Source organism: Glycine max, chromosome 10 (assembly GCF_000004515.6).
Source record: "Glycine max cultivar Williams 82 chromosome 10, Glycine_max_v4.0, whole genome shotgun sequence".
Classification (NCBI taxonomy): domain Eukaryota; kingdom Viridiplantae; phylum Streptophyta; class Magnoliopsida; order Fabales; family Fabaceae; genus Glycine; species Glycine max.
Window position 1 is genome coordinate 10,992,085 of NC_038246.2, and position 72,089 is coordinate 11,064,173.

A 72,089-nucleotide genomic window follows, 5' to 3' on the forward strand; every position below is an offset into this window, starting at 1 on the left:
TGCATAAATAAAAGTTAAAATAAAAGATTATTAGTTTTTTAAGTATAAAAAAGGAACATTACTAGTTTACACACTCATTCAACAACAAATCACAATGTACGATAGATCTGGCTTTTATAGTGAATTATTATTTTAATAGTCATGTCGATATTATAATTTTACTAATCTAACCTTTTTTCAAAATAATAAAAGCAAAAAATTGTAAGGTTAGAGGGGTGAGACTCCATGCTTTGGCCACGTGTGCCACCAAAGACCAAAATGTGTGGACAACTCAGATCGTCATTAAAATCATGCAAAAGCCACCACCGTATTTTCTCTGACACATGGCATAATTTTCTAATTTTGTTTCCACGTGGAACCTCTGATTAATATTACTTTTTTTTTTCAATTCAGTCTCAATTCATTCAACCTTTCATGCTTTAGCTTCTCCTACTACCTTTATTCCCCTGCCCCAGAAGTCCAAAACATGACAAGAAGAAATGCAAAAGTTTACACTAATCCCAACAACAATAGAAAAATCAATGTTTTTGACTAAATGTGCGCCCATGCATGAAATTTGTTAGAAATTTTCTAATATTAGACCATCTCCGATTAGATTATTTATAAGTAACATTCTTTAACCTTTTTCTTTAATGAAACAAATGATAAGAAGTTGATTATATAAGTAATCATTGTTTAATAAATTTATAGTATAAATAAAATATTATTTTTCAAACATTATAAGATCCCATAAAATTAAGTCAATCATTTATTTTAATAATCTTAGTATTTTAATAAATTTCATGTAAAATTTTTAAATATATATAAAATTATAAGATTTACTAAATTATGATAACTAATTTATTTAAATAACTATGTATTGTAGATGTTGTTAGTTGGACTTATATTTATTACATTCTTTTCATAAAATAAATGAAGTGATCATAATTTTTCAGTCTATAATAATTCTTAAATCATGGAGGACCATGATAGCTTCACACTTTATCACGAAAGTGATGTTTGTATACCAGACTTGCATTTAAAAAGCTATTTATTAAACCGAAAATAAAATTAGAAAAAAAAAGGTGTAACATATGATAAATATATTTTTTGTAAAGCTCTGGGGTGCTAGCAATTTGTGGAAGGAAGCATTCGGTATTACGTAGGAGGATTGAGTGTATAAAAAGCTTTTGTTTTTTCACGATATTCTGCTATGTTTTGGTTGTGAACATGTATTTCTTGTATTCAACTTTCAATTATAATATATTTTTTGGTTTATTAAAAAAGAAAGTATACATCATATAGTTGTTTCTAGTTTCAATCTTTTGATTTTGGGTTATAATATGATTAAGATAAATCAATATAAGATTACAGGACTTCAAAATGACATTGCAATTAAGGATTTGATTGAAATGTGTGGTAATACATTTAAGAGAATGAAATATCATTTTGAAAATAAGATGTCATTTTGAATGTGGTAAAATCATTTTCTGTTTTTAAGAGAATAAAATGTGTAATAAAATGACATTTCAACTTGGAAACCATTTCAACGGTGTTAAAGGGAAGTTTTCCACTTTTCAAGACAAAAACAGAAAAGGAAAGGAGATGATGAATTGGTGTTTGTTGCCTCTAACTGGAAAAACAAACACACATATATAATATATTTTTTGGTTTACTAAAAAACAAAGTATACATCATACAGTTGTTTTTAGTTTCAATCTTTTGATTTTGGGTTATAACATGATTAAGATAATTTAATATAGGATTATAGGACTTCAAAATGACATTTCAATTAAGGATTTGATTGAAATGTGTGGTAATACATTTAAGAGAATAAAATATCATTTTGAAAATAAAATGTCATTTTGAATGTGGTAAAATCATTTACTGTTTTTAAGAGAATAAAATGTGTGGTAAAATGACATTTCAATTTGGAAACCATTTCAACGGTGTTGAAGGGGAGTTTTCCACTTTTGAAGACAAAAACAGAAAAGGAAAGGAGTGTTGAAGGGGAGTTTTCCACTTTTCAAGGAAAAAACAGATAAGGAAAGGAGATGTTGAATTGGTGTTCCTTGCCTCTAACTTGAAAACCAAACACACACAAACATATAATAATTGCTAACTAAAGAGTTTAAGGTTGACATGATGATGCTATTTATATATTATTATGCTTGTACACGTATTTGAATTTTTTTTTTTTTGCATTAACATTATAAATTAATTAGAAATCATCATGGGTATAATTTTTAAAAGAATTGTTATAAAAATCAACCATCTTTTAATTATAAGTGCATTGTAAAAAAAATTGTACATTGTCATTATGCTTATATTAATAAAATATATGATTTATAATTGTCATTTTTGATTAATTACTATTACAACTATACTTTATCACTTTACAAAAATAAAGGGGAAGAATATTCTTCCTTCGAGAATGAAATTTTGTCCCTCTAGGGAGCCAAACAGAGGATGGTTTAGTACAGTTGTGTCATGTTCTGGACCCAACATAGGATTCAGGCCCAAATGATAAGAAAGGAGTCCAGATAACCATGATTCAAAATTAAACCGGATATTACTTAAAACACCTCATTATTTGATTTAGTGTACTCCAAGTGCATTGCCGTTTGTCCAATCTGTAAAGCACTCGGGAAGCATCGAAGCAAATAATGAGATGCGTTAAATAATTACCAATTAAACCATGTAGGAGTTACTTGGATCTACTTGCTTCCATAATGTTCTCAATTCTCCCACCCTTGCTCACCTGCAATAATCATCCAAATTAACTTGTAACTATGGCTCACTGGCATCTACACTCTAGAGGCTCTTAGTTTTTATTGACTTCAACACTTAACTTCTTTATTAATAGATTAATAATTACAGTGCTTATTAGAATTATTATCATTACTCTGTTAGAGTTCTTAATAGACTAGAGCCTTAAAAGTGTCTATATGTTAAACCATGAAACTTACAATAACTTTTTTTTATCCATCGGGAAAGACAATTATCAGAGAATTTACAACTAATAACACTTTACTCAACCCAACTGAATTGGACTCCCTTAGTTATTCATCCCATTCTACATCCACCAGACTCCTACAACATATCAACATTTACTGGAAGGGAAGGATATCCTACCCCCAACTCAGATCTCAACTCTTATAAAAGAAGTGGGAACACGTCATTTAACTAAAAAAAGTCATAAATAGCATCCAATAACAACTCCAATATCCAACTTAAATTTTTTTTACATGCACTGTACGTAGGCGTGATGAGTAAGACATTTTCTATTGTGTGGTTTGCTATGACACGTATGAAAGATCAGTAGGCTATTTATAGTATTTACTAAATAGGTTAACAATCTTACATTTTATTAAAAATTAAACTAAAGGACCAAGGAATTTTTAAGAAATTGTAGCTTTATCTCTTGTATGAAATTGTAGCTTAAAACATTACATGTTCGCAAGCTTTTTTCTTAACAGATATTGTAAAGTGACAATTACACATACTTTATTAATGATGTATCGTAAAGATAAATTTTTGAAAGGTTCACTCAAACTGATAGGGTCCCTCTCAATAAGAATACTGTTCAGATTCACGTTATTGTGATGCATAATGCTTTTGGTAAATTTCATATATTTAAATAGAAAGGATAATTTTGGCTACATCACAAGCCAGTGGGTGCATACACAGAAGTTGCACAAATTGAAGATAAGATAGATATGATGCATTTTAATGGACACAGAAGTTAAGATATAGTCAAAGTAGAGTTCCTTTCTTGATGATGTGGAGTTTTGATATTGGAGTGATAGCAATTTCAGCAAAGCAATTCAGAAATAAATGCATAGCAATCATCGAGTCTCATAACCAAGATACATTCATGCAACTAAGAAAAAAATATTTCAAAACACAAAAGAATATACCTGTTCGGCAAATCTGATAGAGCTCGAGCAAGGAACTGTTGCCAATCTTTGAAGTTCCTTCTATACTTACTTCCTCTTCCTAATATGATTGGCATGTAAAACACTTTTTCCACCTTATCCAGTGCATTGTCAACCATCCCTCTGCCTCTTGTACTCCAGAAGATAGTAAATTAACCCTGTGGGCTAAGGTTTTTTTTGGTTTTAGTAATAGGAAATTATACTACAAAATATTGCATAAAAGCAGATCAGACTATAACTAAATTAGGTGATGAATGAGATTGGTAGAGGGATGAAGAGTTGTTCTCAAAGGAATCCCAGCAAGAAATCCAAGTCCGTTGGCCTGCAGTGGGTGCCAAAAGTAGATATGTTCCATATAATCAATACTGCAACCTTAAGTTGCCAATAGAACACGAGATAGTTTAGCGGCCCAATGTTCTTTTTTCATCCTATTATATCTCTAATTACCAACATTAGACAGGTCCTCTATCTTTGTTAGCATATATACAAATAGTTGAAAGAAATTAAATCAAATCATTGTTTTAAACAACCCACTTTTCCTCATCCATTTGAGGGATTACAACATCTTCCCTCATCATACAAGCATAACTCTTATCAACTGGAGCCCCAGCTTGGGCAAATAGCTCAACCACTGCAGGTAGCATACCATAGTACTTTTTCAACTCATTTACCAGAGGTTTCCTAGGTTGATCATCTCGAATGTGAAAGACATATACTGGAGGTGCCAAATCATCAATTCTTGCCTCCTGCCATGCATGTTGTCCATCCCTCATCTGGTGTTTGAAAGCTTGACAATTTCGTCCTCTATGACCTTTGGGTCCCACTTGTACCTCTGGACAATATCCACAAGTTTGGACAGCATACTTCTCCATAAGTTTTGAAGCTCCTCCATGCATTTTTTCCCAGGCTTTCATGCCTCGAACAGCAATAGCTGCACAAATGTGTGCACATAGTCAGCATAGTTAACAAAGGAAGAATGTGTGGGTGTCTAAGAGAGAAGAAAAAGAATTTGTTTTCATAAACCTTGGATATCATCAGATTGCATTGCCATAGAATTTGTGTTTACATCCACTCTTTTTTTCTTAAACCAAAACCCATGTGCTTCTATATCTTCACCAAGAGAAATTTCTTTAGGAAATCTTTTCTCAAAATCAATAATCCTACCAGCAACACAGTAAACAGGGAAGGACCTTCTCCTGGTAGGGTACTCAGGTATGTCAAAACCTGCCTGAATACACAATTCAACAATTGCTGGAATTCGGTCTACTTCAAGCATTTCATTATGTGAAACAGCCCTCCCTATTCTATCATACAGATGAAATGACTCTACAAGTGGCAGAACATGTTCAACACCACCTTTGACCCAACTATGTTCTTTGCTTGATGGGCTTCCTCTAACATCGCATGTTCTAATTTGATGTGGTGGATGACCAACATGAACTTCTCCACATAAGCTGCAAAGCATCCAACACTTAAACAATTATGCATAATAAAAAAGCCCAAGTGACTAGACATGTTTACATTATTCATTTCAGATAGATCATGTTCAGTGTTTGCATTAAGAAATCATCTAAAACCCATAATGCATTAAAAAATCATATTATATCACTTAGTTGACAAGTTAAAAGTACAAGTTCATTCCAAAAATACAAGATAAAAAATAGAAAGAAAAGACTTTTGATAGAAAGTCAAACCAGATATCATAGTTGAATAGAATATCTACAGGCAACATGCTAAAAGCTTGAACAACCACAATGAAGAATACTAGAGTTATGGTGTGACCTGCATGTATAAATAGCAATGTAGTTGACAAGTCTTGAAACAGTAGATATTAGTTCACATCTGGCAGCATAAACTTCATGAGCAATAGGAATTAAATGCTCCACCAATAAGCCATTTTCGGGAGGTTGTAATTTATTCTCATGCACCTTTTGCCTCTCCTTTCTCTCCAGTCTGGCTTGACGCTTAAGTTCATTAAAACTTGTCACCGGTGGTTTCCTCTCATACTTGTTGAGCTTTCTTGGCAGCTCATTACAAGTCGACACAGAAGAGTACCAAAGACAGAAATGTGTATTTATTCCTCTGAGCTGCGCAACATGAACTTGCATAACTCTCTCAAGGAGACTACCAATAGTTTGAACATGTCTTGGCAGCATCACTGTTCCAGAGAAGAGGGATACCTACACTGAAAGAAATTTTTTTGTATTTATTTTTTTTCTGTTCTAATATGTAGTAATATCCAAATTCTATATGTAAAAAAAAACGGCATTATGATTTAATGTTTTATGTGTTGGCCAGGAAACAAACATCAAACAAAGAAACAAGAGCTTCAACGTGTAAATTCATACATATAACCAGTGTGATCAATTGCGGATTGTGGAAAGTGGCGGAAAGCCAATAATCTGCAATATCATATAACGGATAGTGTCCCAGGCTAATAGCAAAAGTCGCATAGCAATTGAAAACTTGAAATGTATGTATGTATATATACATATCAATTAATTATATGAGTATAAAAAATTAATTTGTATGCAAATGAGTATGAAATGCATAAATATTGAGATAATAATATTAGCTCAAGTTTAATTGGCCGAAGACTCGCCAAAGATGACAAGAGGATGCAGGACGCTTGCTGCAACCATAACACCAATAGCGACCGCAATTGCGGACAAAGTTGTGATTCCAGATTCAAGAAATTCAGCAATGCAGCAAATTAGTGCAAGACACTCACAGAGGAGTCCTTCATTACGAAGACAAAAAAGATAATACTAAGCCTCTTATACAGCTCTCACTCTCGGAAGAATAAAATAAATTTTAAGTTTAAAGCCTTATTCAGATTCATTCAACCAAAACAGCAATCATCAATCAAATACAAAGAAATGCCTAATATGAAACATGCAATTTGCAAAAACACAATAACAATGTGGCACAAATAGCTACAGCAACAGAGAAAAAACAGTTTCATTCATACTCATTTTTCAATTGTGCCAGTGAAAATTGGAAAGTTGTAGCCAATGGCCACATACAATAGAATCATAAAAACCCGGGAAACAAGGTAATAAAAAATATACCTGGAGAGGAAGAAAACCACCTGCGACGGCGGCGAGAGAGCTCAGGTTAGGGCTCTACGGTGGCGGAGACACCTCTTCAGGGTCCTCAAGCGTTGCTCGTTGGCGCCTCTGCTTTCACAGGTGATGTTAAAACCAGCGGTGGGTGGCGCCGATTTCGTCCCCTTCTCTGTCGGCGGAGCCAAGATTTCGAGCAGGTGTTGCTTTCACGTTGCTCACATGTTAGAGTAAGTCCCCGAAACCGTTATTCACTTATCCAAGACATTTATTATTCTCTAATTCCAGATTACATTACGATTAAGATTGTCACTGAAATTAAAAAAATATAATTAATTGATTGAATTTTTTTAAAAAAATATTATATAAATTTTTAATATATCATTTATTTATTTAACTAATGATCTATTTATTCTTTTTATACATTATTTTCACTAAATATTGATAAAGTATAGTCTTTGAAAAAATATTAAATGTAAAATTAATTTTAATATCTATTTCGAAATAATTTTTTCTCTCTAAAATGTTATATATCGTATATAAATGTAATATTAAATTATGTCAACTAATTATTATTGATAATCAATCTGATATTTTCATAAATAAATCAACATTTCATGTTTAATTTCATATTTTATTTTATTATAATTATTTCAATTTTAAAGTGAATGGTTTAAAAGAAAATCTCATATAAATTATTTTCTTAAATAAATGTTAGTATATTTTATTGATATGACGAAATGTTAAGAATTGTTATACTTATCTTCTTAATTATTTCATACACACATCTTGTAGTTCCCCATTGGCCATCTTATTAGCTCTCTATGTATCTATCTATTAATCTTACTATATATACTCCCTAAAATATTAAGTTTGGAGCATATATTAAGATTTTTTTCTGATAAAAAAAGAAAAAATATTAAGGTTTTTTGCTAAACTTAAGTTTTTTTTAGTTCTTCAACTTAAAAAAAATGTTTTTTTAAGTCTCTTTTGACCGATTTTTTTACTTATTACATACATATTTAATGTCCTTTTATACATATTTTATGAATAATTTTTACCGCATTGCAAGAAAGAATAAAAAGAATATATTTTAAAATTGAAAACTAAAAAGTGAAATTTGAAAATTAAGGAAAAAAAATAAATAACTACAATAACCAGATTTGAGAGACCAAATAAATAACTGTTATTTTTTTATTTGTAGAAATTTATAACACTCACACATCTTATCTAATCAATTAAATTGAACTTCATTGGTAATTCAATTTTGAAATTATATGGAGTAGCTGAATTTTAGGAATTAACGAATTTTTAATTTTGACTACTATTTACTAATTTTAATTTTGAAATTAAATTAATGATTTTAATTAACATTCTCGAAACTGATAATTTTTTAATTATGAACAGTTTTAATTATTGTAACCTTTTCCAAAAGGATAATTTAATTGTTATTTGAAAAGATATCTCACATAAATCAAGAAAAAGATGTTACAACTATAGTAACTGGAATTAAACCTTAAATTTTCAAGCAACCTTGGTAAATGTTGTCTATATAGCCAACTTCTATTAAAACTCGTTTACTTTGAGTCTTTAACAAATGACATTTTTAAATTGTTTAACCTTTAAGAACCAAGTAAGCAGCCCCAAGGAAGGGAGAGGAGGGGGGGGGGGGGGGGGGGGGGGGGAAAACCCCCCCGAAAACTACTTGGCTCATGAAAGTATATTACTCTTTTCCTTTTCTTTTAAGTCATCATGTTGGCACTTGAATTATTTAAGGAGGGAATAAGAAAGGCGTATATCAACCAAGTCTAGGTAATTAGATGATCCTGCTTATTGAGGACTTGAGAAAGTTAATAGCTAAACCAAATAGAACAACTTAAGGTTGGCAGCGGCATTGCATCTCATGATTCTAATCAAATTCATTATTTGTGTCATTGGCAAGAAATACACAGTTACAAAAGAAAAAGGAAAAAAAAAATAACGATTGTGTGTATACACTCAAAGTGAAACATCATTAAACCAAAGCTACAGATAACTTAGCTCTATACATGAATGCAAACAGGGTACATGAGTTGATACAACATGATATTCAGCATGAGCACATGATTTGAGACTCACTGAAAGATGGCATGGCTTTAAGATTCAAGACATGCACAGCTGGATGTGCATAAATGCATGTCCTTCATCACTGCTTTTGGAAATTTGTTCCCAATTGGATGTAGAGTGAGAACCATCACTAAGTAGCACCATCATATCACATGCTGAAAAATCATTCTACCATCCATTTACCCCCCAAAAAAGGGTTGCAGATTCGACAGGAAAAACTGTGATCTATTGCACTAGGCTAATTCAATAAAAGAATGATTTGTAAATACATAAACACTATGTTTAGCAGGCCATTGAAGCTTCCTCTCCCCTGAAGCTCAAACAATTTCTAAGTGCATGTACTTACATAACTTAGGCATCTGGAAGAGAAAATATGCTATCTGTGAGACTATCTATCTATCAAGTCCCCATTTGGCAAGATCAAGAGTTCACTAATGCTTGAAGGTATCCATAATTTTACTAATGCTGTTTAAAAACCCATTTTGCCAAAATCAGTGTCTTGCATCATTGCTGCAAACTCGCTGTAATCAATGCGTCCATCCTGAAAACAGTGCAGAATTCAAGTCAAATAAAAGAAAACAGAAAAAGTAAACCACTGGAATGCAATGTATTACATTATCTTTGTCAATTTCACATATTATATCATCTAGATGATAATCCTTTAGGCCGAACTGTTCGCAGGCTTGTTGGAGCTCATCTTTTGTAATGTATCCACTCCCATCTTTGTCAAAGTATGTGAATGCAGCATATAGATGATCCTCCTTCTGGATCTTGTTTAGATGAAGCATAGCTGCTAAGAATTCACCATAGTCTATGGTACCACTGTTATCCACGTCTGCCTGAATTATAAACAAGAAAGCAAAAAGATTGATCTAATGAAATACATAATAAAATCAATTATTCAGTTTAATATAATAGTGCATAAATAGTCCAAGACTTCAAGGCCAGTTCTGGTTTAAGGCATTCTTGTTTTTCTGAAATGAGTTACAAGCAGCCATTCATTTTTAAAGTATAATGGTTTCTCATAAACAACTAAGAGCATCTACAATGCATGATTTCTTATCTTAAAGTTGTTGGCCATACAATGCCACATTGATTTAAGAACTCTATACAAAATTTCACTCCAATGCTAAGGTTGTTAATGAGAGTGCTAAACTTATTTTTTCTCCTTTTGCTGCTGATTCCTGGCTTGGAAAGTACCTTTTATATTGATAAAAAAAAATAGTTAAGCAACATTGCTTATATAAACAATGGTACTTGTATAAGAAATGTTATGTCAAATGCTCGAATGACAATTTTAGTTAAGCAACACATCTTATTTTTGAGCAATTTGCATAAGCAACTGCATTGTAGATGCTCTAATATGTACCGTGTCTTTCTAATTGTGTTCCAACGAATCAAACTATAACCAGTCAAAAATCCTTTAGTACAAGAAACAATTGTACATAGAACAGCCAATTGGATACCAGGGAAGCACTTACTGCTTCCATTAGCCAAGTAATTTCAGAATCCTTAAGAACAGAACCCACTCTCTCCAAACCATTTTTCAGTTCCTCAAGAGTGATCTGTCCGCTGTTATCCGTGTCTATCATCTTGAACATTTCTTTCAGTCCTGCAATTTCTTCCTCAGACAGGTTTTCAGCAATTACCTGCCAAGGGATAACATCAAGTCATACCACAGTTTGAATAGAGCAATTATCTTCCAATGTCTAAATTTTCAATATTATCAACAATAACAGCATTTTTTTCCCAATTTATTCTTCAAATGACCAAGGCTTCGATCAATTACACAAGTTTTATCAATTTATAGAGATTGTTCCAGACAACATTGTATGGAAAATTAGATATCAGAAATAAAATGCAATAGTTTTTTAGCACAAGGTGGCCATGTACAAGACACTAAGACTGTAACTTGCAATGAACTTCTAATCTCAAATAACTACTGGATACTCACTCTAATGGCTATTTTTTTGAGCTTGTTCATTGCAGAGAATTGCTTCAAACGAGTCAAGACAGCAGAATCAAGTGGTTTATCAGGTGCAACACCTCCAACCTGAACCCATGGGTGGCCTGCACATCATCAAGCTTATTAGCTTAATGTATTTGTATATTTAAAAATGAAGAAGATTAATAATCAGATAAATGTCATGATTATGCAGCCCTAAAAGTATAATAACAAATTAAAATGAACCAATAGATCATGATGCTTCTCTTAATGCCACTTTTGAGAATTCTGTATTAATCTCTTCAACCTAACATTAAATGTTCTTGAAACCTTTTTGTCTTGCTATGCAACCGGATTTAAAGTGGAAGGAGCACGTGATTTAAATACATTATCTAGTAACATTCCTGAACTCTATTATGAAGAGAGGACTCCAAGGCTCAGATGATGATTTATTAATGAATAACAAGTCACCAACTAATACCGCAAAATAGTGATAAACAACAATGACAAAGCAACAAAGGGGAAAAAATGTAGTGATTCAACCATAAATATCTTTAATACACTTCTAATTTCAAATTATATTTATTCATTTGGATACTGCAGTGCAGCATTTCCATGTCTGTTAAGTGAAAAATGAAATAGGGGCATATATCAGCAATGCAATTTCCAAAAGAAAATCACCAAATGTGAAATAGGAAATTTTATCTGAAATATAAAAAATAAGAAGTCCATTGACAGGGAAAGATCAAAATTTTGGCTTTAACTTCTGAATATTATAGTAATGGTGTATTGGTAATGTCTGTCTAGTAGGGGCAATGTTAAATTCATGGCCAGCATATTTCTCATTCTCTTTACAGCCATTAGTTTATAGTAGTAAGTAGCAACTAACCAGATAATCTGTCATCACGAATAAAAATTGTTAAAAAAAGAAAATTCTGGATAACTAGAGTATCTATTGGAGATATAGGTGTGTTGGACGGTTAGGGGAAAAGGAAAGAGGGGAAAGGTCACTGGTTCGTTCCTCTCTGCTAACAAAACTAACATTCTAACAAATTAACATTTGCCAATAAAAAAAAAAAAACTAGACTATCTATTAAATTATTTGAAATTGATCTCTAATGACCAAAAAAAGTGTGAACTTTTCCATGATGCATTTAAGATCAAGCCAAGTAGCATCAATGAGACAGGCATACTCACAAAGAACTTCATGTGCTGTCATCCGCTTCTTAGGGTCCCTTATAAGCATCCTCCGAACAAGATCCTTTGCACTTTCAGATATGCTAGGCCAGGGTTCAGAAATGAAGTCAAGTTCTCCTTTCAAAACTTGCTCAAATATTCCCTGTTCCGTTTCTGATCCATATACCAACCATTATGAATTATGAGCATTATTACACAAACACAAACACAAACACATACACAACTAAAACTGTGAAAGGAGTTGACATCATGAAATCAAGTGATTAATTATAGCATTCTCACCATCCCAAAATGGGGGAACTCCACTGAGTAAAATATAGATGATCACCCCAGCACTCCAAACATCACATTCTGGACCATATTGCTTCCGCAAAACTTCAGGGGCCACATAGTATGGGCTCCCAACCACATCAGTGAATGTTTCACCTGAAGTTATGAATAATTTCTCAATCTGAATTTGAATGAACCAAATCCAAAATAGAAAGGAAAAGCAAAAGTGCTTAACATAGTTAAACAAAATGGAGAGCCCTCCTAAGTTAAGAGAACATTTTTTATGAGGTAACACGTAACAGGATGTCCTACAAACATGACTTAATCTTCTTTTTTTATCCATAAAAATTGAAGGTAGGTACCAGGGGTTTACAATAACTCACACACCTTGCTCAACCAACCGAACTAAGCTCCCTTGATACATACATGACTTAATCTAAAAACTTAAAGCCCTTGCAATACACTATCTCTCTCCTCTGTAGAACTCTATGAATATAGATCCCATAAACCAAAGTCCACAGCTGTTAAAATAAATTCTTTTTTTGTTTTAAATGTATGATTCATTTTTAGTTTTTTTTTTATTATTTTTGCTCACATAGTCACATGTATGATTCTTTAACTTCTAAACAACCAATTGAGGTGATAAAATGCATATCTATGCATCAGCTGAGCAGTCATCCTACTGTATCTAAACAAAATATGAAACTGGTTTTCCTTCTCTAGTCTCAACTCTCAAACAATATGGGGAAGACATAAAGATCCTCTTCCCTTTTATTAACATAAAGTAGCCATAATAATGCCCTGACATTAGCTAAATGAAAATCAACTTAGAGTCTTAGAAGTAGTTCACATGCATAAAAATATTAATTTTGGAAATAAAAGTTAAAGTAGTTATAGATATATGAAACTAACATATTCTAGTGCCAAAGGCTCCTTGTAATGTGAAAGCATGGGAGAGAGTCATTGTATGCAGTCTTACCCTTGCATATGCAAAGAGGTTGTTTATGGATTTAAACTTATGACCAATTGGTCATCAAGGCACAATTTTACTGTTGCGCCAGTGCTCACCCTCTGGTTATGCATATAATAGTGTGGAAAAAATATGGAACTCAAAACATCAACCTCATGCTTGATTTGACAAATATTAAGGGTGTGTTTAGTTTAGAGGAGAGAAATAGAGAGGATGAAAATAAAAAATAATTTTTTAATTAAAGTAGAATATAAAAGGTGTGGGTCCTACAAAAAAGTACAACATTTCTCTCCAATCTTATTTCTCTCCATTCCAAACACACCATAAAACATCAAGACGAAAATGTTTGTGAAAACAAATCCCCAAGGAACAGTGCCCATGCCATGTCTTTACTTTACTCTATTCGTAGTAGACAAGAAAGAGAACAGAGCCAAATCGTATTCACAATTCCAGTTAATATAATTAGCTCAGTAAACAGAAGATAGTCCATTTCCAAATGCACTAGCAGATAGAAGTCAATAACCATAGATCATCAAAGTAAACAAAAATGATGAACAAATGTGTAACCGGTAACTTTGCTCATCTATAACACAAGAAACATGTAACTCACTCTCAATCACAGAGATAAATCTTGTAGATCAAAGCCACATGTTTTCTATTGTTTCCATTGCATTTATTTTGGTAGCATAGGAGCACACACATTTCAACAACAAAGATCATAAGATGTCTTTCCTAGCACTTTATGATCATAATCAACTCAAATACTACTAAAAGAACGTTTTGTAATAGCTTCTACAAAAGCTTATCTAAACTAATGAAGGTGACTTATGACCATATCAGTTTTATTCGTAGCAAGAAGCTTAATAGGAAGGTAAAACGAATCAAATATCTCTCAGTTAAAATTAACTTACGCACTATAACTTGTTCAAAAGCTATCTTATCTACTCAAAACATTGAGGTACATAAGTCAATTTTAACTTTCAGAAATTGACGTTGATTTTAACTTATACAAGAAATTTTGTTCATTTTACCTCTTATTCTCTTTTTCTATAACTGTTTATTAAGAAGTTTATCTAAACTAAGTCTATGCTCTCATGTGTTAAATTCTTATTGAATTTTATTAAGCTATTTACTCAAGAAGAAAGCCTAAATACAGTTTCTTGGGTGCTTTTAGTATAATTCTCCAATCAGAATTAAAGTTTCATCTTAGTAATCTATATTGACATTGAATGGAAATCTTTATTACTACCAAAATGAAACTCTAATTTTGATTAGCTAACATCACCAAAAACATCTAAAGAACTGCATCTAAGTTTTATGGTTATTCAAGCTCTTAAAGTAATGATTCTTTACACCAAAGGATCACTAACTAAACCAGAAGGAGGGAAATTCAATACCTGGTCTAAAGAACACAGAGAGTCCAAAATCAATGGTCTTAAGAGGTGACTCCTCCTCATGATTAATAAACAAAAAATTCTCAGGCTTCAAATCCCTATGCATGACCCCAAGAGAATGACAAGCCTCCACAACATTAAGAATCAGCCTAGCAAGTTCAGCAGCCTTTCTCTCAGTGTAATGCCCCCTTTGAATGATCCTATCAAACAACTCTCCTCCAGCACAAAGCTCCATGACAACATGCACAGCCACAGCATCCTCATAAGCCCCAACAATTTGTATCACATTGGGGTGACCCGCCAAGTGGTGCATGATTTGAATCTCCCTCCTTACATCTTCCACATCCTCCTGCGTTGTCAATTTGCGCTTTGCGATTGATTTGCAAGCGAAGTCTTTGTTTGTGCCCTTTTGGACGCATAAAAACGTTGTCCCGAATTGCCCTTGCCCTAACTTGCGCCCCAAACTAAAGAACTCTTTCATGTTTTCGGTTTTTCGACCTAACACGGATTCCACTTGAAGTCCCACACTAGATACCCTTTTCAAGTGGGTGGGCTTCTTGGTCTGGTGGTTGTTATCGCCGCCGCCGGGGACCGGCTCCATGGCGTGGCTCGAGGCCGGCTTCTCGGGCTTCAGCGGGAGCGGTTTCGCAGCGTCGGCGGCGGCGGCAGGCATTTTGACCGGCTCTGGCGGTGTGCTCTGGACCGGCATGCCGGGAGGAGGCTCCGGTGATTTCGAGGAATCGGCGGTGTTGGTGGTTGTGGTTGCGGTGGAAGGCGCGGATCCGCCGGGGGCTTTGGCCTCGGCGTTGGGCGGAGGAAGGCGGTTCTCCGGCGGGCGCGTTTTCCACACCGCCGCGGTGACGGACTGGAGGAAGCCGTTGCCGACGTTGGGTCCCACACAGTTGTTGCCCATCGGAAGTTTAGTTTTTTTTTTTTTTTTCACCAACGCGAGAGATTCTTCCGCTCTCGCCGCGATGACGCCATTGACGAAACCCTAATTTGTTCTATTCAAAATCGCAGATCTATATGTATATCTCTCTTGAAAGGACAACGACGTTCGAGGTTGAGGATTTCGGATTTCCAGATTCGAGATTGTCGTTGCCGTGTAGATATATCATATGGAATGGCAGAGAGAAATTGATGATTATAATGAACTGAGTCGTGACTCGGTGACGAAAGGGTTTGAGATTGTGATTGTTGTTGTTGTTGTTGTTGAGAGATTGGAATTCAGAACGTGGCCATGGACATGGTGTCCAGCACATCATGTAGCTTGTTAAGAGAAAAACCAGATCGCATGCATGCATCTAATAATCGATCTAGACTTAATATTAATAAATTACTACAATCCAGGGTTTGTTTTTCTTTCACTATTCATCCTATCATATCTTTGGACTTTTTTTATGTATGGAATTTTGCTTTAATTTTTCTCTTTTGCTATATTCTCAATGATTCATATATTCTGTAATATTTTATATGTTAAAATTATTTTTATTATTATATATTCATTATATTGTGCTTTAATTTTATAATATGTTGCAAGAATTGTTATGTAACAAATGATTTTTTTATTTTTACATATTTTATTCTGAAAAAAATTATTTTCCATTATATTTATATTTTTGAGTTTAATGTTGATGTGGTATAAAATAATTTTACTTTGACATTCAATCATAAATTAATATTGATATATATGATTTTTAAGATAATTTTGTAAAAATCAGCAAACTTACCATATATGATAAATTTGGATATATTATCAAAATTGTTAATTTCATTTATAGACCTTTTACATAAAAATTCAAAAAAAAATTGTCGATTGGTATGAATTTTTTACCAACCAACTTTTTCGGTGATTCTAACTTTTTTAGGAATTGTGATTTGATAATAATGTAAAATTATTATTTTACATTGTATGTGTATAACCTTTTTGTTTATGTTTTTAAATCTTTTGATAATAATATTAGTAATTAAAGTTTCCTACTTGAATACCATAAAATTTAAAAATCAAATTTATAGAACTTAAGTGAAAAAAGATTTTTTTTTTTGTCCTGAGTCAAAGATCACGTGTCTTCAAATCATCGGGTCAAAGACTAATCTCACTCATAATATGTGATTATCACTTGCCCAAAGAAATTATACACATAAGAAAGATCGAACATGATTCTCTCACTAATAAGATTTACCCACCTCCCCCCCCCCCCCCCACTCATATGTGAAGGCAGTGTTATTTCACATCGTTGTATCAACTTTATGAGTTAAGTGAAAAAGTGTTTAACTCTTCTAAACTTTTTGTAAATAGGCAATCTAAAGTTTAATTTTATACTAATTGATCCTTATATTTTATCTTGTTTGCTAATAGACATTATAAACTTTAATTTCATTCCAATTGATCTTAATCTTTACTCTTTTTGCAAATAGACACCTTACTTTTAATTCTATCTCCATTAATTCTTAAAATTTATCTCTTTTATAAATAGTTATTGTAACACCTCGACTTTTAGACATTAAAATATTACTTGAAAACTCTTTTATTTAATTTATTTTAGAAATATGTGTTACAATATTTAACTGCTACTTATCATTAGTAAAACTTTTTCATGTATTTTTTTTTTGTTATTTTCTTAAAAACAATGTGTCAATTGGAAACAATAAACATTTACATTGAATTAAAATAAACTCCGATATAGAATAACTTAGTCTTTATACATAAATAAATAACATCAGTAATGTCACAAAAGAAATAATACGAACACAACCCATGATAATATGAAAGTAAGCAAAATCAATTTTTACATCTTTGCTTCAACAAAATACATATATGTGGAGAAACCTCTCTTAAAATACATCAAAATCAATGAAGAAAACTAGGACTAAAACAGACCACTTATCACACCAAGAGTACTGAACTATCTAAGATGCGTCCTTAGAAGAATCTCACTCTCCTTCTCAGACGTCTTCTCCAATTGCCTCTGAAGCTCTCGGTACTCCTCAATCTCCTAAGGCAACATGTTCGTATGGTCTCCTTAGTCCTCTATAACCTTGACTGGGTGCACTTGTTCCACGTTATATTGATGAATGTTGCCCCACCCATTGTACTCCACTGGAGTCAATAGGAATTCCAAATCATGGCATGGCTCTTCTAGCAATAATTATCATAATATCAAAGCTTTGTGCGAGTGGTGAATTCCATGGGATATAGCAAGTCAATGTATGGTCAATAATGGGCATTGTATTCGGTTTATCTATTGGCACTATGTGGACTCAAGTATGGCAGACGTAACATGTGGTCCATGTAATAGTGCATGGCAATACCTGCTTACTCTACAAGCTACACCAAGCCCGCCAGTGTACTCGACATCTTCAATACTTGAAAGTTGTTGGTTGTAGGGGTGACTCCTCTACTCCTCAAATGCCACAAACACACAATAGTCAAACAAGGACAAGATGCAACCTAATTAACCACTATGCATGGTTTCTCTAAGTAAACAACACTCTCGAGATCCTAAGTGCATTACTAACACACTTCTCACCTGCCACCAATCCTCCCAGGCCTTGATGGTCTGACATAATCATGTGGATAATAGTCGAGAGTGATTGCCACATACAGATACATCGCACACTAATCCCAAGCTCCCAACTCAAAGAGCATAGTCTTAAAGCCCATCAAGAGTAGCAAAGTGAGGCTTGTGAGTTACCCATGCCAAATGAGTACACCAAATGCTAGATAGTCACAACTTGTTAATTCCCCTAAGTTCTTGAACCCCATTTGTCCACTATACCCTAGTGTATCTCTCTCCATCATCCATTTTCGCAACATAACCTCACTTTCTCATGAAGAAAATAGAACCACTGATTCCCTGCTCTCTCTCCAATCCTCTTGACTTTTGTCACTGCATTGCGTACATAGCCCTTGTGTCACGTGCATTAACAAACACGTACAAACAAACAAACAAGAAAGAGAGATAAGGCTCAAGCCTGTATACTACTCTTAGGGAATCAATCGTGGTCCCTTAAGCGGTAGAAACCACTTGTCACACAAAACAATCGGACAACATAACGGCTATGATTACAGCCATCTAACAATCATAACAAACAAATTTGTCGAGGATCAAACACCCTCGAACCTAAACCACATCACATGCAAATAAAATAACAATATACAAATACAGATACATACACACACACACACACACACACACATATGTAGCAAAATATAAATTTGAATGCCACAAATATAATTTGTTGAAATTCACACTCTGTCGGTCTTACCTTTTACCAATAATTATTATTATTATACATGCATGTATCTAATTAATTTTATCAGCGGATAATCATCACAATTTCCAAAGCAGACATCAATCATCAGATTTTGCAGTTTATCCCAACAATAATATAACAGTTAAATCAAGAAGTGGAAAGACCCTCTTACCTTGAATGAATTTACATGAAATGACTCAAATGAACAAAGAGCTTAGGTCCTTGATGTCTCAAACTTCTAAGAATGAAAATGAAATTTTGAAACCATGAATGAGAAGCTTGCACGAATTTGGTAAGGAAAACAAGAAGAGAAAGAAGATTAAGGGCTCCTTACCTAAGCTTTGATGGAATAAATATCAGGACTATGGAGCTTAGAAGAAGAAGAAAATGGTGGTCTCTTCCTCCTTGAAGGTCTCATGCAAGAAGGAGAGAATGAAGGGTTCAAGTTGTGATTTTTAAGAGCAAATTGTGAGAGATGATGAGATATGATGCAAAGCTAGTGATGTATTCAATTGACAAGCTTGAATGACCATTGTATAGGCCATGGGGGGATGTGCACCAGCTTACCATACGTGGATGGTTTAGCTTTTGAATTTTTAGAAGGAAATGACTAAAGTAGACATAGACAAAAATGGAGTGAATAGACAATTTAGTCCCTGAGATTGTACCTATTTTGCATATTAGTCCCTAACTTAATGTTAAATTCAAAATAGTCCCTATCTTTGCATAAATGTTGCAAAATAGTCCTTCTGTTAAATTTTAAAGTGACGTTGTTAGTGAGGTCAATTTTAGTGCCACGTGGATTATCCAACGTGGCACTAAAGGATGACGTGGCATGGCACGTGGACGTGCCTCCTAAAAGATGCCATGTCATTTGATGATAACAAAACGAATAAATAGGCAATTTAGTCCCTAGCTTTGTACCCCTGTTGCATATTAGTCCCTAACTTAATGACAAATTCAAAATAGTCCCTATCTTTTGCATAAGTGTTGCAAAATAGTCCCTAACTTAAAAGATGCCCGAAATTGTGCTTAAAGTGTCCATGCATTGCGAAGGTTATGCCTTGCACGATTTCTGACGGCGCAGATTTCTCCTTGGATTCCTTGTCATCTTTTTATTCCTCTGGTTTTTTCTCTTCTTCTTTCTTTTCTTCTTCCTCTTCTTTTTTCTCCTCCACTTTGTTTTCCTCTGGTTTTTTCTCTTCCTATTCAGAACACAACAAAAATCAAAACCCGGAATGATACATTGATGGTAATTGAAGAAAAAAAAAGGAAAAGAGAATGGTTATGCAGACCTCTCCCATGGGTGTTGACGGCTACAGAGATAAGGTTGTTGCTGTGGATTTTTGGTTCTTTTTATTTGTGCAATTGTGTGTGAGTTCTTTTTCGTATATATGCCTCAATTGGTTCAGAACCATCAAATTTGAAGAAGCCACTCATTCTATCATCATCAAATGACGTGACACTAAAATTGACCTCACTAACAGCGTTACTTTAAAATTTAACGGAAGGATTATTTTGCAACACTTATGCAAAAGATAGGGACTATTTTGAATTTTTCATTAAGTTAGGGACTAATATGCAACAAGGGTACAAAGTCAGGGACTAAATTGCCTATTTACTCGTTTTGTTATCATCAAATGACCTGACATCTTTTAAGAAGCACGTCCACATGTCATACAACGTCATCCTTTAGTGTCACATTGGATAGTCTACATTGCACTAAAATTGACCTCACTAACAATGTTACTTTAAAATTTAACGAAAGGACTATTTTGTAACACTTATGCAAAGATGGGGACTATTTTGAATTTAACATTAAGTTAGGGACTAATATGCAAAGTGAGTACAATCTCAGGGACTAAATTGTTTATTCACTCGACAAAAATGGTATGAATTGCTTTTTGCCAAAAGTGGTGAGTCCTATATTAAATGTCTAGATTAATGTGCTAACTTCCTAGATTATCATGTTAATCTCCTTAGGGATACGTGTATTCAGAGTAAACCTCACACACAATCTACTCACACTGAGACAAATTACACTATGACTCAATGAGCAATGTAATTATTGCATAGATGGAAATCAATCTCAAACAATTTTTTTTTCTTTGTCAAGCTTCACTAAACTAATCACATACCTATATAACAAAGAATAAATCTTAATAACTTATTTATTTATCTCTTGTTCATTTATTAGTTTTGTTTTTCTAAATCACTTTTCCAAACATTACAAGATAATAAAATTTATAATTAAAAATATCAAATAAAGACCTTTTGGTTGTTTCTTATTATTTACTTTTTATAAATCCATATTTTGTTATATTTCAATATATGAAGTAATGAATTGTAAAAAAAGAAAATAAAAAAAGAGATTATTAAATGATTGATATTTAAAATCAATACTTAACTCTAACTTGATAGAAATATAAAAAGGACAAATTTTAAAGTTTAAGGTGTTTATTTGTAAAAAAAAATGTAAAGTTGAAGGATCAAATAGAACAAAATTAAAGTTTATGGTATCTATTTGCAATAAATGAGATAAAATTTAAGGATCAATTAGGATAAAATTGAAGTTTATGATGTCGTCAGAGCTCATCAGAGTAGCAAAGTGAGTCTTGTGAGTTACCCGCGCCAAATGAGTGTACCAAATATTAGATAGTCACCATTCGTTAATTTTCCTACGTTCTTCGAACCTCTCTGCCCACTATACCTTAGTGGATCTCTCTCCATCATCAATTTTCTCAACGTAACCTCACTTTCTCACAGAAGAAAATAGAATCATTGGTTCCTTGTTTTCTCTTGAATCCTCTTGACTTCTGTCACTGTATCGCGTACATAGCTTTTGTGTCGCATGCATTAACAAACACGTACAAACAAACAAACAAAAAAGAGAGATGATGCTCAGGCCTGCATATTACTCTTAGGGAATCAATCGTGGTCCCTTAAGCAATAGAAACCACTTGTCACACAAAACAATCAGACAACATAACGACTATGATTACAACCATCTAATAATCATAACAAACAAATTTGTTGAAGATCAAGCACCCCGAATCTAAACCACAACACGTACAAATAAAATAACAATATGCATACACACACATAATATGCACACACACACACACATATAAATTTGAACACCACAGATATAATTTGTCGGAATTCACTATCGATTTTACCATTTACCAATAATAAAAATAATTATACATGCATGCATCTCAGTAATTTTATCAAAGGAGAATCATCACAATTTCCAAAGCAAACATCAGTCATCAGATCTTGCAGTTTATCTAAACAATAATATAGCAGTTAAATCAATAGTTTCAAAAAATAAATAATTCTAAAGTAAGTTATCTTGAGGCACAAATCCCAATGTTAGGTTGTCTACTATCTAAAATTACATTGTCACTCATTTTTAATTTACAAAGTTTCACTCCTAACTTATTTTCAGTGTTCTTGATGGTTTTTCATGAATCTTATATGCTACCCTATATTTTCACACCTCAAAAACTCCTTTTCGAGGTTAAAATTTTAAGAAAAATAGTCCATACAACTATAATAATCAATTCAATTTCGTGACAGATTTCTATTCTACAAAATGTCTTTCAACTTATTTTATTCATAACTTTTGCTAGAAAACTCCAATTTAAGTGAAATTTAAGGCTAATCCTAAGTTTTAACACCCAAAGAACTCATTTCTAACCTTAAAATTTCCATAAAAAACAGCATATCCTCTAGTTCCAAACAAGGCAGTAGCTACGAATATTTGAACATCAAAACAACATGCAATGAAGCCTAACTTCTAAATACAACAAGGTTATGATTCAAGAAGTGGAAAGACCCCCCTTACCTTGAATGAAGTTACCCAAAATGACTCAAATGAACAAAGAGCTCAGGTTCTTGATGCCTCAAACTTCTAAGAATGAAAATGAAATTTTGGAACCATGAATGAGAAGCTTGTACGAATTTGGTAAGGAAAACAAGAAGAGAAAGAAGATTAAGATCTCCTTACCTAAGCTTTGATGGAAGAAATATCAAGACACTACTACTATGGAGCTTGGAAGAAGAATAAAATGGTGGTCTCTTCCTCCTTGAAGGTCTCATGCAAGAAGGAGAGAATGAAGGGTCTAAGTTGTGATTTAAGAGCAATTTGTGAGAGATGATGGGAAATGATGCAAAGCTAGTGATGTGTTCAATTGACAAGCTTGAATGACCATTGTATAAGCCATAGGGGATGTGCACCAGCTTGTAATACATGGATGGTTTTATTTTTGAATCTTTAGCAAGAAATGACTAATGTAGATATAGCCAAAAATGGTAAAAATTATTTTTTGCCAAAAGTGGTGAATCTTATCTTAAACGTCTAGATTAATGTGTTAACTTTCTAGATTATTGTACTAATCTTCCTAGGGATATGTGTACTCAAAGTAAACCTCATACAAATTCTACTCACAAAGAGATAAATTACATTGTGACTCAATGCGCAGTGTAATTCTTGGATAGATGGAAATCTAGTTCAGACAATTTTTTTTTGTCAAGCTTCACTAAAGTATTCACGTACCTATATAAGAAAGAATAAATCTCAATAATTTATTTATTTTAACTCTTGTTCATTTATTAGTTTTGTTTTTATAAATCACTTTTCCAAACATTACAAGATAATAAAATTTAGAATTAAAAATTACCAAATAAAGACCTTTTGGTTGTTTCTTATTATTTACTTTTTATAAATCCACATTTTGTTATATTTCAATATATGAAGAAATGAACTGAAAAAAGAAAATAAAAAAAGATTATTCAATGATTGATATTTAAAATAAATATTTAACTCTAACTTGATAGAAATATAAAAAGGAAAAATTTTAAAGTTTAAGGTGTTTATTTGTAAAAAAAAAAAAATATGTAAAGTTTAAGGATCAATTAGAACAAAATTAAAGTTTATGGTATCTATTTGCAATAAATGGAATAAAATTTAAGGATCAATTAGGATAAAATTAAAGTTTTTGATGTCTATTTGCAAAAGAGTTGAAGTTTAAGGAGGTTAAATATTGTATTCCCAAGACATAAAAATAATCCTTAAGACAAATGCATTAGATACTTGAATGAATAATTTTATTGTTAATAATAATCTCAAACATAATTACCTGCAGCAAAAAATACATGTGATCTAGATAAAAAAAAATGCCACATGAAATTTGTAATCTTTAATTAGCATTATTACCAAATACTTAAAAGATAAATAATTATGAGTCATGATTATAATAGTTAACAAATTTGATTAAAAATAATAGATTTGATTAATATAATGCATTTTACTAAATTTTTAAATTAATAAAAAATACATAGGTATTAGTTTTGAAAATTTAGTAAAATGCATAATATTTTTTAATTCCATTTCTTCTTACGCTATCATTTATCAAGCTCCTCTAAAGTGTATCTAGTACTTTAAAGAAAAAAGTACTTACATCTCAATCTTTCATTATATTAATGGTTCATATATTTTCAATTCATTTAAAATTGTCAACTAAATATAGTTTGTACAACATAAAATTAAATTTTGGTGATAATTTCAAATTAGTTGGAAATAATTAGTTTTTACTCTCTAAAGTGCAGCCTGCATTTCAGATGAGTCCATTCTAAAACATGTATTCAACAATGTATAATGATAACTAATTAACAAGTACAATAAATAAAGTGTACAATATATGCCAAACCCTCGATTAAAAAGAGATTTTCAAGAAGGAGATACTCGCATAAACCCTCGACTATTAAAGAAATGAAAAATCCTAAACAGAAATTAAAATAAAAAATAACGTGTTACAATTGTGGAAAACAAGGCCACATTAGCAAATATTGTAGGTTAAAGAAAAAATTGAGAAATCTTAACCTAGAACCAGCCATTGAAGAGCAGATTAATAATTTGCTAATAGAAACTTCAGAGGAAGAAACAAAAGCTTCATCCTCCATACTCTCTGATGAAAACCTCAACATAATTCAACAAGATGACTAACTATCATCGATGGATGATGAGAGGCAAATTAACACTCTAACAAGAGAACAAGATCTCTTGTTTGAGGCAATCAACTCCATACCTGACCCCCAGGAAAAGAAGGTTTTCCTGGAAAAATTGAAAAAAACTTTAGAAACAAAACCTAGACAAAAAGGTTTCATCACAAATAATAAATTGGACATTAGTAACATATTCAAAAGACTAGAAAATACTTCAGCAAAACCAACCACAATCCAGGATCTCCAAACAGAAATTAATAATTTAAAAGGAGAAGTTAAAGAACTTCGCCAACAACAAGAAATTCATCAAATCATCCTTTCCCAACTTGAGGAAAATAGTGATTCTAAGAGTACCAAAAAAGATGAAGAAAATGAAAATCTAGAAGATGAAATGTTTATGGGATTAATCAACAAGATTAAAATCCTAAATTTTTACATAAACATCAAGATCATTATTAATGATTTCGTCTTAGATACTATGACCCTATTTGATACAGGGACTGATTCAAACTGTATTTTAGAAGGATTAGTTGCCACAAAATTCTTTGAGAAAACCTCAGAAAAATTAAGCACAACAAATGGCTCAAAATTAAAAATTAATTTTAAATTATCAAATGCAATTATTGAAAATCAAAACCTTAGAATTAACACAAATTTTCTTCTGGTAAAAAACCTTAAGAATGAAGTAATCCTAGGTACTTCCTTTATTAGAGCTCTTTTCCCCCTTCAAATATCTAAAGAAGGAATAACTACAATTCAATTTTTCTACAAAACCAATCTCTAGAAATATTAATCTTATAGAAAACAAAATTAACCAAATTAACTTCTTAAAAGAAGAAGTATCTTTTAATAACATCCAAATACAACGGGAAAAACCCCAGATAAGGGAAAAAAATTCAATCTTTATTACAACATATTGAATCAATTGTATGTTCCGATCTGCGACATGCATTTTGGGATAGAAAGAAACATATTGTTGACCTTCTCTATGAGAAAGACTTTAGGAAAAAACAAATTCCCACAAAAGCCAAACCAATTCAGATGAATGAGGAACTTCTTCAATACTGTCAAAAGGAAATCAAGGATCTGCTTGACAAAGGCTTAATCAAGAAAAGAAAAAACCCATGGTCTTGTGTGGCTTTCTATGTCAATAAACAAGCTGAGCTTGAGTGGGGTACACTTCGCTTAGTCATAAACAAGCTTTCTATGTCAATAAACAAGCTGAGCTTAAGGCGGTAACTGATGTGAAATTTAAGGTACTTGGTCATTTTTTTTGTCCAGAATGAGTAACTGATCCGGTATAAAAATAATATTTTTTAGTTTTTATTAGAAAAAAATTTAAATTAGGGAGGCAGAGTTAAACACAATGAAATTTAAAGAATTCATTAAAAAAACAATGAGATTTAAAGAGAACCTAATAATACAACAGCATTAAAAAATTAATATTGTGTGTGTTACATTTACCTTCCATCTCATTGAACTTAGATCATTTAATCTTATTGAGAACCATGATATTTCATATTACATGCGAAAAAAAAAAGAAATTTTTTATCAAATAAATCTCACTTTGTTTAGTTTTAGAATTCACTGATGATATTTGATAAAAAAAATTGTCTCTGTGTCTTCTATTAAATACATTTTTTATAACTGCTTTTCTTTTAGCATTAAGATCCTTTATTTTTTTTTTCAATGAACAATTTATTGAATTTATCGATTGAATTGAAATGGTTGTTTTGGAAATCATTCGATTATTTTTATAAATTGTTGAATCTTTTTTGTTTTCACTCAATTCATCTATCTTTTTGAATTTAAATTTAATAACAGTCAAATAATGGATCTCACATGTTGATTTATACTTAAAAGTATGGTTGTTAAAATCAGACCGGACCGGTTAAATCGAGAATTGGAAGAACTTGATAATTGATCTGTTTACAAATCGGTCAAAATATTGATAAATCGGCCTAAACTGGAAAAACTAGTGCTCGCCCAGTTTTAAATGGTTTTCAAAAATTACATTATACATTATGCATATCGGGAGTTCCTACTTCTAACATGTATAGTAATAGCATCTCAAAGTCAAATTGTAACCCATTCAAGAGCATAATAGTGGAACCCGCTTCAATTGAAAGTTGCTTGTTGTAGCACTGGTTGTTCTTCATGCAAAGTGGGTCAGAGCATGGCAAAATAATATTAAAAAATAAATAAGGAAGTGACCTTAAAAAACGTGAGAAAGAAAGAAATGTGGGATTGATTTGAGAAACTTTAATAAATTTTTTAGTTGAAGTAGAACTTTGATTGAGTTGTTTAAAGTAAAAAATGTCATGTGATATCATAAAGAAATGTGAAATATTGTTCACAAAAAACTTTGATAGGTTTATTGGTTGAAGTTAAGTGGCTTTCGTTTTAATGCATTGTACAATGTAAAATATTGACAAATCCTGAAAAAGTAAATATCCTGTCGCATAAAAAGTAGCATAAACAAGAACTTATTTTTTCCTGTGAGATCATATCATATGGCAACCATAATTGATAAAAGAAGAAAAAAATATTTTTTTACCAGGTTATGAATATATATATATATATATATATATATATATATATATATATATATATACACACACTAATGCATTGTATTTTACTATTTTTTATTTGGTGTCCAATTGATAGACATCTTATATAATAATGTTTTTCATGCTTGCATGGTGGGGATAATACTGAACAATATTGAATATAGTGAATATACATATTAAGGATGGGAAGTTTCATTGTGGTCCTTTAAGGGTAGCTAGAGTGCGGTCGTTTGTTGTTATAATAAAAGTGGAAAAAATATACAAATTTAGGTAATATTATATTTCTTTTTAATATATTATATTAAATATAAAATTTTTATTACCAGTTTAATTACAGTTAAAAATTAAACTTTGAACTAATACCTTTATCAGTTGAATGACCAATCTAATTCTAAAAGCTGCTTAAAAGTACTAAGTCTCACTCCCACAAGTTCCCTTCCCAAACTCATTCTCGGTGGCTTAAAATGACCCTTATTAATCAATCTTTTATTTCTTATAAGATAAAAAATAAAATAAAGAAAATGGGTAATCTTGGATGAGAATCCTCTACCCACGAGAACCATACATGTCAGGTTCTACCATCCCACACGCGAAGAGTAACAAATGTTGCACAGTTCATGTGTTCCCCCCCGGCCACCACAAAGACAACCTTTTCAAGTTTCACATAACTACTCTTTCATCATATCTCAATATTATATACATAGAATCTAACAAACATGCTAACGGCAACAACAATTTCATCACATGCACGTGCTCCCTCACATTCTCCCTCACCAACCTTAAACGTTTTCTTTTTCAAACAACAAAAGCCTCACCACACTCACAAGACTAACGTGCACTCCCCACAACATATAAGCATCACCACCACCCCTTTCGCTTTTACTCTCTAACATCATAATTAATACTCCAATTAATTAATTGTTAGCATGGCGGAGTCCCAAGGTGAAGGTGGTGGTGACAGTGGCGCTTCTGGAAGCAGGCGTAGAGGCATTGCTTCCAGGCGCGCCATGGCAGCACAAACACAAGATGAAGCAATGGTGGAATCTTCACCCGCAACACCATGTGGGGCATGCAAGTTCTTGAGGAGGAGGTGCATTGAAGGGTGCATCTTTGCACCCCACTTTGGTAATGACCAGGGTGCAGCCAAGTTTGCAGCTGTGCACAAGGTGTTTGGTGCTAGCAATGTGTCAAAGCTCTTGTCCAACATTTCGGTGAACCGCCGCAATGAAGCAGTGACAACAATATCATATGAGGCTCAGGCAAGGTTGTCTGATCCAGTTTATGGTTGTGTCTCCACCATCCTTGCTCTGCAACAGCAGGTAGTTTTTTTTTAAAAGAAAAATCATATATGTCTTTTTTATGTATCACTAAAAAATTAGGTTCAGAAAAATTTCTCTCTCAAATTAAAATAATATCTTATAACGAAAAAATGATAAGTTAAAATAAAATTGACATTAAATCAGAATTTAATAGGCATGTATTCCAATTGATCAGAAATCATCTAAATAATTATTATAAGAGACAAAAAATTATATATAAAATAATTTGTGATTGGATGATATTATAAAATATTTTTATCAAACTAACAAATTATTCTAAATGATAATTTATGATTGTATGATAATATCCACAATCAATTTATAGTTTCTTATATTATTATTAGTTTATAATCAAATTTCTTATATTATGTAGAATGTTATTTCTAATTGGTGAAAGAATATTCATTGATATCGTAGGACTGGATATATATTATTAATTTTGTGGGAAGGAATTTCCTCATGTGACATTTTGGTCGTGTGAAATTACAGTCTTTAATTCAAAATAAGACAGAGAAAATTTAAATAATAAAAGAATGAAGACATGAAGTTTTGATGATGGAGATTTTTACATGAGAAAATCCAAGTGGTCTCCCTTGAGAGGAATCCACTCCCTTTTGTATTCTGTAACAGCATAACTCATCGTGATTTCCGCTTCAGTTTAATTTCATGAATGTCACTTCAAATTCATTGTAGCTTTCCTCAAATATTCTTCTTACTAAATAGGTCTGTTTTTTGTTAACAATATTTAAGAATTTTCAATCGGAATACAATAAAAATTAAATGATAAATAAGATCATGTTAAGTTTAATTCTTTCTGCTTTAAATTGGTATGTATTAAATTATTAATATATCTTCTTTACCAAGTTGTGAATACGGAATTTGAAGAAACGTTTCTTTAGTACCTAATTAAAGGGTTGGTCAAGATCATGTTATTCATGTTTGATTTTTAAAATGGATAAGCAAGTGTATGTAACAGGTGTATCGCAAATGATCTTGTGCATGCTCATACATCCTAAATAAATTCAAAGATACAAAATGGGCCGGGGTGCTATTTTGTAATTTCAATGTCTAGAATTACTCTATATTTTATTATTTGACAATACTACTTTAAATTTGTTTCCAGCGAAAATAGAACAAAAGAAAATTAAAGTGAAAATAAGGAGATATTTTTCTAATTAGAAGTAAAAATAAAACAGAAAACATTTTCTTAAATAAATAATCCTACATATTCAATGGTATAACTCAATTGAGAACACACAAAACTTGTAGAGAGGACAAACATGAGTTTAATTCCATACAATATATCTTTTGAGAGAGATGAAGAGCTTTTAACTGTGACTAATTAAGTCTTGGATCAATGATTAATTTTATGGTTAGTCCAACAATTAAAATTTATGAGAATACTTAGGGTTTTTTCACTGAGTGAAAGGCTCTTATTACTATGCTTAAAAAAATTAAATAATCCTTAATTTTTTATCTATGAAATTGCTGATTTTTTATCCAATCCAGGTGGCAACTTTGCAAGCAGAGCTAGCTATGTTGCAAACTCAGCTGATGAATAGTAGGTTTGCCTATGCAAGTGCACTTCAGACCACACAGCTACAACAACCAAATATGAATGCAGGAGCACTACAACCAGCATATTCCAACAACTCATGTGCTTCAACCAACCTTCTGAACTTGAGCAGCTTCAACAATAACACTGGCTTTGACCTTGAAATGGACACAGCACCCTCCTCATCAAGTTTGGAGCCTCTTCAACTCACAAGGTTGCCCCTATGTAAGGAAGAGGATGAAGAAGAAAGCAAGACTCAGCAAGCCTTTAACCATCGTTGAGTAACTAGTTTCCCTGTTTGTTTATATTATTATGTTAGTATGTTAGTATTACTCTTTGTTGGCTTCGACTTCATATATAATTAAATATTGCCATTCATGATTAATGTAATGTATCTCATGAAATCGTTATATATATATTATTTAATATTTAATTTGCATGATATATGTATCTCATATATATATATATATATATATATAATCCATAAAAATCAAAGAAACTATCATGACAGGACTGCGTTTAAAGAAATTAGAGCTTAAGAAAAAAATTGATGAAATATTATTTTTTAATTTTTATATTATTCTTCTAGATTTTTTAGTTGTAAAATCATTTATCAATATTTTATAATCTAGTGAACCCAAAGAGTTGGTATAATGTTGTAAGGTCTTGTTGCACTCACGAGTATAAACAATCTATTTAGTGAGTAAGATGAGTCTTTGACCCAGTGAGGGACACTCATGATCTCTGGTCTAAGACAAAAAAAAAAATCTAATAATTTTGAAATTTCACTCTCAATAGATAAAATAATTAATTCATAACATTGTTGATCTTATATAACAATTTTAATTCGAAAAACTCTTTTTAGTAACAGCTGTTTTAGGTATTATTAATAATTAATTACAAGACAATATAATTATTTAAGCTCATAATTAAAGTGTTTACAATATACCATTAAAAATGTAACTTTAAAAGTTCAATGACCATTTGTCTAGGAATGATTTAGGTATGTGAATTTTGAAAAATTAATTATTATAATCTCATTGTCACTATTGAGTCTTATATAATTTATGATATCATTAATTTGTTTAGTTGTTGTGCTTGTGATTGTGTGTCACTAATGAATATCAATCAAAAGGCATAAGGCAAAGGCCTAAGTTACATTGTTATATATATGATCATGTGTCAGAAGTTTATAATATACATAACTCATATATTTTATTTAATTAATTGAGTTAGATCTCTTAATTTATTGTGTTATATATAATACAAGGATAAGGTAAAATATTATCATATCCTTTTCTTCTCTCTCTTTTTTTATGAAGAAAAAATGATATGATGTCTTTGTGAAGGATATATAAGATGTGGACCCTTCTCAACCTTAGTTTATTAATTTAAGGAAGAAAAAAAGCTTATAACTTACTCTGTCTTTTTTTGTAATTCTCTTCAACACATTTTTTCTTCAACCCTCATATATGTTCAATATACTTAATATGTTAATTACTTAAAATATTGTGATGTTTTTTTAAGCGTTTAAATGATCATATATTAAATCTACTTAATATCGTATTACTTAGAATAGTAATGATGTTTTTTAAACAATTAAAATTATTATTCATTCAAAAAAAGCTATAAAAAACTGTTCCATGGTCCAACATAAATGTTGAGTATAAGAGCAACTTTTGATAGTTTTTATTTACAGTTCTTTTTTTTTTTTTCACTTTTCATAACTCATGAAAACTAATTTCCGTAACATAAAACTTAAAATTATGAAAATCTATAGTACAATTTTTTATACATTACAAAAAAATTATATATATTACCAAAACTAATTTTTGTAATGTATTAGAAAATAAATATATTACAGAAGTTAGTATTCATAAAATTCGTGAAAGTAAAGAGTGTGTGTGTTAAAATTAAGAAAACCAAAAAGATAAAAAAAAAATATGAACCATCAATTTAAAATTAAAAAAAAAAATCTAACAATCCAAATTGAGTTTCCCATGGTGGGAGACTTATACAAGTCTCGCGCGATTTCCATTGGTTGCTAGGTGCACCCAGCATTATTGCTAGTGCACCTAGCAATTTAAGTGAAGTGACAAAAATATCTTTCACTTAAATTTTAAAAACCCTACTTCCTGTGCTTTACTATTCCTCGTCCATATGTCGTCATCTCCCTTCTCTTCTTCACGTTGCGCCTTCGTCTTCTTGCTTCCTCTTCCTTGGTTTCCTTTGCATCACCGCCATTGGTTGCTTCCGTTGTCGGCATTAAGGATGTCTCCATCGCTCTGTGTCGCTTCCACCACTGAGGTAAGCTTCCTTCTCCTTCATTAATGGCAGCTTGGTGGTGGTTGGGTTCCGTATACTACATATGAATTATATAATCCGTATGAGTTATACGAATCATATGTTATTTTTTAAATTATTAAAAAATGTATTAAATTTTTTTTAATAGTAAAAGTTTTTTTTTTATAAAAAGTATTATTTTCTTTTCTTTTTTAAATAGGTTCTTTTATGAAATATAAATATATTATTTTCTTTTTTTGTTTGTAAATAGTTATTGTTTATTTTATAAATAAAAAATAGTTTTTGAATTATGATTTGAAATAGTAATTTTTTTTGTAATTGTAAATATATAAATTTTAATTTTGTTTTAAAAATAGGTATTGTTTGTGTTTTAAATAAAAATAGTTTATTTTGAATTATGTTTTGAAATAGTTATTTATTTTAATTGTAAATATATTAATTTTTGTATTTGTTTTTAAATAGTTTTTTTGTATGAAATATAAATATATTATTTTGTCATTTGTTTGTAAATAGTTATTGTTTATTAGATAAATAAAAAAAAATTATTTTGATATGTTTTTAAATAGTTATTTCTTTTAATTCTAAATATATTGATTTTGTTTTTCTTTTAACTCTAAAATAATTTTTTTTATTTAGGAATGATTGTATTGTAATTGATTTAAGTATTGTTTGAATTTTGACATAAATTTCTATGTATTTGCAAATTTACAGATTATGGTTAGAATTAGAAGTTTAGGTTGTGCCTTAGGCAGAGTTATAGGAAGAGCCTTAGGGAGAAAAGATAATCGTGATTCAAATGATACTCCCCAGCGACGAAGGCCCACAACATCCGCATGTAGGCAATGGGAAGTTGTCGATGTTGTTGTCGATGTTGTTGAGGATGCTCCTCACGTGGATCACGCAGCTAAAGAGGTCTTCCAACATGTTGAAGAAGCAGGTGTTGATGCCCAGGATTTTCTAGGTGGGTCGTGTGATACATCAGTGCTAACTGCCTATGTTGATCATGTTGCAGTCATTGCTTAGAATGAAGAGATATTTATAGTTTTTAATAAATTGTATTTCAATAAGTATTTGTTATTATTGTTAAAATTATTTAATTTTTTTTTAGGAACGTCCTAAATTGAAGTTATCCTCCCATGGAATGAAGGTTCAGAAATTCAAGACGCCTGCTGCTGAGATTGAAGGGTTAGTTGCTACCATAGGATTAAGTCCTTTGATTGCATGTTCATTGGACACTGGCGATCGGGGACTTATATCAACTTTTATGGAGAGGTAGCATAAGGAAACGAGCAGTTTCTATCTTCCAGTAAGAGAGGTCACCATCACCCTCGATGATGTGGCCTATTTGCTTCATCTGCCCATCATAGGCGCGTTCCACAGCTTCGACACTCTTCATTTTGACGAAGTGGTGTTGATGTTAGTGGAGTTACTTGAAGTCACTAAAGATGAAGCTAGAGCTGAGACAGTACAGTGTCATGGAGCATGCGTACGCCTATCGTGGCTACGAGAGATTTATCATAGTAAATGTGAGGCCAGACACTGGAATGTAGCAGCTCGAGCTTATTTGCTACATTTGTTAGGTTGCACTATTTTTGCTAACAAGAGTGCAATACACATGCATGTGGTGTTCTTGGACGCCTTTCGAGACCTTAGTCATAATGGAAGCTACGCATGGGAGCTACCGTCCTAGTGTATATGTACGATAATTTGAATAATGCTTGTAAGAGCGGTGACAGACAACTTGCTGGATATATCACACTATTACAGGTAATTGTCATTGATTGTTATTTAATTGTTTTTAATATGTTCATTTTAATTTTTTTTGTTCTGATCAAATTTGTGTAGTGTTGGATTTATGAGCATTTTACATCTATTGCTGAGGCTTTTACAGACTCAGACTATGATGAAAGGTCACCACATGCCTACCGTTGGACATCTACGAAGGCATTACTAGTATTGACGTATTGGAAGCATCTAGATCGACTAACGACTGTTGATGCTTGCTGGATGTCTTAGGTGACCACGGTGCAGTTTGACCTCATTTCATGTTTTTTTGGACATATCCGATGGGATCCCATTGTTGTCATACACCGATCAGAGAGGGTGGTGAGGCAATTTGGGTATGTTCAAACGATTCTTCTACACTGTCCGGGTTCAAGATTATGCTTCAAAGATATTGATGACAGATGGATGCATTTCTCTGACTACCTTGCACCGGTGGGCCAGATTTGTGTTGTGCCTGGACAATATGCACCAGACTACATGGACAATGTGCACCAGGCTGACACAGCCTAGTGATCCACCCAGACATCCATCTATCATGCAAGATGAGACATATGTGGAACCAAATGTGCTAGAGTACCCGGTGGCGACAGTAGCTACGGAGGAAGCACCTGCACCAGCACCTTCTGATGTGGAGCAGCCTAGACATGCAGTGGTAACATATATATTCATGTTATTCTTAATTTCATTTAATTTAATTATGCAATATGATTATACCTTATTTGTTGTTGTCAATATCATAGGAGGCTTGCCAAGCAATTGCAGAAATGTTGGAGTGGTTGCTCAACCTAAGGATGATGACTAAAGGCACAGAAACATACGATGTCATGCAAGACTGCCTAAGGATCATTAAGGGTGTCATTATGGATCGCAATGTATATGTGCGGCCGCGACGAAGGCGGCGCACGGATCACGCATAAAGACATTTATAATTTTTTACAAAAATTTGTAGACTATGTTTATCATTTTATTTGATTTGACAACATTTTTGTTTTAGCAATTTTATTTGAATTTTTTTATATTACTATGGACAAACATAAATTATTTAACCCTAAAGTGTAACACTAAACCCTGGTTTTCACGTCACAATTAACTCTAACACCGCACGTAAGACTAAACCCTAAGTATTATAGTAACCCTAAACAGTGAACTTTAACATAAAGTATAATACATAATTACATGAATTTCCAGTAAAACAATTATATATTAATGTAGTATATTACAATGTCACTCTTCACTCTCCACTTAAATCAAAATAGTCTCTTTTCAACAAGTAGGGACCTCTTTAATTCCTCAAGTTTGCATATGTCACTAAAGAGGTTGATATACTCATCAAATCATTTGACAAGTTCTTTAAGCAAATGGTTGTGCACCAATGACCATGAATCTTCACCCATACCTAATAACACAGCAATTGCACGATATCCATAGTTATCGTTAGCTTTCACATCCACAATGTTTTCAATGAAATTGTGAATGAATGGATGAAATTGATCCAACATCGGCATAATCCTTCTTGGAATGGCCTAGTCAGAAGATGATGCACTACGTTTGACTGAAGAATCACTATTTTGCACAGAATGTAAAGCATCAACATACTTCCAATAAGAAGGATCACACTTTGTTTATCTTTGGTGTTTGGTCATCAATTTCTTCTGTGCACCTTTGGTGTTGACCTTCTCTGGAGGATGACACATAGAGTTTAGATCAATGTAGGCAATTTCTCGGAGTTTACTCTTTAGAGTAACTTTGCCACAAACATCAAACTCTTCAAATCGCTTGGATATAGTTTCCATCTCTTCGGTTATGGTCACTTGGGGCTCAGATAACCCTTGGTCTGAAAAACTTAGCCTCCGCCAAAACATATAGATTGTCTCAAGTGGTATGATACCAAGAACATATTTGGATATCTCACATGTACATGGAAGACCGTGAGTAATTCTCATGACACATCCACAACGAGAAGGGTTTTTGTCAGCATAATGTACACGCTCATACTCAGCAGCAATCTGATTTAAAGCATACCTTGATACCATGCCAAGTAGCCTCTTGTATAAGGTAATTTTAAAAACATTTTCAACCACATATGTACTTGCCTCAAAGGATGCCTTAATTTCTATGTGTTGCAACGTGATCATGTTGTTCATGGCATCCCAAACACTACATAGGTCTCCAAGGTTATTTTGTAACAATCTTTTTAAAGCTCAATGAGCAGATTCAACCCTACATTTTAAATACACAAAAAGCATTAAACAAATACAATAATTAAAATCCATGAATTCCTCAACCCTAATAAAAAAATATAAACATTTTCATACCTGTTTGTTGCTGTGTTTCCTAAGTACATCACCTTATTCGTCCAGGCTTTAACAAATTTTTCCTTGTGATGAATTATCCATGTTTCATTGACATAGTCAACAAACATTGGTCATGGTGAACAAGCAATTTCAAACTTCTTAAGGCAATCATCGAATTGATGCTTGGAACAACAATCAACCAAACTCCCCTCAGGCATCCATAACATACTCCCTTGCATTTTTTAACCAATTATGGATTTACATTTTGCCTTGACATTCTTGTCGATGTGAAACCTACACAAAAAGTTGGTACACTCAGGGAATACAGTTTTCACGGCATTCATCAATGCTAGGTCTCTGCCGGTGACAACAGGGAGGGCATCATGTCTCAAAAAAATACCTCGAAACTGTTCGAGAGCCCAGACCACATTATTTAGACATTCTCCCTCCAAATATGCAAAACCAGTAGAGAATGTCATCCTCGTTGGTATTACACCAACAAAGTCAAGTAACGGGAGCCTGTACCTGTTTGTTTTGTAGGTACTATCTATCAAAAACACCAAATTACATGCATTGCATAACTTCACCGCATCTGGATGACACCAGAAGATATCACATACAACATTTTCATCCTTTAATCTATGTCAATGAATATACTAATCCCATTCAAGAAGTTTCATTAGATGTTGCATTTCAGTATCATTGCCTCTTATGGAATAATGGTATGCACTTCTTGCATTATATATTTGTTTGATTGTTGTACAACTATTGGCATTATGCTCCTTCAACGTTAGCAGAATATTTCTTGGCTTCACCATTGACTTTGTCATATAAGTAATAATTGTCTTATCATCCTTGGCAATCGGCCAGAGTATGGATGTCCAACTAATGACTTGGCCAATTCAAGATTATGACTCCCACACATTAACTTCACATCCATCATTGGCCTCCAACCACTGGTTTCCAACGAAACTTAAAAGGACACCCACATTTCCTACTGCCAGTATCTTTTCTGACAAAATCTTTCTTCCTAGACCTACACTGACCACTCTTTTCACAACCAATTAACACAAATGAAGTCATTCCTTTCATACCAATGTTTATGTCTGACCTCATAATTACCGTGACAAATCCAATTTTATAAGCAACTGATTGAGTCTATTGCAAAACATAATCTCGGGTAGCAAACACCTACAATGCAATCCACATAAGTTTAGTCTTCAAAAGGACATTCATTTTATTAATTTAATAACAATAAATCATATTATTACCTGAGAAGTATTAAACGCATAAGAACAATCAACATATTCTTCATTCACACCAACTTCGTCTTCATTTTCATCATTCATATCAACTTCTTCAGACATTATATTCTCATACATCTATTAATCTTCGTCCATCTTAACAAGAGATTCAAAATTTTCAATATCACAAACAAACAACCCCTAACCGCACCATACATATACTATCACACAAAACCCTACGTAATTTTTTACTGCATATCATTTTATAAACATTAAAATTGATAACCCTATGTATTAAAAACCAATAACATCAACTTTTTATTCTTACAATTCATAACCATATAATACATAAAAAATTATAACCGTAGCATATGTAGTAAAATAAATTATTTTATTCAACTTAATCTAATTCATCAAATTATTACCTCACAAAACAATCAATTTTAGACCACAAAAACTCAAATAAATTATCCATACATTACAACTATAAATTATCTTACAAATTATACCATTTTCAAAATATAAAAATAAGTAATTATAAATTAATTATCAATCTACACTTCTTTAAAAATATTTAAAACAATAATACGAATTACATTTCAAATAAACATATAAACAAATAATTTTTCTTTACACATTAAATTAATATTTTTAACAATCATACTAACATACTTATAATTTAAAAAATTTAAAAATTTAATATTTATTTTAATTTAAAAAAGAAATTAAAAATCTGTATGTCATACGGAGTTAACAAATATATTTTATATATTGAAAAGCTCATTATATAATTTTTGTGTCTATTATATATAGCGACACTATTTGTTTACAACATAATGTGTCTATTAGCTTAGTTAGTTTGAGTGTTCTATTAATAATGCAGAAGGCACAAGTTCGAGCTTGGACCATTAATCCGTATGAGTTAAAAAAAAAACTCATACGAATTGACCATCCGTATGAGTCATACTATACAGATCGTCGATCCGTGAAAAAGTGAAGGGCATTTTAGCCCTATTACTGTGTTGCTGGGTGCCCAAAGCAACTGCCTTAAGTGTGTTGTAGGCCCAATACGGATTGGCAATCCGTATGGACCAACGGATTGACAATCTGTAAAAGAAAAAATCTCATACGGATTGTTATAAGTTAAAAAAAACTTATACGAATTGATGATGCGTATGGGTCATACGGATCGTCAATCCGTATGGCTCATATGGATCATCAATTCATATGGATCGTCAATCCAAGAAAAAGTAAAGGACATTTTAGTCCTTTCTCTGCGTTGCTGGGTATCCCAGCAAAAATACTGGGCCCAAAGCAACTGCCTTAAGGGAGTTGCTAGGTACACCCAGCAACATTGCTGGTGCACCTAGCAATTATGTGAATGGGCAAAATTGCCCTTGTTTAAAAAATGTGAATACCTTCATACGGAAAAAGGTTCTTTCATTGTTGTTATTTTCAATTGCGGAAGAACCTTCTTTCGTGCCATCTCGTGGAAGAACTTCTTCTGCAAGAAGCCACGGAAGAAGGTTCTTCCGCTGTTCGCGGAAGAATCTTCCGCTGTTGTTATTTTCAACTACAGAAGAACCTTCTCCCATGAGTTAATTTGTTTTTTTGGTTTTTAAATTTTTGGATTATTTTGTATTTGCCTATGTTATTTTGTATTTTGTATTTTACTATTACAAAATTTAATGCATATTTAATTCGGATTATTTTTACAAAATAAAAAATATTTATTTAATATATATTAAATTTTGTAATAGTAAAATAAATTTGTGATAGTAAATATTTTTTATTTTTAAAAAAATATATGAATTAAATATTTTTTATTTAATTTGGGTTACTATTACAAAATTTAATGTATATTTAATTTGGATTACTATTACAAAATTTAATGCATTAAATATTTTTGTAATAGTAACCCGAATTAATGCATTAAATATTTTTTATTTAATTCGGGTTACTATTATAAAATTTAATGCATTAAATATTTTTGTAATAGTAACCGAATTAAATATGCATTAAATATTTTTTATTTAATTCAGGTTACTATTACAAAATTTAATGCATATTTAATTCGGGTTACTATTATAAAATAAAAAAATATTTATTTATTATATATTAAATTTTGTAATAGTAAAAAATTTGTGATAGTAAATATTTTTTATTTTAAAAAAATATATGGATTAAATAATTCGTATGATTTATATCAAAATTAATTATCACAAAATTTATTATTTAAATTTACATACGCATTAAATATGCATTAGAAATTGTAGTGATATGTATAGTAACATTATTTATTTTATAACCTAATTGGCTCATTATCCAGAGCGTTGTGCTAATAACTCTTTCATTTGTTATTTCATGCGGAAGAACCTTCTTTCGCACTCTGAAGAACTTCTCTGCAAAACCACGAAGAGTCTCGCTTTCCGAAGAATCTTCCGTTTTATTTCAACTACAGAAGACTCTCCTGAGTTAATTGTTTTTTTGTTTTTTTTTATTTTTATTTCCTATTTATTTTTATTTTGTATTTTACTATTACAAATTTAATGCATATTTATTCGATATTTTTACAAATATATTATTATATATATTTTGTATAGAAAATAAATTTGTGATATAAATATTTTTATTTTAAAAAATATGAATTAATATTTAATTTGGGTTACTATTACAAAATTTAATGTTATTATTTTGATTAATATTATATTAATATAACCCGAATTATGCATTAAATATTTTATTAATTCGGTTACTATTATAAAATTAATGCATTAAATATTTTTGTAATAGTAACCCAATAAATATGCATTAAATATTTTTATTTAATTCATTACTATTACAAAATTTAATGCATATTTAATTCGGTTACTATTATAAAATAAAAAAAATATTTATATATATTAAATTTGTAATAGTAAAAAATTGTATAGTAAATATTTTTTTTTAAAAAATATATGGATTAAATAATTCGTATGATTATATCAAAATTAATTATCACAAAATTTATATTTAAATTTACATACGCATTAAATATGCATAAAATTGTAGTGATATGTATATAACATTATTTATTTTATAACCTAATTGCTCATTATCCCAGAGCGTGCTAATAACCTATATATTTTTTAAAAATAAATATATACTATCACAATTTTTTTTACTATACAAAATTTAATATATATTAAATAAATATTTTTATTTTGTAAATAATCGAATTAAATATGCATTAAATTTGTAATAGTAAAATATAAAATATAAAATAATATAGGCAAATACAAAAATAATCCAAAAATTTAAAAACCAAAAAAATAAATGAACTCACGGAAGAAGGTTCTTCCGCAGTTAAAAATAACAACAGCGGAAGAACCTTCTTACATGTGATCTCGCAGTAGAACTTCTTCCGCAGGAATCCACGGAAGAAGGTTCTTCCGCTGTTGTTATTTTCAACTGGGGAAGAACCTTCTTCTGTGGCTTCCTACAAAAGAAGTTCTTCCACGAGATGGCATGGAAGAAGGTTCTTCCGCAGTTAATGTTACAACTGTGGAAGAACCTTCTTCCATGCGATCTCGCGGAAGAAGTTCTTCCGCAAGAATTCACGGAAGAAAGTTCTTCCGCTGTTGTAATTTACAACTACCGAAGAACCTTCTTCCGTGGCTTCCTGCGAAAGAACTTCTTCCGTGAGATGACACGGAAGAAGGTTCTTCCACAATTGTAACATTAACTGCGAAACATTAAGGGATATTTTGGAAATTATAAAAAATTGTTGGGTGCACCAGCAATCTTGCTGGGTGCCCCTAGCAATTCCCCTGCCTTAAGTGTGCTGCATGTGCATGGTGCGCTCTTTTGACCTTGGCTGGTATGGGTTTTCCTGCGATTTGACCAAATGTAATTTGTTTTGCTCTGAGTATGACATGGTAAGAGAGTTGCTTTTCATTTTTTAAAAAAAAATATTATAATAAGAAAAAAATAATTAATCAATCATTTTATATAAAAAATTAAAAAATAACAAAACATTAAATTTTTTGGATTAAATTTAGTTTTGTTATTGTGGTACCCATGAAGTTGTAAAAATTTATAAAATCTTAACTATAGTTTTATACCACAATTTAAAACCTTGACTTCCTAACTAAAGTTATCTAGTTCCGTCCCTACATACCAGAAGGCCAAAATATACCCCTTCTTTTTTAACTTATAAACCGTTCCATTTTTCCCTAATAATATTCAAACTCAATATACATAATAAAAGGCACTAGCATTTCTTTAGCTACCCTCAAATTGGGTCAAACATACTTCATTCTTTAAAATAAAAAAATCTGCAAACCTCTCGCATACCTATCCACGAGGTCAACACTTCAAAAGAATGGAGATGGTAAGCAAAGAGCAGCTACAAATTCATTGCACACATACCTTAGTCAAAGTTATTTATAATTAAATTAATAAATTCACAACAAAATCCATTCATTCGTTAGGGAGAACAGAAATTGTGGAGATGAAAGCAAACGTAAAACATGGGCGTCTCCAGTCATTGATTGATCCTTAACCTCATAAAATATACATCATTAATAATTATTAATATAGAACAATTGCTAGTAGAGTGAAAGACATGACAACCCTATTTGCAAACAAATGAATTTACATTACCATACATGAATTTAATCAATGTAAAAGGAATAATAATAATAAAAACATGCACGACCATCCCTTCCGCACTGCAGATTTGAATGTGCGAGTTTGGAAGTTGAAGGTACATACATTTGAATGTGCAACAAACACTATACAAAGTAATAACTGAGATTTTGGATATAAACATTGCATAAAGCGTGACAAAACTTGCAGCAATATGTTATATACAAGATTTGTCCAAAGATGTACCTCGCACTGAACTCCAACAAACCATACAAGTGAGAATGCTCGTATGTCACATCATATCCAAGTTTCACCAAATCAACCAACAAATTACACTCATTTTTCACGTAAATAGCAATAAAAGAACACTGCACAATACACCAATTTTAACGATCCATGGGGAAAAATCAAAATCTCATCGTAGTAGTGTTACTAAAATTCAGTTGTTGCTCCCACATTTGACTAGGGAATTGAAGAGTTAATCCCACACTTGCGTACTTGAAATGCATCTCCATGGCCTTGCACGCGTTCCCTTGTCCAGGAGCATCAGCAAGCCGACACTCTCAAGCGGTAGCCCGAACATATACCTACAGTCACAAGCATTTTAGATGGACAATTTCTTGCCAAGGATCATCAAGGGTAAAGTACGACAATATCAGCAACAAACATTTCTCTTCCTTTGCAGGTTTAAAACAATGCACATAACATAACCTATGAAAACACCTATAAGAAAATACTAGCATATTTAATAGACAACATTACACAGAAATTTGCTAATATCTTTTATAGGGTGGTTTCACAGGGCACTTGTGTTGTTTCAAACCTGGATGCATAATTAACAGAAATCATCAGAATGAAAAAAAAAAAAAGTGCCTATGCTTTGAGGGAACTGTATCAGTATGAGATCATCAATACTGAGAAACATCCTGAAAAGTTCCATAACAAGAACAAATAAAAGCTCATCCCTCCCTTCACAGTAATATCTTCCGATACTGTTCAAAGACGAGATGTTGCCATGTTACAAACAACAAAATAATTTGTAAAAGTAGAAGCTCCATCAATTAGCTTCTATAGAAGCTCTGTATTTGGTTTTATTTCATTAAGCAAAACCTACTTTTAGATTTAAAATATTTTCTAAAATTGTGTTTGGTCCAACTTTCCCTTTGAAGGAAAAGAAAAGTTCAAGGAAAAAAAGGACCAGACCCCAAATCCAATGCATGTTAAATACACTCAATACTTTGATTATCCCAGCCCACTGTAATATAGTTTTAAAGGCAAATGGTGAAACTTCCAAGATACAGATATGACTAAATTCTTAATATTTTATTATAGGAGTAATGAATTATGCCTTATTTCACTCCCTCTTTAGTAAACCACCCATAAATAACAAGACAAAGTTATAAATAAATTCTGCAACAGGTAAAGATATAATTTTAAGCAATCAGAAAAAGTGTAGCTGTCACTTACTTGCTTTGGTGAGCTCTCTTTCTCCAGAAAACAATTGATGAGATCCACTGAATACAAAAAGATGAAATGGCATAAGTTCCATTTTCAAAGCTTTCATCAAATATATGCATGTTTTCAATAATGCAATTAGTAAAAAAATAGCATGCATTGCGAGACAGCACCCACTGCATCTCAATATCTCATACAGTAACGGAGGTGTTACAAAGGCAATGTCTACTACAAAGAGGGAAAACAAAACTGCCAAGAGAACAAAGGAAAAACAGCTTATGAATTATTTCTGCTGTTAAATGAAAGGCATTTCTTTTCATGCATTAATTGACTTCATAAGTTAGCTTGTGAGGCATTTTCATAAACTTGGAAAAGCCAACTTAGCTGAAAACCACTTGCAATAAATTCTTAACCGAAGTAAAGCAATAATAAGCAGAATGACGGAACAATGATTGATTATCTAAATGCAAGCCCAAGACAACACCAAAGGATGGATAGATTAAATAGGATGTGTCCTTCCCCGTCAGATATATCATATATGGAAGAAACACATACAACATATTGCTAGTAACCATTTTCATCTTTAAATTACCTTAACAATTGAAAAGAGCATAGAGTTAGAGTTGCCAGCAAAATACGGTTTCCTTGCCATTTTTCTTTTTGGTGACATCTCTTTGCACAAATGTTGAGCTATTTCCTTCAGTAACACCACCTGTGCTTTATCCGTGCGCATTGAAATGATTGCCTGCCTCATTGATTCCCTATCAGCCTCAAGTGCCTGAAGCCTCATATGAAGCTTCTTTATGTAGGGATCCTCAAAATCAGCAGCATGATTCCCTGACTCCCTAGGAGTGGTTGCATAATCTTCAAAAGCACCAGCTTTGGAATCTGTGAAACCATTATATGGTGCCCCACAATGAACAGAGTCAATTGTATAAATTCTGTCACTCGTATCATCGTCATCCGATGCATTATCTACCTTCTTGAAATTGGAAGGATCCTCTGACTGTGAGAAATAATCTCTCCTATAGTTACTATTGAGCTTGGGAGAATCCATCATAGACTCAGGACCTATTTCTTTTCCCATCCCGCTCAAAGATGCTGAGTCACTGGACGATCTCCTAGGATGCTTAGTCCATCTTGGAGACTGTCCAACGATCACTTTCTCTAGAACATTTTTCCCTGTAAAATCCCCATCCATCTGACTGTAAGTTGAGGTTTTCTCCATTTTAGAAATCCTATTTTCCAAGTTCCTCAAACGGTCACTTGGGGTTTCATCAAACACATATTTCTCTATATCAGTGTCATCATTATCAGCATCCATAGCATCATGCATCACATTACACTTCAAAGGAGGATATTCATAGGTTGGAAGTTCATATTGATCACCCTCAGCCTCGTCCTCGGTAAGACCAAAGCTCATCAACCTGTGTTTGTAAGCCTGAACTTCACAGGTAAGTGACTGAATTATCTGTTCTCTCTTATAGAGCAAATCTTCCAAAGACAGAAGCTCCTCCTGATCATGTGTCATCTTCTCCTCTGCAAAACGCTTGAATTGGCGCGCCTCCATTTGAACCTCCGCCTTCTCCCTCTGCAGCCTCAATATCATCGACATGGCCTCATTGGCCGCTGTGGACGAAGAATTCCTCTCCTCGTCCAACTCAGCATTCAAATCCTGAATGGTTCTCTGCTGCATGCTGACCATCTCGCGTAAGGCCACACATTCATTCTCAATTTCAATCCGCGCAAACGCAGGAATGGGTAATTGGTCGTCCATTTTAAACTCATCAAGCTTCCGTTTAACGGACCGCATCCATGTCCCCGAAGAATGAGCTACCAAGGAGCAACCACATCCACAGTTGCAACACTTCAACAAATCCCCGGAAGATGGGACTACTTCCGAAGCCATAGATCAAAATGCATTCAAAACCCTTAAACAACTTAAAGTCGCTAATAACGTTTCACCAAATAAAAGAGAAATCAACTAACATAAAATTTCATCAATTGGAAATTTGGGATTTATTATAACATTCCCTCTGTCTTTTCCCTTCCCTCTATTCCAAGCACCTTCTCCGCAGGATCAACAAATCAGGCAAAACACCTATAACAAATAAAAGTAAACAACAATGTCAAATTAAACCTAACAACAAAATTCAACAAAAAGAAAAACAGCACCTACAAGGTAAAAAGAATAAAGAAAAACTTCAACCCCAGAACTAAAAATCGATTTTTTTTAATTTCCTTTTTTGCAAACAAGCTCAAAACCTTACCACATAACCTAACTCCCACCCCCCCCCCCCCCCCCAAACCGAGAAACTCAAGGCGAGAAATTTTCCACCAAGAAATAAAAAAGAGGGAAAATAGAAAATAAGAAGAAAAATAAGGACCCACCTCGTAGGAGTTGCCGTTGACGAATCAGTAGCAGCCGGCGGCGAAGGTCGCAAGGAAGAGAAAACAACGCAAATTTTCCCGGAAAATTCAGCTTCTCCTGATAAAATTAGGAACCAAAAAGAATTCCGAAAAAAAAAATTGAAGAAAAAAAGATGCACCAGCTGGTACCAATCCGAGAACAGTTGAATTCTCGCTTTCTTGGAATGAAAGAATGGACAATGGAGGAGCGGGAACGGTGTTTGTTTGGCGGAAAGGAAAAAGTTGAAAGAGAAAAAAAAACGAAAAACGAAAAAACGCAAGAGCGAATTTATTATTCAGAAACCCTAGATTATTTTTTTTTGTGTGTTCATTGATTTTTGGGATGTTTGTTTTATCTGGGTTATCTGATTTTTGGTTTTTGTGGGGGGGAAGAAGCTGTAGCTGATTGATCTCGCTCCCCGAAGAGAGAGAAAGAGAGAAGGACAGAAAAGAACAAAGAGAGAGAGAGAGAGAGAATGAATGAACGGTGAAAATTGTAAACGCCAGGAAAGAGAGAGTGAGCTGTTTGAGGTAGCTTTGTGTCGTTGTCGGAATTTACAACTTTTTTTTCAATGCACTATTTTTTAGTATTATAATAATAATAATGATTAACCTCTTTCTTTTTTTCAAAAGAAAAAGAAAACTATTTATCACATTCTACCAATTTGATAAAATAAAAATATTAGGAAAATTTTAAGCGTGCTTCCCTTTTTTTGGTATAGGTGGAAGGTAAAAAAAAGTTAAATAAAATGAAAGAGAAATTGAATATATATATATATATATATATATATATATATATATATATATATATATATATATATTAACTACATTTTATATTATGTGGGTTTTATTTGTTATTTAAGGTGCTATGTTTTAAGAAAATAATTAATTATATTAATTCTAACTATAATAAAATAATTTTATGTGATTAAAGTTTTCTTATTTTATAAATAATTAATTATATTGTATAGTTAAAGTTATACTTCTACTAGTACATTTGTTTTTAAGATATTATTTAAAAAAGCAATACCTTCTTGATATTTTAAAATAATAAATAACTGGAGAAAGGAAAATATTTTTGAAATGAAAAATATTGTTGGAATCAATGAAATTGAACTCAAATTTGTTAAGCAAATTTTTAGGTATGAGTGAAAATAGGTTAAGTAACCTATCAAGAATTTATGTTATGACTTATATAAGAATTGACCTAGCCTATCTTGTTTATTAAAAAGTAAAAATTAGATATTTTTTAAAAGTTTATTTAAATAAAATGTCAGGCCTTAATTAGGCTTTAAAAAAAAGTTTATTAAGTTTGATAGACGGACATATTGCTATACATAATTATATATAATAAATTACACGATAATTTAAAAGCTATATAATTAATAATTACTAATAAGCATGCTTAGGCCCACTTAGGCCCATAAATGTGTGGCTTATAGGCCATTTTATAAGTTGTCATAATAAGTTTTTTAAACATACTTATAAGTAAGGTCGAGTCAAACCTTTAAAAGAGGCTTGTGGTAGATAGGTCAAGTTAAAGATTTATTTTTTAGTAAAGATCATGTTCAAGCTTACTAAAGGCTAATCTAACTTAACCTATTTTTATCCTTAGTTTCAGGTTCCAACTTTGAGGGGAAAAATGAGAGATTCCATTAAAGTGTGGTGAATTTGATTTTCTACTAGAGATTACTATATTTCACGACAATAAGATGTTAAAAAAAATCACAAATAAAATGAGATGGTGAGAATAATAATTTACTACTCGTCGATTATCAACTCAACATCTATTGAATCTAAGCCAATCGAATCAACATTTGTTGGTATAATAAGTAGTGTTCAAGTAGTTGTTATTGGGATCTTCACCGCTGATGGATCTTCTTCTTACTAGGTTATGCTTCCTCAGAGTTCTCTTGAACATGATTATCTCATATGCACTTCTATTAAAGGAGTTAGGAAGCCAATATCTAATATGAGTAGTTATGGTAGCCAATGAATGTTTGTTTGTCTGGTATTGAATGAGCTCAGGTAGCTGAGTACGTAGCTAAAGGCTTTGATTGCCTAAGATAAAAGTCATATCTTCAAATAGCTTCCTATAGACTTCTTCCCTTATTTTTGGAAATTCCTCAATTATGTGAGTCTCAACATATAGAATTAGTTATGCACTAATTGTTTTCTGTTATGATAGTTAAAAGCAGTTATAGTTAGTTATATTTTCTATTAGTTAGATTGGCGCCAAAAACTGATTGTATATAAGCTGAAACACGTGTATTCATCATTCATTCTTTCAATGAGATTCATTCAATTCATTTGATCAATTGTTGCTTTCTCTGCAAGCTTTTGCTTCTTTCTCTGTTCGTTCATGTTCATCATGAACTTTATGATGGTATAAGAGGTCTTAACTTAAAGAGCTTTGTTGCGCATCCTTTTATTTTGTTTTCCTTTTCATTGAATCAATTTTGCTTCCTTTTCATCTTTGATCATCATGAGTGAGAGTCAAGATACTCTGCAAGATTCATCCCAAAATGTTCATAGCCCCTGCTGCCTACACCCTAGTGAAAATCCAGCTATGTCATTGGTTTCACCTGTTCTTGATCCCATGAATTACAATTCATAGAGCAGGTCGATGCTCATTGCGTTGAGTGCAAAGAATAAAGTAGAGTTTGTTGATGGAATGATTTGCAAGCCTACGTCAAATCATGTGTTGTTTCCAGCGTGGAAGAGATGTAATAATATGGTGGTTTCGTGGTTAGTGCATTTTGTGTCAACTTTGATCAGGCAAAGCATTTTGTGGCTTGATGATATGCAATAGACATTTAGGAATATTTGAAGTCAGGATACTCGCAGGGAGATTTGTTGAGGATCTTTGATTTGCAATAAGAATTAACAACAATCAAACAAAGTGATTCTTCCATTAAAATATTATAAAGCTATAGACCAAATCCTTTTTGTGTTTATGCAACTAAATGTACTTGCAATGCACTTATGGATATAATGCAAAGAAAAATACAATATCAGGTTATGAAATTTCTGAGAGGATTAAATGAGCAGTACTCTAATGTTTGATCTAATATTTTGATGATGGATCCCTTACCTTCCATAAGCAAGGTGTTTTCCTGTGTGGTGCATCAAGGGAGATAATTTATGAATTCGAACATGCTTAATAGTGTGATTAATGGAGCTAGAACATCTAACTCAATTTCATATAGCTATACGTGGAAAGGACAACCACACAAATGAAAATATAAGAAAAATGGGCTTTGTTCGAATTTCTCATCTATTAGGGGATGTAGAGGAGGTAGAACCTCATTTGGCAGTGGTAGAGGTAATGGAGGCAGAAATGGAAAAATATGCACACACCGTGGCATTACAGGTCATACGGTAGAAGAGTGCTATAAAAAGCATAGCTATCCCCTATGGCATCAATTACATAAGCCTTCTCAAGGTGCAAATATAAATAACTCAGTGGTAGAAAATGAAACCAGTGATAATCAAAATTCAGATAATCAATCAAGTGGCTCTGGAATGATGATTATAGCTCAACAATACTAGACTTTGATGAGTTTGCTTGAACAACAATTCCCTCAAGGAGGGACTTTGCTTCAATTAATCAAATGGGTACTCTATCACTCAGCTTGCAAAGTACTATAGGTATTGTTATACCATTTACTTGCACCATAAGCAAACATGATCAACACACTTGGATCCTAGATTCAGGTGCAACTGATCATATTGTTTTTTCCTTGAGTTTATTCACTTCATACACAAAGATTGCATCTATTATTGCTCGATTATCAAATGGTCAACAGATTCTAGCTACTCATTCAGGCACAGTTAAATTAAATGAAGCTTTAATCTTGAACAATATCTTTTACATGCCTATTTTTACTATCAATTTGGTTTCAGTCGCCAAACTGGCTTCTTCTTTAAACTGCACTTTCATATTTTGTGTTGACAAGTGTCTTATTCAAGACAACACCTAACGAATGATGATTGGCACAACCGATGTTGAAGGTGGCTTGTACAAATTCAAATCAAAGATCCAATATAATTTTGTTGTCCAAGATAAACCTTCTCGCTAATTCAATATCACTGGAGTTTGCTTAGGGTTCCTAACTAGAAGCGAAGTTTCTTTTCTACGATACAATGAAATCGGATTTATCTTAATCGGGAACACAGCCAACCGACATGTATGAGTTCAAATATTCCACATTCAAGAACTCCCTCCCAGTCATCCTATGTGTAAAAATAGCTTTCACTCTTTCTGGCAAGACTTTTTATGTTCTTTATGCATGTACAATACTCTTTGTTGTCCAGGAAGCGAAGGGAACAACAAAGCCTATTGATCCAGCTATTAGCTACAAAATAAAATTAATTAATTAAAAAGTAATACCAAGAATATTTATTATAATTTATTTAAATTTTGTGTTTATTGATCCATTTTCGTGTGAGTTGAAACCTTTCCCATAAAAATAGAGTCAATGTATACTATTTAATTAGTTCAAAGTAAGTTTGAACGCATTTTTCCATTTACTTTTTCTGTTTTCTTTTTACTACTGCTATTATTTTAGAGCTTTGGGAATTATATCTTTGTGATTCAATAATTTTTTTTCTTCACAGTTATTGTGTTCTTTGACCTTGAAGTTTAGGAAGTTGCAGCGTTGGAATTTCAGTTTACCGTTTCGGCAACTATAATTAATTGTTAGTTTATAAAACTTTGTGAATCGCCTCCACCAAAAAAGTCGTGTATACATTTATATTGTTTGACAGTAACTCCTAGTTTATATATATATATATATATATATATATATATATATATATATATATATATATATATATATATATATATATATACCTTAAAAAATTGATTTTTTTATGCAAATAAAAACTCTTCGTTTTTGTGTTGAAACAGGAATGCAGGCTTAGCTATACTAACTAAAATTTTAAAGGTAATTATTACACATTGCAGCATTTGCCCTAAAAAAACTATATTAACCATTTGTATATTTTCTGCAATCAGAATAAAAAAAATCTGCAAATTTGACAATTCCCATTTTAGCATTATGAGATCAAATGTTGCCATTAAAAAAAATCAAATGTTGATTTTATTTTAGCTTTTATGTATGCTAGAAATGTTTTTTTTAACCAAGAACATTTTCCAGTTTAATTTTTGTTATTTTTAATACTTGCTAAAATAATTGTTTTTATATTACTATTTTTGTTCGTTTGCGGAGACAAAGAACTGGCAAGTATTGCTGATTTGTTGTACTCTGCTGTAAGGACTTACAGTAATCTTTCTTGATGTTTATCTTCCGTAATTCTTGAGTTGTCTTTTATATTTATAAATAAATTATTCTTTTTGGAAAGAATATTCATAAATTATTATTTTCTCTAAACTCAAATCTTCTTTATTTTCTCTCTATTATTCTTCTCATGGGTCATTATATTTAACATGTTAAGGTTATCTTTTTTTAATTCACATTTTAAGAAGGTAAATTCTTCTTCTCTCACTAATCAATATTATTCATAGAGATTAATTTAGATCAATATGTGTATTGTTCCATTGTTCATATTAATGTGAAAATGTGTCTTAAAGACAACCAAATAGAAAAATCCTAAAAATATTTTTATAAAAAATCTCGAAGATCTTATCAAAGAAAGAAATTAATTTGAAGATTTTTTTCCCACCAAAAATGAAAATAAGAGATTTGAAGATGAGACACCATTTAATGCGTAGCTAATTAATAAATAAATAGATAACTTATTTTGAAATAAAATAATAAATTTAAAACTTTCATAATCATGTGGTAAAAATCATTACATACTTAACTCAAATAATTCAAACTCAAATAAATACTAATATTGTCAATATAAATATATTGACTCACATTTTACCTTACAATTCCTTAAAGCATAATCAAACTTAAGAAATAAAAATCACTAATTTAGTTTTAAAAAATCACTACATAAAAGAATAAACCACACAAACCGTCAAAGCTTTATTGTCCCAAAATAAAACTAAAAATAAAAGACAATAAACAAAGGGCTAAGCTTTTCCTCCCACATCATCATCTTGACCTTATAGCGTTTCACCCGTAAAAGTAACATTCAGTCCAAATACAAACAAAACAAACAAATGGAAAGTAAGATACATTTCACAAATATTTAAAACTCACAGAAGACATAAAGAGAAAAGATATATTATAAATAATTGTATCACACAAACACACAACATCCACTTCAAATGTTCAATACACATAGACACAGATGCAGGATGGTTCACATTTAACTTATGAATTAGCATGCATGTGGTACCATTTCAAAAACACTTTGTGAATGTAGCCTGAGAGTCCATGTAGTCAACGGATTGTCACACAATGAGCAACTTGACATTATCACTCTCACTGAGATGACACCACCAGTAGCGCGTTAGGGTGTTTCGGCCTTGCAAGGATACTCCAACCTACATGATCAGTATGAGCTTAAAGGAGATTTCAAATCGTCACACCCCAAGGGTAGAGTCGTACATCCACTCATTCATGACCTCGGTTAGGTTTATAAACATCTTTCACTTCAAAACACGTATAAACAACATAATACATGATTCAGAGACAATATGCACTTGATTTGTTTTCAAAGTCTCTTGGAGATTCCTATTCGGTGGGGACTAAGTTCTCCTAATGTTTTTGTAACACCTACACATATCATGTCATATTGCATTCACATTCATTCATAGACATCATGCATTGAATCATAGTATAAACATCATGTATCATGATAATATTTATAGGACACAATATACATGTGCATAAAATCAAGTAATAATATTTTCTAATTACAACATAACAATAATTTTCAAGATCATATCATAATAACACTACAAAATCATAGCCATCAATTACCAATAGAAAACAATACATCATATAGGCATTTAATTAAATGTATAAAAATACTAATAATAAAATATACTTATCTTCAAAGCTTTTAAATATATGGGAAATATATAGTCACTGTGCTTTACACACATATACTATAATAATAATAATAATATGAGTACATATTTTTAAATGTAAAAATTCTGGACTCATGAATCACAAACTGATTCCTGAAATATACTTAAGTAAATATATATCATATATGAAATTACAATCTAAAATGAATTGTTGCAGTCACATCACTAAATAAATTTATATATTTATACTACAAATTAGGATCGTATCTATATATTGAGAACATATATGCCTATACACTAATTATATTAAAACACAGCCACAAGGAATTCAAGCATGAGAAATTCGGCCACAAGAATTCAAACCCTGTAATTCAAATCAAAACACAATTTAATTCAATAGAAGGAAGATTTTGGCCAATTTTATTTAAAGCAGCTGCAAATTCTAATTTGAAGAGTATTTGGTTCGATGTACAATACCCATCTTCACAAAAATGACAAAACTTTCACAGTCAAATGTCCTAGTGGTAAAACACTTGTATACATATGTAGAACTTATACATATTACTCATATATAATTAAACACAATTAATCATAATCCTCAATTAGTGAAAAAAGGGATAACATTAAGAACATTCAAACAATAAATTCATGACTTCAAAATTGAAAGTGCTTTTGGGTATTCACAATCTATCCAAGAATTTAAACACACAATACACATAAACCTAAGATCATAAAGTCCATTTGTGACTCGTTGTTGCTCATCCATGGGAAGAGAATAGAAGAAAAAAGAAGAAGAGATAACCCACTTCCCCTTACCTCAATTATGCGTCCCTCCAAACAAAGCGGTAGAAACGACGATCCTCTATGTTTCTTCTCCCTCATCCATTCGCGATTCTGATGAGACAATCTCCAAAGAGAGAAAAAAAGAAGACCTGTAAGGAACAAACTAGAATTTCAGAGAACCTGTTAATTTTTAGAGTTGAATTGGATTTCCAAGATCAAAGGCCCACAAACATTTAACTCAACATAATTTAATTATTATTATTATTTTCTATAAAAAAACAAAAAACAAAAAATATTTAATAAAAAATAATGTATTTTATAAATATATTCTTCTTAAAAAGGATGTTACATAAAAGAAGAGATTATTTCTTTCTAATTTCATTATTCCTGCTCTATGTTTGGTAGAATATTTATATTCTATTTATGTAACTATAAAATCAATCATTTAAAAGTCTTGAGTATTTTATCAAAAGAAAGGAATTTTAAGAATATTTTTTTTATTGGAAGTGAAAAAAATAGTTATATTTTCACTCTCACTAGAAGTGGAAAAGTAATACAGAAAATGAATAAAATATCTTTCTTTTAAATTTTTCATTATATATTTCTTTATATGTTTTTTAAGAAAAATTTGGAATTTGAAACATTTTTAGAATATTTTCTCACTAGAATTGAGAAAATAATGCAAAAGTAAAAATTAAAGAATAATTTTTCTCATTGGAAATGTAAAAATAATAAAAAAAAGAAAAAGGAAAAATATTTCAATAAGGTGAATAAAAAATATTAATTCTTTCTCACCGAAGTGAGAAAGCAATAATTTATATTTATTCAAATTCTTAAATAACTTTCTTAAATTATAAAATAAGCACGCCAATTATTTATATGCTCATAAATTTTTAGTAAAGAATTTTATGCTTTCTCATATAACATCAATTTCCATTCTTTTATTATCCCTCGTTGATTGGATTTGATAATAAGAATTTATTAAGCATCATTCTAATAATGATCTATTTAAGAGAATGTAGCAAAAAATAAGAAAGGACCCTTCATAATCATGAACCCATCCCAAGGAAAGCCAGAAACTCATAATTCACTTGGCTTTTGGAATAAATGGTGATATTTTTTATAAAAAAAAACTACATAGTTTTCTTTAATTTTCTATCATTTTTTTGGGTGCAGTTTTATTTATTTTTTTCCTTTGTAGGATAAACAAGGCGCTTAAAGCTGGCCCATACACATCTTAAGAGATTCCAATAAGTTCTTTTCAATGATTTATCAATTATATAATAATCTATTGCTGGTGCCCTCTTCCCCCACCTTGACCTTTATGTTCAATTTTTGACGAGGTGATGATGGTATTACGACCTTCTGCGTTATCTTTACAAATATTTTCTGATAAGAGTCCTCTTTTAATTAAAACAAAAAATATTAAATTAAGGAATCTATTTCGATTGATCGAGTATGATTTATAAGTTGTTATAAATCTTCTAATATTATTTTTTATTCTCACATTTAAAAACAAAAAAAGTATAAAATCATAATTAAAGTCATCAATTTTTATTCAATTTTTTGTCTACTCTAATCTCACAGTATCAATTTATTCGCTCAAATGAATATTTAACACATTACTATATTTGAGACAGATACTATCTCTAACCCAAAAAGACATATACTTGATAATTTATTTAATTGTTTTATTTTAAAATTTAGGCACGCAACCAAATCATAGTTATATTCCTTTTTTTAAAATTTAAAAATTATCTTCAAGCTGAAGTTTTTTTTTCTTTGTTTTTTATGGTAGTTTTTTTGTCCTCTAAAAACCATTACCCTTGACTTGATTGCAAAGAAGAGATTACTCTTGGAGGAAAAAATTTCAGAATATGATGTGAATCTCACACTTTTGTCACAATATTTTAATTTAAATATTTATATTTAATTGTCTTCGTTTGACACTTAATCAAGTTTACTCATAATGATTTATATAGCTCTAAAATTAAGATTTTTAAAAAATGTGATGAACAAAAAAAAAGTGACTAAATTACTTTTACAATGTCATAATTAGAACTTCTTACTATTCATACTCATGTGTTAAGAATATGAAATACACATGTTTACGATATTTCTTAATCACCTATTAAGAGTTGGATATCTTATATTTTTTTATGAAAATGAAAGATATTTTCTACAATAACTAATTAACTATTCATATTCACTTATTTTTTTTCAGTTTTTTTTAAAATAATTTAATAAGTTTTAATTTTTTTCTAAAATTCTTAATGACAATCGAACATATCCATGGGAATAATATTCTCATATATATAATATTCCTAAAAATATAATTCCCAAAAATATAATTTTATAACTTGAAACAAACACCTCCAAATGAACAATTTAAATTATTTTTTAGGAGATAATTTTTTTAGAACGAATAATATTTGTATGAGGGGTGCTAACAACACACTTCAATACACACACTTTATTGTTAGCTTAAAATTGATTGAAAATATAAAATTAGAATAAAAATTCATCAAACAAGAAGTGATATTCACACAAATTTATGATTTTTAATAAATTTGAACATAAAATAAATAGTATATTAAAATTTACGTTACTAGCATTTCTATAGGTTAAATTAATTTTTTAGTTCTTTATTTTTTTAGATTCAATTTGATCTTCTAGTTGTTTTTAGTTCAATTTTGTACTCTAATTTTTTTTTAAATCGGTCATTCAGTAAGAAATCACACTTGTTTAAAACTATCACAAAATGCATATTTTTCATAAAAAATGAATCAATTTTAAAAATTAGAAGACCAAATTGAACTCAAAAAAAAATTAAAGGACCAAACTGAATCAATTTTAAAAATTGAAAGATTAAATTGAACCTAAATAATAAAGACTTAAATATGTTTTTAGTCATTCAAAATTAGGTAATTGTTTTTTTAGTTCTTAAAAAAATTGTTTTTATTAGTCCCTCAAATTTTCAAAAAGCTATTTTTAGTCCCTCATTATTTATTGGATTCATAGCTTCACACTTTGTGGTGATATTTTAACCACCAAAAAATATTTTTTAAAATTTATTTTTGAAAAAATGATTTTTGGCAATTTTAAACTGCTGAGATATTTTACTTGTATGATTTGATGACTTTTTTACCTATTCCAACAAATTATTTTAAAGAAATTAAATTAAAAAAATATTTCTAACAGTGTAAAATCGTCACAAATTGTGATACTGTTGACACAAAAAATGATAGGAAATAAAAGCAACTTTTCAATAATTTGAAAGACTAATAAAAATAGAATATTTTTTAAGGACTAAAAAAATTATGCAAATTTAAAAGACTAAAAACATATTTTAATCCATAATAAATTAAAGAAAAAAGCTAATTTAACCTATTTATATAAGATGAGAGTGTAATTTCACTTTTGCTTTAGAAAAGGGACTTTAAATCAAGTCGAACAGGAGAGAATATAGTGAAATTCTTACAAATCATATACCTAGTTTAATTTATACTTAAAGAGGGTTTGAAAGCTAAAACCCTAGTTCTTAAACGAATTTTCCTTTTCTTTTGAAATAATGTATTTAGCAAGTGAAATAAAATGGTGGCCCAAAAATGCAGCAGAATTGGACCCCATGGCCCGCTGGAAGGTTGAGTAGTAGCAGCAGCACGCGGGAACAGAGACTTAGTCATTTCTTATTCGTTAAGAAACAAATATCAACTATTGAAAAAAATAAAAAAATAAAAAGAAATCAAATCAAATTCACCCAAGTATTATTGGTTGCACATCTGTTACGTGATCTCTTGCATTTAAAGAGTCATTCATACTCATAGCTTCCAGTCTTCCACATTTACTATCAAGTAGTACCAAGTTCATCAAGATATTTGGTGCTGACGAAACTTCTTCAAATTCAAAATGAGGCCATAGGAAACCTCCTGGATGTGTATTTTTCTCTCATCAATCGCAACGATTTTTTTTTTATCTATAAAAATTAAAAATATTATCAGAGATTTATAACAATTCATGTATTTTTTATTCTTAATTTTTTAATTTTGAAAAATTTTACTTTAACAAATTAATTTAGTACATTTTACTCAAACTTTCAAGAAACTTAAAGAATTTTATTTTCTTTCGTTTTATTAGGAATATAATTACACTTTTCCCTTCAACTTTTTATTTTTGAGCAAAATTTACACCCAACTTTTTTTTTTTGACAAATTTTACTCCCAATTTTTGTGATTATTAATGGATAATGATTGAGCTAAAATTTGCAACTTTCTCACAAGTTTGGGGTAAAATGTGTCAAATTAAAAAATTGAAGCTAAAATTTGCCAACAAGTAAAAAGTCAAGAGTAAAAATACAATTAAGCCTAATTAAAATTTATAGTAAATAAATATTTTAAAACATATAAATTTTATTTTAGATTTATGATAAACAATTTATATTGTGATATATTATCATTTTTAATTATTGATAATTTCTTTTAAATGATATTGAAATTCAAGTTAAAATTGAATATTTTAAAAATGATAGATTAAAAGAGATGGAAAGTTAAATTAAATTGTTCAGTTGATATTAAAACAGTAAGAGAATATATAAAATAAATATTAAGAACATATTTGAATTTTGATGATAAAATATATATTTGAAATTAGTTTTTAATATTTAACTGCAACTTGTTATTAAAATCATACCAAAGAGAAATGTTATTTGTACAATAATAATTTTTGTGTTTATCTCTCTTTTTCACATCATTCGTTACATGTCATAATAATTGAGAGATATAAATACAAAAAATAATTTTGTATAAATTATTCAATGTGTATCATTTCTCATTTTTAAAATTTCATCTATTTTGAAGGAATTTTAAATTTTTGATCTTAAAAAACAATAAGGTAGCTTTTTTGAAGGCTTTCTTATTGTTATTTTAATACTTTTCTTAGCTTTCGTATAATGAAAGTGTATCATATAACCCACGAACTCAGCTAGTACTCAGATCGTAGTGTCCTTTAACTCCCCATGATCACCCCACGACACTTAGAGGAACAGTTAGTCAATGTGACTCCTCAAAAGGCGTAACTTCTTCAAGATCAGACATGTATGTATAGACTTAGAGGATAGACCATTATGTACGTTTTTCAATTACTTTACATACAAATACTTAAACACCTCAGGCTCATCTGACTTGATCGTTAGAGTCCTTTTTATAGGTATTTCACCTCATACCAGGATAGGAGGTCAGAGATCCTGCTACAACGAGAGAGAAGGAACAAAGACAAACAACTCATTTGGAACTCCGTAGGAACATTTGGCTCCCATCGTTGGGCCAAGGAAACTTTTTCCTTCAGCCATAAGATGGTACCATCAAGGAGAGGTGACCCCGATTTGTCTACACGCTCCACAAGGGCAACGACATCAACAATATAGGAAATTCATGCATTGAAAAGTGAGGCTGACCTAGAGGCCTCGAGGCAAAAGCATGATGCAGGCATGCAATAGTTAAGGGAGGAAAAAACAAACCTCAGATCAAGGTTTGTCATTCATTATCCACCTCTATCACCCCCTCCACCACTAACCCTACCACACTCCCCATCCTTTCAAGTATCCACCCATGCCAAAACACGAAACTAGGAAAACCATACTCTTCTCTCCTCTTACAGTAATCAGGAGGAAACCCCAATCCACTCCAAACTTCGGTCCCTGAACATCCACAATGATGCCATTCAGTTGCACCCATTCGTTGATGGCATCATGGACATACCTCTGCCCATAACCTAGAAGTCATTAAATATTGAAAGATATGACAAAACATTAGATCTGGATGAATATTTGGATGCATTTACCACTTGGGTAAACTTGTATTCCAATGATGATGCCGTTTTGTGCAAGGATTTCCCCACCTCCCTCAAGGGACCAATGCTAACGTGGTACAAGCGCTTCCCCCTATGATCTATTGATTCATTCACATCCTTAGCCCAACATTTCATAGCGTTATATGCAACCATCCGTCCTCATCACACAACATCAGTAGCTTTGGTCAATCTATGTCAAGCTAATGAAGAATCATTGCAGTCGTTCATGGAGAGATACATGACTATTTTCGTCAAAATTAGAGATCTTGACCTCGGTGTCACACTGCATTCCATGATCACAACACTAAAGCTTGGGATGTTCATCGACAACCTCTGTAGGAAACAACCCAAAGATTTGGACGAACTCCGAGCAAAAGTGACAAGATCATCCAGATGGAGGAATTATCTACTTTCCACAACCAAATACGTTTTGGAGAGCAGAAAAAGAGGAACTCACCAAAGACAAAGTAAGGCCCATTCAAGATAAATCCTTCAAAAAAATCTAGTAGGTTACCGAAGTACAACCACTGCACACCATTAAACGTCAGCTAAGCACGATTATTGGAGGAAGCATTCAACACAAAAATGTTGTCTCTACCTCCTCCAACCAAGCCGGTCAACTCAGCAGACAAATCCAAGCAATGTTGACATTAACAAAACTTTGGCCATACCATAGAGGAGTGTGTGGCCCTGAAAGACATAATAGAAGAGTTCATACAAAAAGGCACCCTTGCAAACTACATATACACCCCTAATAACAACATGGGCAGATATAGAGGTTGGGGCAAGGGCTGAGGAAGTTATCATGGCAGCTTAGGACAAAAAGTCCCTGGTGAAAAGCAAGAACAAATAAAAGCCAAGCAGACCAAGTTGGCACCTCAACAATCCAGGGAGGAGGGAGATGAGAAGTTATTAACATTATGGTAAGTGGTTTCGCTGGCAGAGGAGGCACCAAGTTAGCCCGAAAAAGACACTTGTGAACCATCAAAAGCATAAACCATATCAATGTCACACGTGCTAAGAAACCACTCCCTCCAATAACATTCACAGATGCCAACTTCGCAGGAGTCGATCCATAGCAAGATAACCCAATGATGATTATAGTTGCAATTGTGACATTCTCTACCCCGGCATACATATAAATAAATAAAAATATAAAAATACAGATAAAAAAAATTCACGTGAGTAAAAGGTTCACATTCACTTCATTATTACCAAATAAAACTTATTAAAAACATATCCGACTCAGAACAAGGTTGTCAAGTTTACAAAAGAAATTTTGTTAAATCAGTAAGGTAAAATAAAATAAAATAACATCATGCAATTAAAATAAAACTCATCCCCAATGTCACACCCTATCAGAGCATTGTGTCCCAATATCCTCTAACATGAGGTTCTTTAAAGTCATCCACCTAGTCATCTGTTGCCACGAACACAAGGTTCGAGAGCATCACAAGATCCAAACATAAATATCACACAGGGAGTGAGTTATCACATTTAAAAAAAAATAAACAAAGACATAATCAAAATAAATTATGGAAGTATTTATAACATAGCTTAACTTAATACAATCCACATCACTTCACCACTTTATCATTTAAAATTCATTTTTCAATCACCAATCACATTACACATTAATCACACACTCAGGTCAAAATGTAATATCACTCATCAATTTCATAATATAAAATTAGCAAGAGTTATGCAACAATTATACTAAGACTTAAGCCTATATGCAATGTGGTACCATGTAAGTGAAAAATCACATTGGGGCGCTTAGGAGTACATAACAAGACACACCACACAATGAGTATGTCAGGTCACTCACACTAAGTAAAATCATAAGGTGACCAGTCAAGGCCACTCTATTTTGTGAGAATGCTCCAACCATATGGGATCAACATAGGCTTAAAGGAGCACTCAAACCAAGTGTCTTTATCCCCAAGGCTTAGACTCCAAAGAATTTGTTAGGGTCTCACCTTCTTGATTCAGGTCCAACCCCTAAAATAATTTTTGCACGTAGACACCTATAATGAATTATACAATACCCACGACCTCACACTCGTGTTTCAAACACGTTTAACACATTGTGCTGCAGTTCCTAACTAGGAATCCTACACTTTCCCTTTAACACTGCGCATAAACATTTTTCTCAAGGTAAACACCAGTCGGGTTATTTTATAATTCACAGCTCACAACACAAGTATTGTCACATCAAGTGTTAACCACACATTTATTCACTACCAAATTTCATGTCCATAATTTTAACATATCACAACGTCACAATCCACCATCACATGTTTACGTGTATCTCACAAATTAACACATGTTCAACTTTGCACTTATACTCAATCCCAAAAACAATGTTATGAACTCAAAGTAGCATGTTATCTCACAATTCATCACATATTCAATTTATCACTTTGGCACAATTTTAATCACAATTTTATAATCTCAATACAACAATTTATCATGCAAATCTAGCAAATCTTGTCCAAAGTACAAACAATTTATACAAAAATGCTTCTCACAACATGGGGAGTAAAACGCCTAAAAAAATTTCACACAATCATATCAAAATCAATGAATCAAAATCCTAGGTTAAAAACACGAAAATACCAAGAGCGCTCAATTTTATCAACCAATTTGTATCAGGACATCAATTGGTCAGTCAAACACAACAATATTGTATTTATAATCATAAAGGAAAAATTATAATTCAATAAACATCCCAAAATAAATCCCAATTTGATTCCCTAAGGATCCCGATACATGTTCATTCTAACTCCAATTGCGATAAACTCATCCCTTACCTCTAAGTGGGCTCACATGTGTAATCCGCCAGTGATAGCATCATCTCTAATAGTTCCCTAAGATTCCTCAAGCTTTTTCTCTATTTGCTTTGCTAGGGTTTCCAAGCATTAGAGAATGAGAAGAGATTGTAGCCTTCATTTTACTATCAACGTGTGAAACTAATTTCTCTCTGCAAATACATTATTTCGAAAATCTTAATGGCTAGAATGTGCAAAAATTGGTTCATAAGATAATGTCCAAATTTCATGATGATCCAACGTTTGACAAGTCCAGGGTCGTAGTTTTACTCGGACAGGTTTTGGGTGTCTACAGGAAAAGTGAAAGCTCAGTGCGAGAGAAATTTCTTCTATCATAGACATTAGAGAATCCCAACGGTGAGTGTGTGACAAAATAAGTTCCGAACCACGCCTTCAAATTTCACGATAATCCAACGGTTAACAAGTCTAGGATCTTTATTTTACTAAGATAGGTTTGAGTGTATGTGGAAAAAATAAAGGGTTTTGGGAAAGGAAGAAGGAAAAACAAATTTGAGAGAAAGAGAGAGTGTAGAGACATATCGTAAATGTAAAGAGTAACCTATTACATCTCTATTTATAGCTATGGTACTCTGAGCCTTTTATTTAGTCTATTTTTTATTTTATAAAAATGAATTCTATTTTATTTCCTATCAAATGAATAAATAAAATATCTTTTTATTTTATTTTATTTTACGAAAAATGGGATGTTACAACAATCACCAATTGGGATGTCAGAAAAGTTGTAATAGATAGAGGCAGCTCGACCGATATAGCCTTCTTTTCCATTTTTAAAAGGTTAGACATCTCTCCAAAAATAATAAAACCCCATCTAGAACCCTTAATTGGTTTTGCAGGGGGACAAGTCCACACCCATGGTGCTGTAGAGCTCAAAACCACCTTTGGAATGGGAGATTTGTCAAGAACATTACTCGTCCAATACATCCTTATCGACACTGACACTTCCTACAACGTCTTAATCGGATGAACATCGTTAAACACTCTAGGCGTGATCGTCTCAATGTCGCATCTCGCGATGAAGTTCCCCAACCTGAATGGCGACATCATCACTATTAGAGCAGATAAGATGGAAGCCCGAGAATGTTATGCCAAAAGCCTGCTAGTGATACCATACATCCTTTCCCCTGAGAGGCACACCAACGTGGTAGACATCAATAGTGAGGGAGGAGTTATAGTGAGCAGTTGAGTCAACTTTGACCTGAGGAGAGATGAAGAAGACATAAGGCAAACACCAATTGAAGGATTACATTTGCAATTCACCAAAATAGGGAAGCAACTTGACAAACACCTTCAAAAGAAGATCAAGGAGGTGCTGAAACATAGCGCCAGCCTGTTTGCATGGAGTGTCGCTGACATGCCCGACATAGATCGCAATTTCATATGCCATAAGCTTTCTTTCTTCTCTGAAGCAAAACCAATAGCACAAAGAAGAAGGAAGCTTGGTGAAGGAAAGAGACAAGCTGTGAAAGAGGAATCCGAGAAACTGATCAAGGTTGGCTTCATCAGAGAAGTCAAGTATTCAACATGGTTGTCAAACATTGTGATAGTCAAGAAATCCAATGGAAAGTGGAGAATGTGTGTCGATTACACAGACCTTAACAAGGCTTGCCTAAAGGATGTATACTCGCTTCCTAAGATTGATCGACTTGTCGATGGCACCTACGGATATAAAATTTTGAGTTTTCTCGACGCATATTCGGGTTACAATCATATCAAGATGTATCCACCAGGCGAAAGCAAAACCGCAATCGTCACGGAAGATGTAAATTATTGCTACAAAGTCATGCCCTTTGGTCTTAAGAACGTTGGAGCTACATATAAAAGATTAATGGACAAGGTCTTCTGAGAAGAATATTGAAATTTATGTTGATGATATGGTGGTGAAATCATCAAATTCAGAAGACCATTTGAGAGACTTGGCGAAATTATTTGTGGAACTCAAAAAGCATAACATGCGATTAAACCCAAAAATTGCACCTTTCGAGTATGACTGAGGTGGTAAAGTTTTAGGCTTTATGAACACTTGCAGGTGTATCGAAGCCAACATAGACAAATGCATAGGAGTGATTGCTATACGAAACCCACAAAACCTGAAAGAGGTTCAAAAGATGACATGTATGTTAGTATCTTTGTCTCATTTTTTTACCTAATATGGTCGAAAAGGAAAAACCTTTCCTCAAATTGTTGAAGCAACCAACAAATTTCCAATGGCACCAACAATGCAAAAAAATGTTTTCCAAGTTCAAGACCTTCCTTGCAACTCCGCCTATTCTTACTTGGCCCACACCTGGAGCTGAGTTGTTGTTATACACGTCTATCTCAAACTATGCGATAAGCTTAACTCTCTTACAAGAAAAACGTAGAAGCAGGTGCTGATTTACTACACCAAACAAGTACTTCAAGGAGCAGAAAAGAGATACCAGACAATAGAAAAGCTTGCCCTAGCACTAATCAACTCCTCCATACGGTTAAGACAGTATTTTCAAAGCCATCAAATCATAGTGAAAACTGATCATCCATTAAAACAAATGCATAGGAAACTAGAACTCACCGGAAGAATGGTAGCATGGTCAATTGAGGTCTCGAAGTTTAGCCTACAATTTGAGCCATAAGGCCCCATTAAAGGACAATGTCTAGCCAACTTCATAGTCGAACTCCCCCTACCGAGGACAACGATGAAGGTTGATGGACTTTGTATGTAGATGGAGCCTTCAATAGCAAGGACAGCGGCGTAGGTGTTACCATCGAAGGATCGGATAACGTCTCCATTGAGCAATCAATAAAGTTTGATTAGAAAGCTTCAAACAGACAAGCAGAATATGAAGCTCTCAAAGCAGGCCTAAAGTTAGCAATTGAAGTCAGCGTGAAAAATTGAAATGTCGAAGCGACTCCAAGTTCATCACTGAGCATGTTAATGAAGTGTTTCAAGCCAGAAAAGCGCAAATGCAAAAATACTATCACCTAGTCAAACAACTTTTGGAGTGTTTCGAGTAGAAGGAACTTGTACACGTTGATAGAGAACAAAATAACCGAGTAGATGCCTTAACTCGTCTTACAAGTACTAAGAGGCCAGGTCAACACTGGACATTTATTCAAGAGACCCTCACTTCCCACACCACCGAGGTTACATAAGTCTTTTCTAGTTGAGTCGCCTCCGATGGTTGGATGTCTCTGATATAAACCTACTTGGTTAATGATGCCTTACCCCAGGAAGCAATGGAAGCCAGAAAAATAAAACTCCAAGCTTCACATTACGTTATCATAAACAATGAAATGTTCAGGAGAGCAGTCTCATGACCTTTGTTGAAGTGTGTTAGCAAGGATCACACAATGTATGTCTTGGACATGGTACATAGGGGAAATTATGGAATGCACACTAGAGGGCGCAACATGGCAACAAGATTTATACGAGCTGGTTACTCTTGGTCAAGATTAAGGGCAGATTGTATCGAATATGTTAAAAAATGCAAAGAATGCTAGGAATTCAGCAACGTTCACTACACACCACTTGAAGAGCTTCACAATATCACATTTCCTTGGTCTTTTGCCATGTGGGGAATGGATATTCTAAGGCCATTTCCCATAACCAAAACCCAAATCAAGTTCCTCCTCATCACTATGGACTACACCAAGTGGATTGAAGCAGAACCCTTGGAAAACATCACAACTCAAAAGGTGCAAAAGATCACATGGAAGAATATTATCTATAGATATGACTTACCTGAACCCATCATGACAGACAATAGAAAGAAATTCATGGAAAAAGGCTATGAAGATTTTCTTAAGCAACTTGACATTAGACATCTGACATCCTTGGCAAAGCATCCCCAAACCAATGGGCAAGTAGAGGCCGCAAACAAAGTCATCCTCACTGAGTTACGAAAAACATTGTCAAAGATCCCTAAAGGGTTATGGGTTGATGAGCTCCCAAGCATGTTTTGGGGGTACCATTGTACTCCCCAATCTGCCACATAGGAGACACCATTTAGGCTAACCTATGGTACTAAAGCTATGATACTTGTAGAAATCGACGAACCTTCATTGTGAAGAATAATGTTCAATACGTCTAATAACTCAGAATCACTAGCAGTAGAGTTGGACTTGGCCGAGGAAGTCCGAGGTGAAGCAAGATTCCATGAAGAAGCATGTAAAACAAGAGTGTCTAAAAAATATAACTCCAAGCTCAAGAAACGAAGCTTCAAAGCTAACAATATGGTTTGGAGGTTAAAAGGAGATGCTAGAAAAGATAACTTGGAAGGTAAACTTGCGGCAAATTAGGAAGGCCCATTCCGTGTTATAGTATCTTTGCAGAATGACGCTTATAGGCTTGAAGACATGGCAGAAAGGGCCATCCCTAGGACTCAGAATGCAACTTATATAAGGCCTTACTACAGTTAAAATCGGGTAGTGCACTTTTTTTCTTACTTCAGTATTATTTTCCACTTGTAAAAAAATAAGGGTTTTTTTTGAAGAGGTTTTAACAAGGCACACTTGAGTATCCATGTAAAAGGATGGTCCCTTATGAACTAAATCATCAATGAAATCCTTTTAGACTATACATCGCCCAAGTTATGTATTGGTTCATCTATTTTGTTATTCACTAGTTTATTTAATAGTATATACTGAGATTAGTTAATGGCCAGAGGTCGGATCTGAACCTCAACTTTTTCAAGCACTTCTCAAGAGGTCGGATCCGAACCTCAATTTTTAAGAAAATAAGCAAAGGTCAAGTCCAAACCATAAAACATTCATCCAATATAAAACAAAGATATATAGGGGAAATTTTCCTTTCAAATTTCATTCATTAAAACTTCACTTTTACAAAACAAACACTGAAACAAAAAACATTTCATTCATTATGCTAATCACTTGGACTCAACCTCTTCTTTCGATCTTTTCTTCCTTGTCGGACTCAAAGTAAAATTGGGACTCTCTGGCAATCTCGCCATCCACAACATCACAATTCACATTAAGTTTTGTAGAATCATTTGTATAAACATGGAGTCAAACAACCATTGCTCCAAGTTGTTTAGTTTTTCTGACCTCAACCTTTATGGCTTTCATTTGTACAAACATCACTTTACTCTTCTCGTAAGCTTTTGACACTGTCTCCTGCCAATGGTGCACAACAACAAAAGATCGGCTAAGGAAGATCTCTATAGCATCCAAACTCTCCACCGGCCCAACATAATCCATCATATCGCGATTGGTTTGACTCAAAAGCAAATGATTGGATGAATGGTGGACCAGTCAAGTTGGCATTCCAAAGAGATATAATGTTAGAAGCAACAGAAACATGATCTAGCCGACGTAGTTTGCCTTTGTGATAACTCAAGACAACTTTGTTCACTCACACTGTTCTAGAGCTTGGATTATCCTTGGACATAAGCAAAGTCGACTTATGAGTCTGTCCTCTTCTCTTTTTCAATTTTGGCCAGCTTCTGAGTGATTTCCACCTCTTTCTCTTTTTTTTTCTCTGCTTCTTTCTCTCTATCTTTTCGTTCTCCAACTTCTCAGTTGGTTCTTTATCTCCATTACTCTTCCTCTTCTTCGCCTCATCTTCCAAACCTTTCTTCTCCCCCTTTGTTTGACTTACGTAGAGGATCCCCACATTGGTATGGTTGCCTTCAACTTGCTCTTCCACAGGAGTTGTAGAGCCTTTCCCAAGGTTGGATTTGGAAGATTCCTTAACTCATTTCCTCTTTTTCATCTTCCCGAGATCCGTCTAGTCATCATCAACCAAACTCTTTAGGTTCATGTAGTCATAGCCCTTTTTGAATACTGCAAAACAAAAAAAAAACTATTCAATACGCCAACAATTTAATAAATAACATTACAAAATAAAAATACTCACTACTTAGAACATGATCAAGGAAATGCGAGTTGGGAATAACCATAATGAATTTATAAGACATCTCATGCAACCATTCTCTTATAATCTCAATATCTTTGATCTTTCGGGTCAACAATATTTGGTGGGGATGAGATTTGAATTTGAAGGGGAAATATTGTCAATAAAAGGGAAATTTTGGAGTTCTCCTATCCTACTTGAAGAATAACTCTTTCGAGTCTCCCAGGCGAGGTTAGGATGAACGCAAAAAAAATTTGACTTGAAATTTTTCATGGAATGACTGCACAACAGAAATAGTTTCCTGAACTTATAGACATTGAAGGAGCCTAACCAACTTTGACACCTATTTTCAATTGATAGAAGTACATGAACTTATTAACGATGGTTTCTATTTTCAAACTCTTACAAAGAATTTGAAAAGCATGCAAAAAGGCCCAAATGTTAGGATGAAGTTGAACAGATGCAACATTCATCAGACTCAAAATTTCACATTCAAAATCCAAAAAGGGAAATTGAACATCCATCTCCTTAAACACATCCTCATACATATATACGAAGTCAGCCTCACCATTTGACACTCTCATAAAAATGCCCTCCTCAACGTTATTAGGCTCTACAATCAATAACTCGACATCATCAAAGATTGTCATGTCGATCCCCCTTTTGAACCTCTCGATCAAGTCGTGTGTTTGAAATTGTGTAGGGTACGAGTTGACCATAGTAGAAACCCACTCGTACCTAGGAATAGTAATAAGGGAAAACTTGCCTTCCCTATTCTTCCTAAATTTTTTACCACCTACTATAGCATTGTCCCTCTTTTGTCTCTTAACTTTCCTAAAGTTTCCCTCTAATTCCCTCTTATTCTTCTCCTCATTTTCCTTACAAATCCCCACCTCATCACTGCCACCTACTTTCTCTCAGAGTCAATGATAGAGGAATAGACGAAATAGAAAAATCATCCTCACTTTTGATAATTGCTATGCATATGTAATTTGAGTATTTAAATCACATAGCAATTATTTAATTTTCCTCTCTTTTATTGCTTCTTTTGTGTTAAAAAATTAGGATTTATCTTCTTGTGAGTTTGCATCCAGTAGATACTAAAGTTAGTTAATTTACAGTATTTTTAGTTGTATTTTTTTTTGTAGAATTACACAGTAGGAGGCCTGGAAGAGGGTTGAAGAACTGGAGTAGCGCGCTCAGCGTGTCAACAGCCGCTCAACATGAGGAGCAAACTTGGAGGCCAGGCTTAGCACATCTTTGGCGACTTAGCATGCATTCACTTATGCCAGCTGGACTTTGCATGTGCGCTCAGCACGCACATGCAGGCTTAGCACACAGTCAATGTCAAAAAACACAACTATGCCGTGTTTTAAAGGAAAAAAATGGAGAAACCAAAGGGCAATTTTTTTTGGGGACCAAATAAGGAGCTAGGACACGAGAGAAGAGGGAGAACCCACTCACTTAGGGACCATTTCCTCCATTTTCTTCCATACCTCTTGTTTCCTTTTTGTATCAGTAAGTCTCTCATGACAATGAAAGGCTAAACCTCCATTGTTGGGAGCTTAGAAACCAAACACTCTTGATGTAATGATTCTAACTATCTATTTAATGCTATTTTGATATTATTGTGTCTTTTCTATGTTTAATATCATGTTTATGGCTTGATCACCCATACTCATGTAGTGTTATAGGGTTTATGCATTGGAAAATGTTTATCTCCTAAGAACTTGAAAAGAACATCTAGGTAATCCATGTCTAGGGATAAAATGGTATTATTTAGCTTTATTTATGCATATTTATTCTTTAAGCAAATTATTTGATGTAGCTTTTAGGGGATTAGGAGTGGAATTAGGTATTTTAGGCTCTTTCACATGAGGGATCAAGGTTAAGGTAGGTCAGCGGATGAAGGTAATAATCAGAATAATGTTAAATAGTGAAAAATCCTTAATGTTGCATCAAGACTAGTTTTTGTAGGTTGAGTCCCAACATGTTTCGTAACTCTGCTTCAACCGACAACTCACCCCCTGAGTGTTGTGTTCTATCTCTTTAATGTGTTCTACTTAATTATCTTTATTTATGTTGAATTTTACATTCCATATCATTATTCGACTAATATCAAATTTAATTTATTAATTGCTTAAAATTGGACATATACAAACTCTGAGTACAGTCAAAGTTCCTGTGGACTCGATACTCGGTCTTACCGTTTTAAAATACTACTTGGACGAATTGGTACACTTGCCAAGGAGTTAACAACTTTCAGATTCCCCTATACACCTAACCTCCCTACCCACAAGAAACCTATCACGAATGGAAGACCCATCTTCTGTAGTAGAAGAAGACATAGATGGCTAGATAATAAAAGCAGAGATTGAAGGGGTGTACCTACACTAGACGAAAAGCAACAAAATAGAGGCCAATCGAAGAAAGCAAGAACGAAGAAAACAAGGACAATACGAAGTACCCCTTTTATAAGGGTTTCACAACCCTTCACTTAAAGCTCACCAACATGACTCTATTTCTCAAATCCAATCCACAAGTGGAACCCAACCCTGATGACCCTCAATCCAAACGTTTTGTTCCAAAAGTCACTTTAAAAGTTACACTTGCTAACTAGGCAACACAAGAAACAAAGCAATAGAAGTTCACAGAAGTGTCATGACGTTAAGCTTGTCCAGTTGCACTTCCTAAGTGACAAGACACCCAAGGGTCATCACATAGCCAATCACATGGATCAAGACGCATATCACCAAAAATTTAATATTTTGAAAATTCTCGATGTTTGGAAGAGAGGAGACACACGTGGGAAACGCGTCCATTTGCTACAATTCAGTCTAAACTCATGTGGCAAATTTGCTTGTTTTATACAACTCGACTACATTAATCACGTGAGCATGTAGGGCTTATGTGTCGTACAACCTATGAACTTAGTATAGGATCAGAAGGCCAAAGTCCTCGACATGGCTAGAGACAACACATATAAAACTCTATCATTCTTAATGAATTTGGAGCTTGGGGGACTTATGTATTGTACAACCCATGAACTCGGTAGGTACTCGGATTGTGGTGGCCCTCTACCCCCCATGATCACACATAACACTTAGAGGAGT

The 72,089-nt window shown here is 32.4% G+C and overlaps 4 protein-coding genes, 1 long non-coding RNA gene and 1 other non-coding gene across 8 annotated transcripts; 1 reads left to right on the plus strand and 5 right to left on the minus strand.

Annotated features, from left to right (window-relative positions):
- Positions 1–4,249: 4,249 nt before the first annotated feature.
- Positions 4,250–7,232, minus strand: LOC100812693 (APO protein 3, mitochondrial). Of its 2 annotated transcripts, none has more exons than XM_003537097.5 (4): positions 6,989–7,232; positions 5,700–6,102; positions 4,941–5,371; positions 4,250–4,848 (listed from the first exon to the last, which is right to left on the minus strand). In XM_003537097.5, exons 2-4 carry the CDS (start codon positions 6,071–6,073, stop codon positions 4,439–4,441), a joined length of 1,215 nt encoding a protein of 404 aa, XP_003537145.1. In that variant the 5' UTR covers positions 6,074–6,102; positions 6,989–7,232; the 3' UTR covers positions 4,250–4,438. The 2 variants fall into 2 exon arrangements, with proteins under 2 accessions (XP_003537145.1, XP_006588895.1); XM_006588832.4 differs by having other exon boundaries at positions 5,700–6,097; positions 6,989–7,223.
- A 1,643-nt stretch (positions 7,233–8,875) lies between these two features.
- LOC100813232 (calcium-dependent protein kinase 20) lies at positions 8,876–16,247 on the minus strand. Of its 2 annotated transcripts, XM_003537098.5 has the most exons (7): positions 14,868–16,245; positions 12,513–12,656; positions 12,231–12,383; positions 11,043–11,158; positions 10,570–10,737; positions 9,703–9,927; positions 8,876–9,629 (listed from the first exon to the last, which is right to left on the minus strand). In XM_003537098.5, the coding sequence occupies exons 1-7, from the start codon at positions 15,775–15,777 to the stop codon at positions 9,558–9,560; spliced, it is 1,788 nt and encodes a 595-aa protein (XP_003537146.1). In that variant the 5' UTR covers positions 15,778–16,245; the 3' UTR covers positions 8,876–9,557. The 2 variants fall into 2 exon arrangements, with proteins under 2 accessions (XP_003537146.1, XP_006588896.1); XM_006588833.4 differs by having other exon boundaries at positions 8,876–9,927; positions 14,868–16,247.
- A 12,355-nt stretch (positions 16,248–28,602) lies between these two features.
- LOC100813769 (LOB domain-containing protein 20) lies at positions 28,603–30,959 on the plus strand. The gene is made up of 2 exons (XM_003537099.5): positions 28,603–29,019; positions 30,529–30,959. Exons 1-2 carry the CDS (start codon positions 28,627–28,629, stop codon positions 30,853–30,855), a joined length of 720 nt encoding a protein of 239 aa, XP_003537147.1. The 5' UTR covers positions 28,603–28,626; the 3' UTR covers positions 30,856–30,959.
- A 10,732-nt stretch (positions 30,960–41,691) lies between these two features.
- Positions 41,692–41,787, minus strand: MIR4365 (microRNA MIR4365). Its single transcript, NR_126605.1, has one exon. It is a non-coding gene; the product is annotated as a microRNA MIR4365 (primary transcript).
- A 1,272-nt stretch (positions 41,788–43,059) lies between these two features.
- LOC100814833 (myosin-binding protein 7) lies at positions 43,060–47,203 on the minus strand. The gene is made up of 4 exons (XM_003537101.5): positions 46,677–47,203; positions 44,878–46,386; positions 44,298–44,344; positions 43,060–43,417 (listed from the first exon to the last, which is right to left on the minus strand). Exons 2-4 carry the CDS (start codon positions 46,192–46,194, stop codon positions 43,309–43,311), a joined length of 1,473 nt encoding a protein of 490 aa, XP_003537149.1. The 5' UTR covers positions 46,195–46,386; positions 46,677–47,203; the 3' UTR covers positions 43,060–43,308.
- A 5,466-nt stretch (positions 47,204–52,669) lies between these two features.
- LOC106794964 (uncharacterized) lies at positions 52,670–54,804 on the minus strand. Its single transcript, XR_001383086.3, has 2 exons — positions 54,463–54,804; positions 52,670–53,157 (listed from the first exon to the last, which is right to left on the minus strand). It is a non-coding gene; the product is annotated as an uncharacterized lncRNA (long non-coding RNA).
- Between the last annotated feature and the right edge of the window lie 17,285 nt (positions 54,805–72,089).

Excerpts from the sequence above, each read along its gene's own strand:
- LOC100813232 (XM_006588833.4), bottom strand. The coding sequence starts at position 15,777 with ATGGGCAACAACTGTGTGGGACCCAACGTCGGCAACGGCTTCCTCCAG. Across the intron at positions 11,159-12,230 it reads GACAGCACATGAAGTTCTTT|GCCACCCATGGGTTCAGGTT; the intron begins GTGAGTATGCCT and ends GATGATGTGCAG. Across the intron at positions 9,928-10,569 it reads TTACTTGGCTAATGGAAGCA|GCAGACGTGGATAACAGTGG; the intron begins GTAAGTGCTTCC and ends TTTATAATTCAG.
- LOC100814833 (XM_003537101.5), bottom strand. The coding sequence starts at position 46,194 with ATGGCTTCGGAAGTAGTCCCATCTTCCGGGGATTTGTTGAAGTGTTGC. Across the intron at positions 44,345-44,877 it reads TGCTCTTTTCAATTGTTAAG|TGGATCTCATCAATTGTTTT; the intron begins GTAATTTAAAGA and ends TTTTGTATTCAG. Across the intron at positions 43,418-44,297 it reads AAGAGAGCTCACCAAAGCAA|GTATATGTTCGGGCTACCGC; the intron begins GTAAGTGACAGC and ends TTGTGACTGTAG.
- LOC100813769 (XM_003537099.5), top strand. The coding sequence starts at position 28,627 with ATGGCGGAGTCCCAAGGTGAAGGTGGTGGTGACAGTGGCGCTTCTGGA. Across the intron at positions 29,020-30,528 it reads TCCTTGCTCTGCAACAGCAG|GTGGCAACTTTGCAAGCAGA; the intron begins GTAGTTTTTTTT and ends TATCCAATCCAG.
- LOC100812693 (XM_003537097.5), bottom strand. The coding sequence starts at position 6,073 with ATGCTGCCAAGACATGTTCAAACTATTGGTAGTCTCCTTGAGAGAGTT. Across the intron at positions 5,372-5,699 it reads ATTGCTATTTATACATGCAG|CTTATGTGGAGAAGTTCATG; the intron begins GTCACACCATAA and ends GATGCTTTGCAG. Across the intron at positions 4,849-4,940 it reads GCAATCTGATGATATCCAAG|CTATTGCTGTTCGAGGCATG; the intron begins GTTTATGAAAAC and ends ACATTTGTGCAG.